The following is a 72,089-nucleotide window of genomic DNA, read 5'->3' as shown; positions in this document are numbered from 1 at the left end:
GTTCCCCTAGATGAGTCCTGACCGGCGATGATGGAATGTCCCAGCGGGCAGATGTGCGTGGCCTCACGCTAGGACGGTGCCGGTAGAACTGCCGTGCCAGCGCCGTAGCGCGTGGCAGCAGAGGCGCGTCGTCGTCGTCTTCCACGGGCCGCCCGCCACAATAGGAAGCCCACGAGGGGTATCCATCCACGACGCGAGGCGTTTCGTGGAGCAAAATGTAAGTTGACCGTCTCTGCTGTGAGAGTGTATTCTATGTATGGCATTGTTTTTCAGGAAGCGGTAGCCGCTGTTGTCGCATATCATGCAGCACAGGAACAGCCGTCCAGCAACCTCCCCGATAGCCCAAACTACCTTCCTGTATAGCAGTACGTCCCCTCCTTGTACAGCATTGGGCAAGAAAGACCGTGAGCGCCCTTGTGAATCGAGTGACCGTGGAACAAAGAGCAGGCGTCTATCGACCAAGTCCTTTGTATGTATTCAATAAAGATGTTTCAGTGAAAGAACACACAGAGTCTCGTCAAAGTTATTCGGACTGTTTAATGCGTTGCATGTCAATAACCAATCGGTATTTCAATAAATCAGTGACAAAGTTGGCGATGTAGACTGCTTGCAAATGTCGCTGCTTCCGTAGGGCGTGCTTAATATGAGCGATGGCACGAGCGAGAAGGTCCACGATGTCTCCAGCGATGTAGTTGAATTCTGCGTTGGACAAGCTCACAAATTCGCTGATCAGTCCCAGGGGTCCGTCAGGAACCGTTATGCAGACGTTCTTGTAACGGGCGTAGATCCGACGCACCATCTCCTGCAGTGGCCCCAGCGAGATCTCTCCTATATTGCCAAAGCCTACCATGTCTATCACGTAGCGAAAAGCAGTGATGACGACCTCGTTGCGGGGACTTTCACTATTGAAACATTCCTTCTCCACTTCTTCCCAAGAAGCGTGGGTGCGGGAACAATTTTGTAACGAGTGGTAGCTGAACATCTTCACGTATTCATGACGCGAGCGCAGTGCGCGCTGCCTTTATATAGATAAACGCGCGCGCAAAGAAAGGAGAGTGAAACCGAAAATCAGAAGCCACCCGTCGCCGCTAGGAGCGCGCGCGCAGTGAAGAGCCGAAACCGAAAACACCCGCGGGCGGGCGGGCGGCGCAGAGGGCGCTAGGAGCGCGCGCGCATCCATAGCTGCCGCGGCGCGTCGCCTCAGTCAGTTTCTGTCTGGCTGTCGCGGAAAGCAGACGTGCGCTCCCCGCGCTCGCTCAGTTTCTGGCTGGCTGTCGTGGAGAGCAGACGTATGCTCGGGTGCTCCGCGCTCGCTCAGGTTCTGCCTGGCTGATGAGCAGTCGCCGCGGGGGAAAAGGTGAGTGATTTGACGCGCTCCTTTTCTCGCATGTTTGACGTGTTTAGCGGCGACCAACGAGTGATTTGACCGCGCTCGTGTTAAGCCTTTTCTCGCATGTTTAGACTTGTTTTGCGGTGAGCAAGCCTTTTGTTCGTGTTGACGCATGTTTAGCGATGTGTGCCCAGTGGTTCCCACCTTGTGTTAGCTGCATAGTGTTGTGCCGCTGTGGTTAGGCCTAAGCGATCACCCCTGTAAGCCTTTTTCCCCGATGTGTACTGTTTTCTCCGTGCTGTTTTAGCAGTAGCGGTTAGACCTTTTCTCTCGCATGCCTAGACTTGTTTAGCAGTGCTGCCATTTTTACCTGCCGCTAGTATCTTGTTCTCTGTCTTTCTCTTCTAGAGCTATGATGGTGGCACCATCTGGTATGATGCCTTGCAACTAAGTGGCCACCTGTCGTCGATCTCTGCAACTGCTGGGTGCCAACTACCAACATGGCGGGCGCTGGTCACTCGGGTGTTGCGGAGCGGCTTCTTCGCCGCGTCGTCGTTGATTTTCAAATAAATTGTTTCTCTCCACTCTATTTCTATCTTTCTATTTTATTTTCTGTCTATTTTTTTATTTTTTATGGACTCTCGTAGTGCACAATGCTCAGCTGGTCTGGACACGAGTTACACGTTCCCCAATTAGTGTGGTGGCTCCCTGGAGGGTGCTGATTAATGTGGGGGTCCCAATTAGCTCTAATTGCTAATTAAATCGTGTCCAGGACAGTTGAGCGTTGTGCACTATGAGAGTCCAGTACTTACTACTACTTCAGACTCGGGTCAATGTACTACAGGCTAAGGAGGAGGTCGTCGAGGAGGTTCGGCGATTAAACAGGGAAATAAGTGTTTGTGGGTGGGGGGGGGAGTTGGGCGCGGCAGAAGAAAATAAAAGCATTAATGACACCCTGTCTTAACACTAGCCTCGAGGTCAAGATGGGGGTGCTCCAGGACAGAGCGAAATGGACCGATGTAGCGTTGGCAGAGGCCAAGGATAGGATTTTGCAGCTCGAGAAAGGAATCAGTGTTCCTGTTGGGTCCTATGTGGTTATAGCTGCGCGGCACACACCTGTGGGGCCAAAAGTATTGAGAGAGAAAAGCAAGGTCCTCTTTGTTCATCCTAAGGCCGACGCCACCAACGACCAGATTAGGGAACTGTTGAGGGACAGACTTAAGCCGGACGAGCTTAGTGTTCCGGACGCTGTGATGGTTCGTATGAGGAAGGGGGAATTTTAATTAACTCCACGTATAAAAGTGGACTAGAAAAGGTTGCACAGGCAATCGAGGAGGACAAGGGGGTCAACTCGGTGGTCATGCCGGCTCTGCCTAGGAGATTCAACCCAAAGCTGAGACTTAGGGGTATGGAGCCCAGGTTCACCGAGGACATTCACTTGTCGATAGTTAACTGTAAGAACAATTTGACGCAAGACCAGTTCAAGGTTATAAGTAGGTTCCAGTCTGGTCATACGGTGGGATACATAGTGGAGGTGACTTCGGAGATTGCTGATACGTTGTTGCAGCTGAGATCCCTGTATAGGGGTTGGGCCACTTGCATGGTTGAGGAAGCTCTGTCTGTATGGGCGTGTAACTTGTGCCTCTGTTATGAGCACAGTACTCGGGCCTGCAAGGAGAGGAAAGAAGATGTCTCCGCTTCGGCGAACTCGGGCATCTGGCGAGGCAGTGTTCCAATGCTGGAAAAGGACAGGACGTCTGTAGGGCGTGTAAGGAAGCAGTGACCTTAAGGGGTGAGTCATACGACGTTACCACACCTTCAACACCACACACTGTCCACAGTTTAGGAGGAAAATGGCAAGGCAGGCAAGGGTGCCTGTTGGGTGGTAGGATTTTCGGACACTTTGTGGTTAGGCAGGTAACTGCTTTGGAGGAGGGTGCAAAGGTTGCCACCATTGTGGATACACGAGAGTATGACGTCTTTTTGTGAGGGTGACGGAGACTATGGTCGTGGTGGCCCTCTCGTCTGTGACCAGGGAATTTCTTCTGGTTAACGTGTACATTAGTCCGACAGTTAAGATTGAGGAAGCTTTGAGGGAAGTATTAGATACCTTGTAGTAGGCGTAGAAACAAAATGGTGGTTGTAGTCGGGGACTTTAATTCTAAGAACGTGTTATGGGGCGGTGGTTGTTGTAATGAGAGGGGGCGGGCTGTCCCGGACTTTCTAACGGGTAACGAGCTGGCTGTCGCCAACGATGGGAATTCCCTTTCGACATTTTATGGTAGAAGAGGTGATTCGTAGGTCGATTTGACAATGGTGTCAAAGAATTGTTTAAACTTGGTGGCCCATTGGGAGGTTCATGACTTACCTTCTTGTTCTGATCACCGCTACATCACCTTTACGTGTTTTCCGTTTCGTGTTATGAGTCGGTGTAGGCTTACTCGGAGAGGACGTGGCAAGATGTATAGAAGTATCCGGGAGGACGCATGGTTCAAGTTAGTAAGGAAAGGTTCGATAGTATCCGACCAAGACCTGGAGGCCCTGGTGGCGGTTATGCACCACCATAGGTCGGCGAACTCATTCATGATGGCCTTCACCGACTTCATTCACCATCACCTCATAGAGAATGATGTGATGTTGAATGAAGGGCATGATGTGATGTGAAGTTGAAGTTGAATGGACGGCATGATGTGAAGTGAAGTTAAAGTTGAATGAAGGGCTATGATGTGATGTGAAGTTGATGTTGAAGTTGAATGAAGGGCTATGATGGGATTTGAAGTTGAAGTCCGCGTGATGGGATTTGAAGTTGAAGTCCGCGTGATGGGTTTTGAAGTTGAAGTCCACGTGATGGGATTTGAAGTTGAAGTCCGCGTGATGGGTTTTGAAGTTCAAGTCCGCGTGATGGGTTTTGAAGTTGAAGTCCGCGTGATGGGTTTTGAAGTTGAAGTCCGCATGATGGGTTTTGAAGTGGAAGTCCGCGTGATGGGATTTGAAGTTGAAGTCCGCGTGATGGGTTTTAAAGTTGAAGTCAGTGTGGTGGGATTTGAAGTTGAAGTCCGCGTGATGGGTTTTGAAGTTGAAGTCAGTGTGGTGGGATTTGAAGTTGAAGTCAGCGTGTGTGGGTTTGGAAGTCGAAGTCCGTGTGTTGGGTTTTGAAGTCAGCGTGATGGTTTTTAAGGGGAAGTCAGAGGGATGGGTTTTGAAGCTGAAGTCTGCGCGATGGATTTTGAAGATGACGGATAGGTTTCGAACTCCTCATAATAGGTTTTGAAGCCGACAATGTTTAGTCGATGTCTGACGTTCACGTGTCGTGACTGTTACTTGTGCGAACGCGTGCGGAGTGAATGGCAAATGTGTATTGGAGTGCACCGAGCGCACATAAACGCTTCGCGTTTCGTGTCTTTTGTGGGCGTATGGGCCTGACACTGCAGATGCCTGGCGGACTTCCTCCCCCCCCCCTTGTTGTGTATCGGCGGTCGCAGGGAGGGAAGTGTTTGGAACGCGTTACTTTCTGATGTAGTGGGGCGCGGAGGCAATGTCATGTAGCCGGAGGCAACTGTATGTTGCGAATGTGAGCAGTAGATTAGATCGAGATGCGATTTGGCGTTCTGCGGTCGCGCGGTCTCCACGTTGCGGTTGTTCTGTTTGACTCATTTGCTCGCCTACAGCTATAATGTGCCTGTATATGTATATTTGATGGGTTTGGATTTGAGCCTTCGCCTTCGGTCGCGTACGCGCGTTTTACTAGACGACAGTAGATTGCTGTCGTGCTGACGAAGTGTGTTTTATTAGGCTTATTTTGTGTCTTAGATTGCTTATTTTTCCTTTGTGTGATTGGGACCCAAATAGGACAAGATCGGGCTGGCATTGTTTTTGTGGACGTCTTTTATTTTAAATGTAATACACACAGGTCACTATAAGTATCTTATTTATCTGAGGTGCATAGGTCATGTTTTGGGGAATTATGTGTTCGGCATGCATGTAGCATCCATGGGACACAAGTGTTCCATCAGAGCACGCAGCTGCTATTTCTTAGATATTCATCGCCAATAAAGTACATTTCTGCAGAGGCGGGGAAGTTAATTACCACCCAAAAGTTGCTAGTTACGAGTTACGTCATTAAGCTAAATATGTAATGAAGTTACAACCTTCAAGTTATCAAAATGAAATTAAGTGAGAAATGATAGTTCTTGCAACCATGCCGAAATTAAGTTCGGAGCAGAGTTCCGAATATACCTTGTCAATTGGGCACAAAGTGAGAATTGGAATTCCAAGTTCTGCGAGTTCCCATTTTCCGCGCACATTTCATAGAACGTTGCCAGTGGCCTTATCACCTTCCCCGTAAAAAAATGCACTCCACGCTCTGCTGCGACCTAACTCAGAAGCACGTCGGAATTGCGTTTGCGTACATCCAGTACATCGCGCTGCAACAAGGCGGAGCAGACAGGCTGCTGGCGCCGCGCACGTGCAAGAGGCGGGGTAACTGTCGTCGGATTTTTCAGCAGCAAATTAAAAAGAAAGGAGCCCGCGTTGTGCGTTCTGCCTGCTTGTACGTGAAGCGAAATAGAAATTTCTAACTTTGCTCATGATACTTTTGCGAAGTTACCTCAAAAAGTGACTGACACTACAGTCAAGTGATTATGATGAGAGGTTGTTTCAAACATCAAATAAAAACAGGTAAGAGTGGGAATTGTTGTGTCGTGCGAACTGTGTAGACACATATTTATTTAGAGATTGTGAGAGAGGAAAAGAAACTGTTTCACAGACTAAGTTGGTGGTCTTCCGGGCTCCTTGCAGTCTTCACTTCAATTTGCGCCTCACATTCTGTATGTATTACATGTGTCCAAACGCTTCGGTCGCTAAGAATTCACTTAGTGTTCGTCCGTATATACCCTCCTTGGAGGAAAAAGAATACAATGGGTTACACTTTTCCGAGGACAGATTCTCAGTTTTTGGCGTCAGTGATTTATCCAGACCATGATACATCCCTGTGACACCCCCAACCCCAAAGAAAAAAGTTTGGCGACACCCCCTGCAAAAAAGGGGGCTTGCCGTTTCAGCTGTAATGACCTGTCGGTAATTATACGTGAAAAGCTGTTATCACGTAGCTGTAATAATGTAATGCTACAGCTACAGCAAATTGGTAAGCTGTAGCCCGTGGGGTGGGCGTGTCACTGGCCTCGCTGGGGTGGGGAGCTCGTGTTGGGGTAACAAGTTTAGTCTGTGGGTTGAGGTTGGCGTCAGGTCATGGAGATCTTTAATTAGTCGTTTGGTGGACTGTCGAACGTTGTGGACTGTAGCTTACAGTTGTGCGTCACGGCGGTGCAGCGCCTACTCTGGGTTGGGGGTTGTAGCTGCAACTCGGGCTGGGGACCAGTCCGAGTGGTAGGAAACACCACTGCCCAGTCGGTTTTGTTTTGTTTTTGTTTTTTTGTGGATGGGGTTTCCGCTTTTTTTCCTATTGGTATATTACTCTGAACTGGTTGCCTAGCCTGTGCTTGGACTTTTGGTGTGGGGAACTTCGGTAAGGTTTTTACAGTTTTTCGTGACGCAGTTCAGGTGTCTGGCAGGGGTTCATGTAGGCCGATCATGTTTGGGGTTGGATTCGTTCATTCTAGGTTTGAGGTTCATTTTAGGTTCATTCATTTCACTCGTTGATTTTAGGTTCATTTTAGTTTTTTTAGTTCGTTTTTTTCTCTTTTCCATTATATTGCATATTAGCCTAATTTTTCTGTTTTTTCCTCTTCCTCTTTTTCCTTTGCCCCGTTGGGCTTTTGGGAGTGGTGAACGGGAGGAAGTGTCCTGATTTTTTTCTTTATTATTCTTTTCTTTCATTTCTATTTTTTTAAGTGTAACCAAGAGTGGCTTTCGTTGTAGTGTGTGTGTTTGTGGTGTTCATTTTGCTTTTGTATTAGTTTTTGTATATAGGTTGTAATGGGGTGGCTGGTGGCTATCATCCTTTCATGAAGCTTGTGCAGGTGTATGGAGCATGCAGAGGGGAAGTTGACTTGCCTCGCGGATGCTTGCCTGGCCTTTGTAGATCAAAAGACATGGAATCCCTGGAGGAGTCTATGTTGGAAGAAGTTTGAGCTGGCACTCGCCGGGGACGTGTGCCCAGTCTTTGTATTTTGTGTTTTTGGTTTTGCATCTATTTGTGTAATAAATGCTGTTGGTTTGTTGGGCCCGCTGTCTCGGCTGTAGTTTCGCTAGGCATCTATATCTTAATCACTGTTTGTTTGTTTTTTTCGTTCTCCTGGCTCGGGGGTGGGGTGGGGGTTGCTGTCACTCTTTATCTTTTCTTATCTGTGGTCCATTGCTTTACCCTTTCAGCTTTTCTTATTTTATTTTATTTTTCTTCTCCTAGGCTGCCCCCCCTGCGATACCTTGTGTGATGCGGAGGGGGTAGTCTTTCTTGTTTTTTTTTCTATTTTTCTTTATTTTCTTATCCTTAATGCCATCCTCCCAGGCCGCAGTCTAGCACCTATTGCCCACGGCGTCGTATGCGAGTACCACTCAGCTGTTTCAAGAGAGCATGACGTCCTTATGCAATAGATCCCAGCTCACGTAGGCATTCCCGGAAATGAAGCTGCCGATGCTTTGCCTCACTCACGACACACCTGACAACGAGAAAGACCCCTGTATACTTCACGGCGTTGGACGCCAAGAGAATGCTTCGTAACCTACGTCACGATGCCTGCAGACGTACATGGGTGGTTGATGCGGAATCCAGCTTGTAGCCAGAGTCGACCCCAATTTATGCTTCTGTCTTCCGAGTCGCCGTGGGCCATTGAATTATTGGTGCACCGCCTCCGACTAGACGTCCCTTTCAGCCGTGCCCTGTTGTTCGAGATGGGGAAGGTAAACTCGCCTAACTGCATCCCATGTGATGAAGTGGAGAATACTGAACATATATAAATTAACTGCACCAGATACAATGTTCAATGTAATGACCTCAGAGCCGCCTTGGAAAGACAGGACCACCGTCCTCTAGACTTAGTGAAGCTCCTCGGAGAATGGCCGAGAGATCTCAGACCGGGGGCGACAGCTGCTTTAATGACGTTTCTTGTGGACACTGCAGCGCCTCTGTTTGTTTTGTTTTCTAACTGTTTGTTTTCTTTTTTATCGTCAAGTGTTTTGGAGTAGCCGGCTATATTTTGAAGGAACCACCACCTCCATATTTTTGTTGTTATTCCAACCAACCAACCAACCAACCAATTGTTTAGTGACTTTCACACGATGGTGACGCAATTGTTAAAAATAAGATATGCAAAGTTTCCACATGCCACAGCAATTAAGAATAATTGCTGCCCTGTGATTGAGCAACTTAGTAACCCAAATATGTGTTTTATGTCGGTTTAAATTATGTGCTATGTTATCTGTATCAGAAACAGGCCACTCCGAAGCTGTGGGATGCAGCATGTGTAGTTCCTTCATGACTCAATGCGGCCCGTGGACAGGCGAATGAGTTCATCACCCCCGTGTTAGAGTGTGACCATCCCGGTTCTTTCCTTTGTCTTCAAGATTTTGTGCTGCAGCGTCTACACCCTGCAGCCTACAAACTGACTGCTTGATGTTTCTGTTGCTGGTTTTTAGGAGGGCATTGGGAACGGTGTCCTTGTGAATAAATCAGTCCTGGAGCGTCTCCGCAACGACCTCCGGACAGACGCCTGCAAGTGTGCACGAAACCTCACTCGTGCATTATTTGACACCGAAGAACTTAGAAATAGGCGTCTCAAAGGAATGTAGTCAATTGTCAAGAAAGGAGCGCCGGTGAAACCTGGGCTGGATCGCAAACGGTTGGATGCAATTCTCAGTACGTACACATGTTTGATTTGTTGATTAGTCTGTAATCTCTACCAATGTATTCTTGATTCTGGTAAATGTGAAGTTCGGTTTTCATTCTTCTGTTTTCCCTTTCAGACAACACATCCAGCAAGTATGGCACATCGTCCGGTGTCATTAAAAAAGTATCCTTCAATGTTGCTGGAGTTACGAAGCTAAGTATTGTACATATGTTTTTGCAATCCAGGGCTGTGCAATAAAATTATCTGTATGTCTACTTGATGGTTTGATTTACCAGACATCACAGCCGCTTCTATATATAGAAGCTGCTTTATAAGAATCCTGTACAGATTCTGCACTGCCGTTGCATAGAAACTGTGTAGAAAATAAAAGGTGGTTTTATATACAGGGTGGGTGCTCTAAAAGGTCAGTCACGTCTTCGTACATGACGTGATACCTTCTTAATCGATACCTCGTCGACGCACAGACTTCTGCTGCCTCAGAGTAAAACATTTATGCCACAAAAACCTGCGAAAAAATTGCGGTTACCAAGCACTGTGTAACAAAATAAATACGACGCGCAAACTTTCGCCTCAATACATCGGTATACTCTTTCATAGCGTAAAAGCGCTAAAAATAAGACACACACACACACACAGCATCGAGCGCTCGATGTTGTGTGTGTCTTGTGTTCGTCCAGTTTTTAGCGCTTTTACGTTATGAAAGCGTATCACCAACCAGCCCAATGTTAGCGCTGCGCAGGTATGAATAGACAGGGGCCACAGCAAGAGTCGAACAAGGAAGGACTTTATTCGTGAATAGAAAAGGGAAAAAGTAAAGGAAAAACGTGTTACGCGAGACACGCAGTGTGCGCAAGATGAAAGTGAACAAACACGTGAGCATACGTCAGACGAACACGAAAACGAAACTAGACAAATATATCTAACACCCTCCCTCAATGTGTCGTCGCAAAAACCCTTGTCGATGGTATCGGAGTCTGACGTTTATGAAGACCCAAACTCTCACAATGCCGGCGTGTCCTGTTCCCATTCAGAGCCTTGGTCATGATGTCCGCGTACTTTTCCGATGTTCTGATGTACTGGAGTTTCAAGTGTCCGGTCTCGATCTTCTCACGGAGAAAGAAGTGACGCAACTGTATATGCTTGTTGCGTTCGTATACCACTTGATTATTTCCGACCGCAATTGCACCCTGATTGTCAACGAAGAGGGTATGTGGCTCACCGATGAATTCACTCGCTCCCACTTCCTTCGTAAAATGTTGCAACCACAAGACATCTTTAGTTGCGTGGCACATTGCGATATACTCCGCTTCGACTGTTGACAGTGCGGTTGACGTCTGCTTTTTGCTACTCCAGGATAGCGCTGCACCAGCTAGCGTAAAAACGTAGCCACTGAAAGAACATCTGTCAACACAATCAGTCGCCCAGTCTGCGTCGCAGAAGGCTTGAATTTGCTTCCCAGTCTTTGAAAACGTCAATGCAACGTCTTTCGTGGCATAGCGTAGCATAGCGTAGCATGTGCTTCAATCCGCTCCAATACTGTTCGGTAGGCTTCACATATATGATGCTGCGAATGCCAAGTCTGGTCTCGTCTCTCCAGCTAAATAAAGTAGCCCTCCAATCGCTTGACGGTACAGATGAGACAATGCATTCGCTGCCTCGTCGTCATCACACGCTTTCTTGTACTTCATTCCTGGATCTAGTGGTGACGAAGCTCCCCTCGCATCTTTCATGCCAAAGGTTTCCACGAGCTCCTCAGCATACTTTGTTTGGTCCAGGATCAGGCTTCTGTCTTCATTTCTTCTGATTCTCATAGATAGTATGTGGCTCGCTTCACCAAGGTCTTTACTTCGAATGCACTTCTGCTTAAAGTCCTCAATTTTCCTTTCCGTCTTCGCTAGGATGAATATGTCGTCCACATACACACCTATAATGAGGTCTTCACAAAAGTAAACGCAGGGATCTGCTTTTGACCTTGCCATGCCTTCGTTCTTTAGGAGTTCGTCCAATGTTACGTTCCACTCCCTCCCTGATTGACGTAGTCCATAAAGACTTTTCTTTAACAGGCAAACGTTGTCCTGGTCTTCTTTACACAAGATAGTGGGTTGCTCCATATATATGGTTTCCTTTAGAATTCAGTTCAGGTATGCTGCTGTAATGTCAACGTGATGTATTTTCCAATCTCTCTCAATTGCAACCGCAAGAAGTGTCCGTATTGACTTCATCTTTATGACTGGTGAATAAGTTTCGTTGAAATCAATTCCTTGGACTTGAGAATAGCCACAAGCGACAAGTCGTGCTTTGTACCGTTGTAGATTCCTGTTCTCGTCATATTTCTTTCGAAATATCCACTTCCATTTGACAACTCCTTGATCGCGCGGTCTTGGGACAATTTCCCACGTACCGTTCCTCTCTAGATTTCCCAGTTCTTCATCTATGGCCTCCTGCCAATAATTGCTATCAGGCATCGACAGTGCTTCTTCCAGAGTGATAGGATCGGGGATAGCGTCGGCTTGTTTCACCGTGTAACAGTATTTTGGCCGTGGTTTGTTCGCTAGTCGTTGAGATCGTCTTGGTAGCTGTTCTACTTCGTCCTCCACTTGACCTGATTCATCGACGTGCTCTTCGTCTGTTTGCACATTGGCATGTCATATGGTCTGTAGCTCCGCTGTCAATGTACCAAACAGCATGACTCCCAGATCTTGTATCTGACACCGATAATGATGCGTGAGTCACCCTTTTCGCTTGTCGTCGTCCTGTTGATTTCCGCGGTGTGGCGTCGTGATCAACCTCTTCACAGTGTTTGGCGATGTGTCCCAGATTCCCGCAGGCGAAGCATCTCACACGTCGTCTTCCAACATGGTATCTTACTTTTTGAAAACTCTTCATTCCACGGCCTCGAGAGGACGATTTCCCTTCAGACATGTTGGACATCATCTCAGCTTCCCGTTTGGTGAGCAACGCTCTTGCTGTACCATCACTCTCCGTCGTCTGCCCTTCATCTCGACGTTTCTTGCGTTTTTCTTCGACTAAGAGTCTTGCCTTTACTCCCTTAGTGGTGAGTGTGGCTTCGTCCTGCTCCAACTTGAGGATGGGGGCTTCGTAAGATTCCGGCAGTCCCATCAGCATGACAAGCGCAACCTCTTTATCAGTGAATCCGTATCCACCGTTAGTCAACTTGCGATGTAGGTCCATCAAGCGGCTCAGGTACTCCTTCATCGGTTCGTCGTCTTCTGGACATGCACAAAATCTCGCAGGAGTTGTAGGACGTGCAGCAATCCGTATTTCGTGTGAATTTCCCGAAGGATTTCCCACGCTTCCTTCGCGGTTGTGCAAACGGCAATGTCGTCCAGATAACTGCCCTCTACCACAAGCAACAGGAAAGTGAGGGCCTTGTTATTGTGTTTCCTCTTCTCGTCTGTCATTTCTGAGCCGGAGTATCCAGGATCCACTGCTTCCCAGCAACTCTTTTGTACGAGCGCAGCTTTCGTCCTAATCGACCACTCATGGTACTTCTCTGAATTCAGTTTCGTGATCTTGAATTCGTCGCTGAAAGCCATGACTGCTGAATCGTCTCTGGCTTGACTGTCGCCCCGTCTCGGTATGCGTCGCTCAGAATCGCTTTGCCGTCCCAGGCACTACTTCTGTGTTCCTGGCGTCTGGCTTCGCTAACGTCGCTTGGGGCGCTATCTTCACTTGCATCCTGAACTGTCGTCTTTATTTGCGGCCTGAACTGTCATCTTCTCTTGCGTCCTGAACTGTCGTCTTCACTTGCGTCCTGGGCCCATAACCTGTTAGCGCTGCGCAGGTATGAGTAGACAGAGGCCACAGCAAGAGTCGAACAAGGAACGACTTTACTCGTGAATAGAAAAGGGAAAAAGTAAAGGAAAAACGTGTTACGCGAGACACGCAGTGTGCGCAAGATGAAAGTGAACAAACACGTGAGCATACGTCAGACGAACACGAAAACGAAACTAGACAACACATTGTGAAAATATATCTAACACCCAAAGGGATGTTTTAATGAACCACCGGTATTGCGCATAGGAAATGCATGGAGACGAAAGTTTGCGTGGTCGTATTTAGATTTTTACGCCGTGTACGGCAACGACGATGTTTTCGTACGTTTCTCTGGCACAAATTGTTTACTGTATGGTAGCGCAAGTAGATATAGTAGGTATAGGTATAGCGAAAATGTGACTGGCCTTTTATAGCACTCACCCTGTATATTTCCAATAGAAACCCCCATCTACTTTTCTGAATACATCTTCTATAGAAAACAGTCACCAAATATATATCGAAAACGGGCTCGGACCAGATAAAGGCTGTATAGAATTCCTATACGGTTCTAACCTACCCTGTCTACAGTTTTGTACACAATTTCGTGTGACTCAGAATCTTACCACTGACTGGCTCAGGCAAGACGCAGACCACGACGCAAGCCACATTATGAACGCACAATAGGAACAATCCGGGGTAGTTGGTATAGGTTCATGAGGACCAATAGCAGCAAGAAAACAAGGACAGGATAGAAGGAGACAGGACAACTGTCTCCTTCTTCCCTGTCCTTGTCTTCTTGCTGCTATTCCCCTCCATGGACATTATGAACGGTTTGCTAAAGGTCACCCTATTCCACAATAAAGCGAATCGAACGACCGCAGAAATTCCAGAAGAATGGCGACTATCTGCGAGAAACAACACGGACGTTTGCACTCTTTGTGCGATGAAAGGAAATTTTGATATGATGTCAGTTGGACCCTACCATCTCATCACCATAGTTTGCGATTGTACCTTTCTTTCCTTTTCCCGGTTTTTCCTGCGTATTTGAGCAGAGGTTACTCAACACCTACAAGATAAGGAGAAGGCCTGCACCCAACGTCACACAGGAAGGCCTGCTGTTACAATAGACGACCCTCTGTTTACAAACATGTGACGTCATGAGAATGCCGGTTCGAAGTTATAATTTACCAGGTGGGCAAGTAGCGGGGAAAACGCGTCAGCTGATAGGCTGATAAAGTTGATAGTGCCACCACCATGCTTGGCGCGGCGGCGCTACGTAATCAATGACGTAGGGGCGCGGGTCGTCTATATGGGTGCTGCTATGAAGTAAATGAAAGAGTGAGCAAGAAGGATAGCTCGAAAGAGATCGCAAAGTTAGACAGGTCTCCATAGGTGACGTAAGCGCGCAGGCCTGATGTTATCTAGGAGGTGTTTGTTTACTAACCGGTTTGTGTCGAAGGACACTCGGCTAGGCCACCTCTAGATGTTGTGAAATAATGCACTCTTCCGCTTTCTGTTTGTTTATTTATTCATTGTTATTTTATTTATTTATATATGTATTTTATTTTATTTTTGAGAGGAGGGATGTTGTTAAGGGGGTGCAACACCCTCCTGTCCCAATGGCATTCCCCATGCATTTTTCAAACCGCATAGCTCCGCAAGGAATTGCTCAATTTACATAACATACTCGTAAGCCCTAAGCGAAAGATTTCAATAGAACTAGTACCAAATGGTGCCAGAAATTTTTTCGTTTATTCTTGGAAATTATTAGAAATCTTCCCGCAGACGTCAAAAAATTGCGTTTCGCGCTTCTTTCAATTTCGTTGGGCGGTCACAAAATAAATGGACCTGAGGTGAGAATTTTAATTCCATTAAGCACTAGAAAAAATGTACCTAAAATCGATTGGTAGTTAGCCGATGGTGACCCGCAGGGATTTTGGCTGTGCGCGGTGGTGTCATCTGTTTGCATGCCACAGAAATCTGCGCAAGTGAGAAAAATGGGATAAGTTGTCACAATCTGTCTTTTGGAATGTGATAATAAATGGAGCGTTGACCGCGCAGCTCTTTGCTTGTTATCTCGGAATCCTTCGCTCTGTGGTTGTGCTGTGCCTCGGTTTTTCGCAATGGGTAGCAGGAAAACCGCTGTCTACAGAAAATGAAAGAGACGCAAAAAACGAGAGATAGCTCAAGCGGCAGTGCTCAAGACCTGTCTCCAGGTGCGTCCGTAAACGGACTTTGTGTTGTTGAAGGGTGCCACCCTAGCGGCGGCAGGAAGTTGGCAATTACCCCACAAGGGCATGCCCGTGGAGCGTTTCACCATGCAAATTCTTATCGCAGTTCGCGGCTGGAAGATAACGGGATTGACACAGAGCGACAACAGTTGGCTTCTGCAGTTTCTTTTCTCTTCTTGGTTCTCGTCTTCCTTTTATTTTGTCTGGGGATGACTGACGGGCGCTGACGGGCATAAAAGCGTACGATATTTATGTAGAAACAAGAGAGGGAAGAATGAGCCAAAGGACACTTCATTAATATTTATTTAGTATCGCGTGAAGCCCCCGTTCGCGGAGGTCACAGCGGACATTCGATCTGGCAGCGATTGATGGAGCCGGCCCACGAGGTGTACTACGTCTTCCTTGAGGGATGTCCATTCCATGTTTATCGCCTCCCATAAGGCGTCGTTGGACCGAATTGGCACCCGCTTTTTGCTCATTCGGAATTTCATCATACCCCATATATTCTCAATCACGTTCAAATCCAGGCTGCACGCGGGCCACTCAAGCTGCATGATACCAAGATCGTCTAGTCTGCGCTGGACAGTGGACGACATGTGAACCGGGCTTCTGTCTTGCTGCAGAATAAAGCAACCGTCAGGGAAAGGATCGCCAAGGACGTATGTTAGCAGGTGACCTTCAATTACTCTAAAGTATGCTGCTCCGTTGATGCGGCCGTGTTGGCGGACAAGAGGACCCAAGCCCTGGTGCGAAAGGGCGCCCCACACGCTCACGGAGTGCCGTCCACTGGAGACCACGCTGTGAACGTACTGGGGTAGATATCTGGAAAGGAAAAAAAATGAATAGGGCCGTCTCGAAGCAGGCGCGGACTCTCAAGGTATTTCCTGCGGTTAGTAGGACGCCAAACCCGCATCATCTGGGACCATTTCGTACTAAGCGTCAGCTCATCAGTAAACAGCACGTGGCTCCACTGCGCGGGGTCACACTCCGTGCATAACACCCGGTGCATAAGGCAAAGTCCAGTCTTGCCTCCCAGTGTTCCGGCTTCAGCGCGGGCTTCTGAACCGCGACTCCGGAACGGAGACCCCCGAGGCACGCCAAGCTTCGTCGGATGGTTGTATTCTACGCTTGCAGGCTCAGCTTCTTTAGATCGACAGCCGTCAGAAACGGGTCGACGACGTTTGCAGCAATTATGGCCTTGTCCTCATCCGAGTTCGTTGCCCGCGGCCGTCCAGACCTTGACGCATCTTCAAGTTGTCCTTCATCACGGAAGCGCTGAATGATACGGTTCACCGAAGACAAGCAGCATCCCACCTCTCGAGCAATCGTTCGCAGAGAATGCCCTGCAAGCGACATGGATACGATCTGTCGCCTCCGCTCCAGACTAATCTTGTCGCCGGTTATCTTGAACTAGTGCTGAGGTGAAGAAGGCTTTGTATTTTCATAGAGTTGCAGTGATGATGGGGTGAGGGAGACCCCAAGCATCATACAGCCGAAGACGGCGTGGTCGGATGTTGCTGAATACTCTAGAAAAAATTATAACTGTAACTTAAGATTTTCACATTTTCATAAGTGCAGCAGCATCGCGCCCGACGCCCGTTTGTTTTGAATAACTGTTATACTAGACTCCTACCAGAAATATACCAGCTGTACCAGGTGCTGACATAAAGTTTACTGTACATATCAGGAGTTGGTATCACAATACATCCTTGTAATACTGGCTGACAACACAAAGTATAACTAATATTAGCACACACGTGGATATATCGGCATGTACACACCGATAAAAAACCCTATTGTGTGCTTAAAAGAGGCATGCCATGTCGGATGTCATATCAGCAAGAGTTGTGCTGGTACTGTGGTACATGGCATAATGGCACTGAAGAAGCTGCTTCTTATATCGATGGTGATACAATTAACTGGCACCTGCATTAAATGGGTTGGGACGCCTTCATAGACGAGGTTCGTTACACCATGGACGCATTGCACTGCACGATGATCCCGTAGGCACGCGGCGTTAGGTTCTCCTGATATCGACTTAGGAAGCCTGGCGCCAGTGCGTCTGGAAACGCTTCCCGCAGTATAGTACCGTAACTCGCTCACCCTACGTCCGATTTACTGATAATTTTGAGTGCCCATGATTCGTTCCCTGCGCCTTTCAAATTGCCACTACCCGTCTGTTTCCAGGGGTTACGGCGTTATTTTCGAAATTACTGAGGCGGTGACCTTTCTCTCTCTGTTTAGGTTCGAATACCGCGGCAGATGTGAACTTCCCTTTCAGAACGTTCCTGTACTCGACACGCTGAACTTGTAGAATCTTGCAGCACCTTTCTACCCCTCTCGGTTCTCGAGTTAGGGACCGCATGGCAACAACAGCTGCTGATACATGGGGCCGTTGGCATTTTTGTGTATCTCGGTTGTTTTTTGGCGTAGGCACGTGCAGAGGCGTCGCAGGGGTAGCGACACTCGGTGCTGGAGCTCCGTGCGTCCCCCCCCCCCCCCATTCTGTGTATTCTATCGGTAACCACTGCGGAAAAGTCTCTCCAGCTTCTGGTCAGAGACCCTTTAAACAACGTCAACTTCGACGTGCGGGTCAAACCGCCACCGCTGCAGTGCGATCGGCACCGGATATAGTTGGGCAACCCGCTGCTCCGTCGTTTCGAGACTAGGCAAAAACTACTGGATTACTACTACCTGCTGGATTGAAAAACTACTACCTACTGAATTGGCAAGCGGCTAGATGTACACAAAAGGCCAACGGATGGTGCTGTTAGGGTTGGCTGTTTAGTTTACTAAATTATTGAGACCGCATTATTCTGAGTTGAATTGTCGTTCGCTGTGCTTCGTTATACTTAAAGGTCAGCTACGCCGATTTCCCGATGTGTTGAAACGGTTGTGATATTCAGAACGAGCACATCCAACTGCCCCCGAAACGCACCTTCGTTTCTCAATTTTGTCTTCCTATTACGAAAATTAATTCATCAAAGAAACCAAAACAAGCCATGGGCGCAGCCATTTTTGTGACGTAGATGGGATAAACCTGCTCCATCTACGTAGATAGAGAATCGTGCGTCTGATTGGATGAAAGCTGAGGCTTTCTCTGACTTCCCTGGCGTCTGCTCCCGTTTGTGAGGAAATCCAGTTATGGCCGCCGGCTACGATGAGCGTTTCGTCCGACGTAATCCCGATAACTATTGAACGATGGAAACAACAACCGCGAACTCACCTCAACATCATTTTCGGCGTGAAATTGTGATTATGTGCTCGAGAACTTTGCAGTTCAACCGTTCGGCAGCCATTCACGTCAACCAGTTTGCTGCTTTTACTACAAGTGCAGGAATGGGAGCGATTGAGCAACAACGTGAGACTTGGTGATCGTTTGAGCATATACCTGCAGAGGACTGGTCTTCAAATAAAGAGGGCCGTATTTCTGCCCATGCACATCGTGCGATTGCCAGGCTTGTTACACGAGATACATATATTGTGCAGCATCATAGCGCGACTGCAATGAACGACGTACGAATGTATCGTGACCACTCGAACTGCATTCGTTGACCCATTCGCCGGTTATATGAAAGTGTTCATTAGAGTTGCCCCGCACAAAAAGTGTTGGGTGTAGTTTTGTAGTGTGTTGTTTATCTCGTAGAGCGCATCGCGGCATGTAGGTCGAGAGCCCTTATACGTATTTTTTGCATGTTTACTTGAGTGTGCGCATTGTTCTATACCACACAGGCCATATTTCATTCATAATAGTTTCGCAAATAAACACGTACGGGTAGATCTCATATTGCTTTTGAGTTAGGCATAGTGTCTTCAGATCAGGGTATGTGTACCCTGTTTGCTGGGCCCAACAGATGTTAATAAGGGTAGTGCAACATTTCCCACTTCTTGAGCCATGCTAACATTGCTAGAATAAGGAACATTACACTGTGCTGTGTATTCCACACTCAGTTGTCTCGTGACGTAAACCCCCAATTATTATATTGGGTACTCCACATGTTCAACCAGTCAGCACTTCCCATATCCTATTTTTTTTAAACATGTGCTTAAAATTGCACGACTGCCACTCAAGTAACTTTGCCACCAAATTAGTCAGTGACAAAAGGTATATGTATTTTATCACAAATTTAATAACCTTAGTGGAAATGGTTGATGTTGTCCTCTGCCTTGTGCGGTGCACTTCATAGCAAAATACACAATAGTCCAAATGTTTTCCTTGTCCCCAAATGCCCTGTCAAAGCTGAAAGACTCTTATCAAAATGGGGAAGCGGGCTTGCTTGTCCAGAGAAACAAATATGAAACTGCAGTGCTCAACGTAAATAACTGCATGCTCAGCAACTAAGGCTGGTGATGCCGAAGACCTAATATTTCTAGGTTACAAGGAGAAAAGACCACTGTAGCGTATTAATGTTGTTTCAAAAGTATAACACCACAAAATTTGTGAGAGTCAGTTGGTGTATTTAGTTATGTTGGTCACCTCCTGCACCAATGTTTAATAAAATTCAAATGCGTTGCTACCAATCAGGACCTAAGCCTGACCTATGATCTAATAATAATAATAGTATCTATCTATGACCTATATGGACCTTCACCACTAGTTTGGTCTAGGTTTCACACGTGGCTTCTAGTGAAATTCGAATCTGCTCTGTAGAGCTGATAGGAGACTTGCAGAGTAGAGAATTTTTTATTTATATTTTCCAAAGAACATATAAAAAACAATGTGCTGTACCAACTGTATTCAAAGAAATACAAATATACTTTGTTTTAGCTATGTGCATATTAGCAGATTATAGGTGACCGATGACACACAATGGGCGTCAAGGGTGAGAACACAAGAATACTACCACTGCAGGCACTGTCCTGAAATTCGAAGTCACCATTTGTCAGAAAGCAATGACCACGCACAGCCTAAGGATCATGTTGAGCTCCTTCCATTATTCTTTTTATTGACAGCATGTTGGCTGCCATCCAGTCCAAGAAAGTGACCCTTATCGTTGAAAGAACGGCTAAACAGCAAGCTAGCTGGTGATAGTGTCCATGATGGCGAGACCTGAAGAGGAGATACAAGAAGGGACATAAACAAGCTATGTTGAGACATTGTGTATGTCCCTTCCTATCCCTCGTCTGAGGGTTTTTCGCTATGGACCTTCATGATATTTCCTTCGGCAAACTTTACATATTTTTATGTAGAATTGTGGAGGTACAGCCAGGCGCTGTTAGCAAATCACACAGTACTTTTCTTGAATCAAGAATCCATAGAAGGTACACAGTCATCTTCAGCATTGCACACATCTATGGGACATGTTAATCACTTTGGAATGTCACAGACATGTCATGGAGGCCGGCACATGATTAGTGGTGCTGAACAGACAACTATTTGTCATAGTTTAGGCATAAAAAGCAGTTTTGTCACCTGCATGTTGAGACAGATGTATCTCTACATACTTTGCCATGACACAAATATATGAAGCGACAAATGTACCCTCTACTTTATTATGGTTATTAGTCAACACTGCCGAGAACGTGGGAACACAGTCTTATACCACCTACACTCTTCAAAATGACCTTCACACACGACACATTGTAGGTCAACGAGACTCCAGAATGATGTCCTCTCCCTCCCCATTGGCTGAAAACATTTTTCTACTATTTTGCATAAGGGGAAGTTAGTACAAGAAACGCACAGATTCCTTTTTTGAGCAAATCAGTATTCAGAGCGTTACCATACTGTGGTAGGCCTGCAGTGCATTACGTGGTGCAGCACACACTGTAAAAAATTTCACCGTAGAACATGTCCCCCGTTCTAATGACAGTCTTCTCCAGTTTTTCAAACTGCCATTTCCCATAGTGCTTTATGGTATGACACAGTATTTCTAAATCTTTACTGTAGTTTACTGGTTGTAGCAGAAAAAAGACACCACTGTTTCCGATCACAGGACGCAAGCCATAAGTGCTATACGGAAACAGTACGTGCTGCTCTCTAGCAGTTGTTAGTGTTTGGACATGGTATGGTGCATGCAGGGTGAATTCCATGGTTAAAATATCCAAACGTGAACAACTGTTAGATTACATGATGTAGAATGCTCTGTAGTACAGTAAAACCTCCAAAGTCGGACACCTCCCTACCTCGGACAACTCATCATGATTTCCTTGCACGGGCAGGCTCCCATTGAAACTACATGGGGACGAAATTCTCTATGTCGGACACCTCCCTATCTTGGAAGTAGGATAGGGTTTTCCCTGCAAAGTCGGACCCTGGCCAAATTACCTCAATATTGGCCCATCTTTGCACCAAAAAGACCCAAAATGAGCCAGTGGCCTTGACTTTTGCCCCTTTTTTCCCCTATACTGGTCTCAGCATTTTGTTGCTTTAGTTTTTAGAGTCCAAAAACAAGTGCTGTCAGTCTACATTGTAATTCTTTATGTGAGCACTTGTCTTCAGTTTGTCTAGAGCCTTTGAACGAGCACTGCACCAAAACTATGAGAAGTATGCTGACGCTTCAGAGACAAGTCCTTGCTGCTCGAAAGGCTCCAGAGGTAATGCCATTGAGTAGAATCTGAACGGAATTGAATATACTAAAATCAGTAATAATTATCAGTGAGTGGGTAGAGGTACCACTACCAGGCATCACCACCAGGTACCACTAAGGACCTTAAATTGAAGAAGGGGGACATTTCTCACAGCTGCGATCTCTTCCATTTTTTGTTGCTGTCGTATTCTGTAACTCGGACACCTCTATAAGTAGGAGACGCTTCGGCTGCACCGCGGCTGTCCAACATAGGAAGGTTTCACTGTATTTATGTTCCGTGTCATGTGACCACAAACAATATATGCTTTTGCTCATGCTGCACAGCACAGGCGAATTGAGCTGCATGTGAGGATAATAACATGAAACCCGAGGCGCGGAGGAAAAGCCATGACTTTACAATCCCTGTGTCAGTTGTTTCATGTTGTAATTGCGTACCAGCTGGCCTGTACCTGAGAATAGGTTTGATGCATTGTACACGCAGCATACACATGCAGTATGTGGTGTGTCGTAATGCTCCATGTGGATTGTTTCGGTACAATCTTGCATACTTCAATCTTGCAATCTTCGGTACTATGCATACCAAGGGGTAGGGCATCTGCATGACAGGTTTACCTGGAAGTAAGAATGTAAATGTTAGCTGAAGTCATTGAATAATTAACATTATCAATATACTGCTGCAGATCATACCAACAATAGCACACAAGATGCTCCGATATGTTATGCAGGAATGTCTCTGTACTCACAATATTAGTACAGCAACTACAGAAAGGCATAAAACAGTTTTTGTATACATGATACCACTTGAATGCAACACAAGCTTCTGCTGCACTGCCAGAACACCACGGCGGACAGATTTACCTTACTTCACTTGAGAAAAAGTATGTACTGTTGCACATATGATGCTGTTTGAATGTCTCGAAAAACATAATTTATGACCGAAAGACATCAACTGGAAGATTTCGATTTACCTTAGTCAAAACTGAGAAAAAGTATGTGCTGTTGCACACATGAAACTGCTTGAACTGCCCTTGAGCGCTCTGGAGGAACACCTTATTGGTGACCAAAATACAACAGCTGAGCCAACATTGAATTTATACCTTACTCAAAATACACAAGATGTGCTGCCGTGCATACGATACGATGATACTGCTTAAATGTACTCTGAAAGCGCTGGCACCTCAGGCATGGTTGCTCTAAGCTAGCGAGCAACAGCAAGGGTATACGAACACAAGAAGTCGAGCACAAGTGATGGAATGCACTTGATTAATCAGAAAATGAAATGTCTCAGTACCAGGTGTCACTGTTCCGTCAACAAAAACATATGAACTTTGAAGGGCGTCTGGTTGGCACTGGTGAAAGCCTTCAGCTTGAAACCCAGACGGTGATAGTTGAGAAGTGGAGTGCAAGCTTTTCGGTGGTGCCAGAATGCCTGCGAAATCATTTAAAAAATAAGGCAATTCCAAATCTGTACTGAGAATACACCCGCTGCGGAGTAATCTCTAAAGGATGAAGCAGTAACTGACAGATAGCGTATTTTTCTCTTCTACGCGATGCAATTTACACCGCATGACAGACTTGTCTAACATTACGCGTCTTACCTTTATCTGCTGCCTAGTCCTGCCCCTGCAATCTCCTGCTGCAGATAAGGTTGGCACAGCATCCCGGACGAGACATCTTCAGCTTCTTGTGAAACAAGTTGCGCATTGCTTCCGTAACATTCGTATGAGCCAGATGAACAGATCAAATCACTGCTTTCGAAGGTGGCACCCAGTCGGAGTTGTAACCGATTGTTGCAGTCAATATATTTCTTTTTCGCCTTTCGGAAAATTGTGGTTTGAAACATTGGAACTGCATACTGAAGTGTTCTTGCAGACGGGAGCAAAACGCTCACGCATTCTCGGCACGCAGCACAAAACACGAATGACACCAGGAAGTCTGTGCTGGCCTACCAAATGCTTTGCAGTCGAAGGAAGCAAAACTCGCATTCCTCCTGGGTTTAGTGAAGTCCAGAAATATACTGGCTCCCTAATAGCGAACTGTTTATCACTTCCCTAATGTGAATCTGCGCAGCAGACGGCTCGGCAGAAGAAACTGGCCGGCTTGCCGGAAGAAACCAAGCCAAAAGTCATGCCAAGCCGGAGCGCGTTCAGACCACGAATGTGTCGTCGACACAGGGTTTGCGGGCCACAAGACGGGATGTCAGTGAAACTAAAAATTCACTTTTTCGGAAAACCACGAGGAGTTTGGGATAACTATTTTGCATACATAATCAGTGTTCCCTTATGAACACATCGTGTGAGTACCATTCCATTCTGTAACACTCGAAAATCGGCGTAGCTGAGCTTTAAGGCCCCAGGTTTTTTGCTGGTTCCAAATGAAAATTCTGCGCCACTGATATTCCGCGGCAAGGAGTCAACGGCTCCTTGGAATGGGGAACACTTCATCTTCTTGGATAATGTGGGAGCGAAAATGTTTTATAAAATTACAAATTCAAAGCACTGTTGCGGCTCAACGTTACACACATGGTATCTTGTATTTTCCTCTGAGAAAGAATGCCGTCTGTCACATGCAATCATTTTATTTGACCGAAAGATCTTTCAGCATCTATAGAATTTACAGGGACGCCATTGGGAGTTTATAGGAAGGCGTATGCAATACATCATGCTTTTTGTATTAAAAGTTTGGAATTTTTAGCCCATAGCTTTAGTGTAAGTTTTCTGGCATTAACTCTCACAGGAGGCACATGTAATTCTCCTGTGGGCCCCTACTCATGATAGCTTGTCAGGTGATACATTATTATCTTGATAATTATCTTATCTGGGATAATTGTCTTGGTTTAAAAATCTGATATCAGGCAGTGGCATGTTACAGAGATAGGCTGCAATTGTTTCTGAACATCCATATGTCGCTTGTGAAACAAACAAATTGGCGTCCTGCCTCAGCTTTGTCATTAACACCTTTTAGCTTCTTTGCTGGAGTGTGTTTGTCTCACCTCTGGAAGTTACATGTTTAGGGCACCCTTTTTGTTCCTGGCTGGAGGCATTATTTAAGAGCCCTTGCCGTTAAAAAGTTCCCGGCAACCTCCCAGACATCAAAACCCCCGAGTGCCACCACTAAACTGCGCACAGGAGCGAGAGTGCCCCTTCCTCTGGTGAAGTATGTACAATAAACTTGGGCTAGCGTTATCTTAAAGGGATACTTCGGAAATATCGGCGAAAAAATTGCTGCACATCGTAGTTGGTGCATAACATCCACAGTATACCTGCCATCAACTTTGTTTCTTTCCCATGTGACGAATTATGCCTCAAATAAGCGAGCAATCAAACCGAAACACGAACGTGTTGCGGGGTCGCAGAATTGTTCCCCTCCGAAGGGAAACGCGTTACGTCACCCTGCATGGGGCGGGCAAGCAGTATACCACGCAGTCGTAGCCGCTGTGTTACATTCCCGAAACCAAACAATGGACCAAAAGTCGGGATCAGATTACTCAGGCACTCATGGAATGGAACAGTGGTCACATGCTTTCCTGAGACTCAGGAAACTAAGGAAACAGCGCAGGAATGATATGACTAATGCACGGTGACGTTGGCCGACCAGAGAAAGAAAAAAGTACTTCCATCGACGCTCGGTGGGAGCCAGACTTTTTCAAATTTCAAAAGTCGTTTTTATGATTCCACCTTCGTTTTCAAGTGAGATATTTCATAACTGTGTAAATGATTGTGGGAATGCCGCAAGCTTGAAATCCATTTCGTTGCGAAGTCTATTTTAAGCTGTGCTACAATCTGTCTGTGTTGGTGCTGTACCACCGGCAAATTTATTTACAAAGGGGCTTCACCACATGAAGGCAGCTGTGAGGTGAAGCCTACTTTCGGGAGGTATCGTTCATATTCGGCGAACTGAATTGTGAATTTTATTGCCACGCACTCGCATATTCGGAAACCCCAATATTGTGTATTCGATCCGCGAATCGAATGCTGATTGGTATTCGATTGTGATTCGAATGTGATTGTGATTGGTATTCGATTATCCGTTCGAATATCCGCGCACCCCTAAAAATAAGGGATTCCGTGAAATTCCTTGCCAAACGTAGCATTCCGCTACGAATTCCAGATTTCGCGGAATCGCGAAACTCCGGGGGCCATACTTGTATTGTGGTATCAGATTGAAATTGGGATGAAAACAAATAATTATATGTAGTGAATAAATAGTGCGTTGTTTGCTCTTTACTGTCTCCGTCGGAAAGAAGACGAGAAACCGAGATGGGGAAAACTAAGGACAAAAACCACAGCATCTTAATATCAGAAAGGCAAGTTGGTCTCGTAAAACACCCTTTAATAAGCGTTAGGCATCGCGCTGGTATAGAGTGTATGTGACATATTAAAGTGGTCGTAACACTGTGAAGTTATAAATAACGTGACACACAGTACAAGCCGTACCCGTTACAGCGACTCGCATATGTTGCAGCCGTTTACTTTTCATGATCACCAATTGCAATTGTCATGTAAATTAACATTTTACTCGTGTAAATACCCCATTGCTTTTTTTGCGGTTCATGAAAATCCTAGCTCGATAAGTTGACGCTTTACAAGATTGTGTCACATTGAAATCACAGACACATGTCACATGAGAATGGATGGTGAACAAGAGATATACAAATTTAACAAGCAGCTTTCTTTTCTGTTCTCCTGTCCTGGAATAGCTTGTCCCGACATTGTCGTGTCTCACATCTCCGAATTTTAATCAATCAATCAAACAGAATGAACGATGAAAGTTAAGACGCAAGAGATAAGCAAAGAAAAAGTACTCAACATATATTGCATATTGTAACGTTCAATAAGTATCCTATTGAGCTCCTCTTGTGTCAGCTCGCACTGTTAAAGCTCAGCTACGCCGATTTTCGAGTGTTACAGAATGGAATGGTACTCACACGATGTGTTCATAAGGGAACACTGATTATGTATGCAAAATAGTTATCCCAAACTCCTCGCGGTTTTCCGAAAAAGTGAATTTTTAGTTTCACTGACATCCCGTCTTGTGGCCCGCAAACCCTGTGTCGACGACACATTCGTGGTCTGCCCGCGCTCCGGCTTTGCATGACTTTTGGCTTGGTTTCTTCCGCCAAGCCGGCCAGTTTCTTCTGCCGAGCCGTCTGCTGCGCAGATTCACATTGGGGAAGTGATAAACAGTTCGCTATTAGGAAACCAGTATATTTCTGGACCTCACTAAACCCACGAGGAACGTGAGTTTCGCTTCCTTCGACTGCAAAGCATTTGCTAGGCCAGTACAGACTTCCTGGTGTGGTTCGTGTTCTGTGCTGCGTGCCGAGAATGCGTGAGCGTTTTGCTCCCGTCTGCAAGAACACTTCAGCATGCAGTGCCAGTGTTTCAAACCACAATTTTCCGAAAGGCGAAAGAGAAATCTATTGACTGCAACAATCGGTTACAACTTCGACTGTGTGCCACCTTCGAAAGCAGCGATTTGATCAGTTCATCTGGCTCATACGAATGTTACGGAAGCAATGCGCAACTTCTTTCACAAGAAGCCGAAGATGTCTCGTCCGGGATGCTGTGCCAACCTTATCTGCAGCAGGAGATTGCAGGGGCAGGACTGGGCAGCAGATAAAGGTAAGACGCGTAATGTTAGACAAGTCAGCCATGCGGTGCAAATTGCATCACGTAGAAGAGAAAAATACGCTATCTGTCAGTTACTGCTTCATCCTTTAGAGATTACGCCCCAGCGGGTGTATTCTCAGTACAGATTTGGAATTGCCTTATTTGTTAAATAATTTCGCAGGCATTCTGGCACCACCGAAAAGCTTGCACTCCTCGTCTCAACTATCAACGTCTGGGGTTCAAGCTGAAGGCTGTCACCAGTGCCAACCAGACGCCCCTTCAAAGTTCATCTGTTTTTGTTGACGGAACAGTGACACCTGGTACTGAAACATTTCATTTTCCGATTAATCAAGTGCATTCCATCACTTGTGCTCGACTTCTTGTGTTCGTATACCCTTGCTGTTGCTCGCTAGCTTATAGCAACCATGCCTGAGGCAGGCTCCAACAGCTCCCCATAGAGCCCATAGTTTGAGATAATTCACACAACACTGGGCACACGACCAATGAGAGTGCAACGTTGTAGAAATTATGCAATGCCAGTCGGCCAATCAGGAGCCTTAACTTTGGCTGACCTTTCGACCGGTTCTGGCTACCATCGACTTCCACCGGATTTCACGCCTACCGCCGTTACCCGATATTCAAAATAACTGAAGCTTCTTTTGGCTAAAAGAAATATTTATTTGACACAAAGCATTGATTCAAAGACCTGATACATGGGTGCACTGTGAATATAAAGTCCACTCCGTTGCTGACGCACTGTAACTAAGTTCGAACTTGAAGCAAAACGAACACAGCTCTCGAAATCCGACGGGGCCCGCGCTTGTCTTCACTCTCCAACCGCTCCTACTCACGAAGCATTCCAGTTCCGGAGTTGATAGACTGTTCGTGGGATAATAGTCGTGCCTAGGAACAGCACAACACACGTTGAATCACATCGACGCTCGAGTAAACCAGCGAACACTTCTACAAACTGTTCTGCCGATTGACATCACTGAAACACGGAACACAAGAGGACGCCTTGCCGGCCGATTTTATGATGAGCATCTTCTTTCGTTGTTTGCAAAGCGGAAAAGGCGCTTGTGTGGCACGTAATCGTAATCCTGTCTTTGTTGTCAGGCCTCAGAATCCGACGGCGCCCGAACGCGTTCTTCACGCTCCAACCGCACCAGCCCACGAAGCATTCCAGTTCCGTAGTTGATAGACTGTACGTGGGATAACAGTCGTGTCCAGGAACAGCACAACACGCGTAGAATCACGAACTGTTCTGCCGATTGACATCACCGAAACACGGAACACAAGAAGACTGACGCCGTGCCGACTGATGCGAGCTATTTCGAAACTATGCCGAAACGGCCGCCGGGACGCTGCACACACATGCGCGCGTACAAAATGCGATTTCAAAACGTTGTCGACCAATCGGAGCGCGCGCACAGTCTGAGCCAATGAGCTTGCAACATTGTAGATTGGCGCAGTGGTACATACTCTACAGCCGCATCCTCGGTTACCTGAGGAGGACTGCCTGAGGTGCCAGCGCTTTCAGAGTACATTTAAGCAGTATCATCGTATCATATGCACGGCAGCACATCTTGTGTATTTTGAGTAAGGTATAAATTCAGTGTTGGCTCAGCTGTTGTATTTTGGTCACAAATAAGGTGTTCTTCCAGAGCGCTCAAGGGCAGTTCAAGCAGTTTCATGCGTGCAACAGCACATACTTTTTCTCAGTTTTGACTAAGGTAAATCGAAATCTTCCAGTTGATGTCTTTCGGTCATAAATTATGTTTTTCAAGACATTCAAACAGCATCATGTGTGCAACAGTACATACTTTTTCTCAGGTGAAGTAAGGTAAATCTGTCTGCCGTGGTGTGCTGGCAGTGCAGCAGAAGCATTTGTTGAATTCAAGTGGTATCATGTATACAAAAACTTGTTTTATGCCTTTCTGTAGCTGCTGTACTAATATTGTGAGTACAGAGACATTCCTGCAGAACATATCACAGCATCTTGTGTGCTATTGTTTGTATCATCTGCAGCAGTATATTGATAGTGTTAATTATTGAATGACTTCAGCTAACATTTACGTTCTTACTTCCAGGTAAACCTGTCACGCAGATGCCCTACCCCTTGGTATGCATAGTTCAAGATTGTACCGAAACAATCCACCTGGAGCATTATTCTTCAATTGGCATTACTATCACAACACACCACCAACTGCATGTCTATGGAGCGTGTACAATGCATCAAACCTATTCTCAGGTACAGGCCAGCTGGTACGCAATTACAACATGAAACAACTGACACAGAGACCGTAAAGTCATGCCTTTTCCTCCGCGCCTCGGGTTTCATGTTATTATCCTCACATGCAGATCAATTTGCCTGTGCTGTGCAGCATGAGCAAAAGCATATATTGTTTGTGGTCACATGACACAGAACACAAATACAGTGAAACCTTCCTATGTTGGACACCCGCGGGGCAGCCGAAGCGTCTCCTACTTATAGAGGTGTCCGAGTTACAGAATACGACAGCAACAAAAAATGGAAGAGATCGCAGCTGTGAGAAATGTCCCCCTTCTTCAATTTAAGGTCCTTAGTGGTACCTGGTGGTGATGCCTGGTAGTGGTACCTCTACCCACTCACTGATAATTATTACTGATTTTAGTATATTGAATTCCGTTCAGATTCTACTCAATGGCATTACCTCTAGAGCTTTTCGAGCAGCAAGGACTTGTCTCTGAAGCGTCAGCCCACTTCTCATAGCTTTGGTGCAGTGTATGTTCAAAGGCTCTAGACAAACTGAAGACAAGTGCTCACATAAAGAATTACAATGTAGACTGATAGGACTTGTTTTTTTTTTACTCTAAAAACTAAAGCAACAAAATGCTGAGACCAGTATAGGGGAAAAAAGGGGGAAAAGTCAAGGCCACTGGCTCATTTCGGGACTTTTTGGTGCAAAGATGGGCCGATATTGAGGTAATTTGACCAGGGTTTTATCCGACTTTGCAGGGAAAACACTATCCTACTTCCAAGATAGGGAGGTGTTCGACATAGAGAATTTCGTCCCCATGTAGTTTCAATGGGAGCCTGCCCGTGCAATGAAATCATGGGGAGTTGTCCGAGGTAGGGAGGTGTCCGACTTTGGAGGTTTTACTGTACTATAGAGCATTCTACATCATGTAGTCTAACAGTTGTTCACGTTTGGAGATTTTAACCATGAAATTTACCCTGTATGCACCATACCATGTTCAAACACGAACAACTGCTAGAGAGCAGCATGTTCTGTTTCCGTATAGCACTTATGGGTTGCGTCCTGTGATCGGAAACAGTGGTGTCTTTTTTCTGCTACAACCAGTAAACTACAATAAAGATTTAGAAATACTGTGTCATACCATAAAGCACTATGGGAAATGGCAGTTTGAAAAACTGGAGAAGACTGTCATTAGAATGGGGGACATGTTCTACGGTAAAATTTTTTACAGTGTGTGCTGTACCACGTAATGCACTGCAGGCCTACCACAGTATGGTAACGCTCTGAATACTGATTTGCTCAAAAAAGGAATGTGTGCATTTCTTGTACTAACTTCCCCTTATGCAAGGTTGTAGAAAAATGTTTTCAGCTAATGGGGAGGGAGAGGACATCATTCTGGAGTCTCGTTGACCTACAATGTGTCGTGTGTGAAGGTCATTTTGAAGAGTGTAGGTGGTACAAGACTGTGTTCCCACATTCTTGGCAGTGTTGACTAATAACCATAGTAAAGTAGAGGGTACATTTGTTGCTTCATATATTTGTGTCATGGCAAAGTATGTAGAGATACATCTGTCTCAACATGCAGGTGACAAAACTACTTTTTATGCCTAAACTATGACAAATAGTTGTCTGTTCAGCACCACTAATCATGTGCCAGCCTCCATGACATGTCTGTGACATTCCAAAGTGATTAACATGTCCCATAGATGTGTGCAATGCTGAAGATGACTGTGTACCTTCTATGGATTCTTGATTCAAGAAAAGTACTGTGTGATTTGCTAACAGCGCCTGGCTGTACCTTCACAATTCTACATAAAAATATGTAAAGTTTGCCGAAGGAAACATCATGAAGGTCCATAACGAAAAACCCTGAGACGAGGGATAGGAAGGGACATACACAATGTCTCAACATAGCGTGTTTATGTCCCTTCTTGTATCTCCTCTTCAGGTCTCGCCATCATGGACACTATCACCAGCTCGGTTGCTGTTGAACCGTTCTTTCAACGATAAGGGTCACTTTCATGGACTGGATGGCAGCCAACATGCTGTTAATAAAAAGAATGGAAGGAGCTCAATATGATCCTTAGGCTGTGCATGGTCATTGCTTTCTGACAAATGGTGACTTAGAATTTCAGGACAGTGCCTGCAGTGGTAGCATTCTTGTGTTCTCACCCTTGACGCCCATTGTGTGTCATCGGTCACCTGTAATCTGCTAATATGCACATAGCTAAAACAAAGTATATTTGTATTTCTTTGAATACAGTTGGTACAGCACATTGTTTTTTACATGTTCTTTGGAAAATATAAATAAAAAATTCTCTACTCTGCAAGTCTCCTGTCAGCTCTACAGAGCAGCTTCGAATTTCACTAGAAGCCACGTGTGAAACCTAGACCAAACTATTGGTGAAGGCCTATATAGGTAATAGATAGATACTATTATTATTATTAGATCATAGGTCAGGCTTAGGTCCTGGTTGGTAGCAACGCATTTGAATCTTATTAAAAATTGGTGCAGGAGGTGACCAACATCACTAAATACACCAACTGACTCTCACAAATTTTGTGGTGTTATACTTTTGAAACAACATTAATACGCTGCAGTGGTCTTTTCTCCTTTGTTCCCTTTAACCTAGAAATATTAGGTCTTCGGCATCACCAGCCTTAGCTGCTGAGCATGCAGTTATTTACGTTGGGCACTGCAGTTTCATATTTGTTTCTCTGGACAAGCAAGCCCGCTTCCCCATTTTGATAAGAGTCTTTCAGCTTTGACAGGGCATTTGTGGACAAGGAAAACATTTGGACTATTGTATATTTTGCTATGAAGTGCACCGTACAAGGCAGAGGACACCATCAACCATTGCTACCAAGATTATTAAATTTGTGATAGAGTACATATACCTTTTGTCACTGACAAATTTGGTGGCAAAGTTACTTGAGTGGCAGTTGTGCAATCTTAAGCACATGTTTTAAAAAAAATAGGATATGGGAAGCGCTGACTGGTTGAACATGTGGAGTACCCAATATAATAATTGGGGGTTTACGTCGCGAGACAACTGAGTGTGGAATACACAGCACAGTGTAATGTTCCTTATTCTGGCAATGTTAGCATGGTTCAAGAAGTGGGAAATGTTGCACTACCCTTAATAACATCTGTTGGGCCCAGCGAACAGGATACACATACCCTGATCTGAAGACACTATGCCTAACTCAAAAGCAATATGAGATCGACCCGTACGTGTTTATTTGCGAAACTATTATGAATGAAATATGGCCTGTGTGGTATAGAACAATGCGCACACTCAAGTAAACATGCAAAAAATACGTATAAGGGCTCTCGACCTACATGCCGCGATGCGCTCTACGAGATAAACAACACACCAGAAAACTACATCCAACACTTTTTGTGCGGGGCAGCTCTAATGAGCACTTTCATATAACCGACGAATGATTCAACGAATGCAGTTCGAGTGGTCACGATCATTCCTACGTCGTTCATTACAGTCGCGCTATGATGCTGCACAATATATGTATCTCGTGTAACAAGCCTGGGAATCGCACGATGTGCATGGGCAGAAATGCGGCCTTCTTTCTTTGAAGACCAGTCCTCTGCAGGTGTATTCTCAAACAATCACCAAGTCTCACGTTGTTGCTCAATCGCTCCCATTCCAGCACTTGTTGAAACAGCAGCAAACGGGTTGACGTGAATGGCAGCTGAACGGTTGAACTGCGAAGTTCTCGAGCACATAATCACAATTTCACGCCGAAAATGATGTTGAGGTGAGTTCGCGGTTGTTGTTTCAATCGTTCAATAGTTCTCGGGAATACCTCGGACGAAACGCTCATCGTAGCCGGCGGCCATAACTGGATTTCCTCGCAAACGGGAGAAGACGCTAGGGAAGTCAGAGAAAGGCTCAGCTTTCATCCAATCAGACGCACGATTCTCTATCTACGTAGATGGAGCAGGTTTATCCCATCTACGTCACAAAAATGGCTGCGCCCATGGCTTGTTTTGGTTTCTTTGATGAATTAATTTTCGTAATAGGAATACAAAATTGACAAACGAAGGTGCGTTTCGGGGGCAGTTGGATGTGCTCGTTCTGAATATCACAACCGTTTCAACACATCGGGAAATCGGCGTAGCTGACCTTTAAAGCACAAGAGAAAAGCAACAGCAATTCTGCAATAGAGACTGTGTTGAGCATTCGGCAATTGGAAATCTATTGGGTTCCTTTTGATTTGCTTTTAATTTCGTGTTAGTTGCGAAGCAACTGTGGCTATGAGCGGCGTACAGATGTGGACAGATGGAGAGATGACAGCAGAAGTAGTGGGTGACAGGGGGGTTAGTGTGCATCCTGGGAACTGCGCCGACGTTCGTCTGGAGAATCTTCGGAAAACCCAGAGCAAACCTCAGACAGCCCAGCTGGTGACAGGATTCGAAGCCGCGTCACCTCCCAGTCTCAGCGTTTAAAGCGGTCACCCTAACCATTATGCCACGGGAGCTGGTAGTTCCCTTTGAGCCCACCCGATTCGCATTGACGTTGTATTGAGTTTCTGTTGACTCAAAAAGGGGGTCAACAAGATGTTCATAGAAATTCAACACACATTTTGTCATGGCGGGAACTGGAACGATGTGCTACTCAGACGAGTGGTCAGTAGCGCCGCCTGAATAAAAAAAAATCAACAAGTACAGTAGACCTATGGAACCAACTTGCTCCGATTTGCCTGCCGAGAGTCTACGGGCGCTTTTAACATCTACTTCGATGAATAAAAATGCATATTGGTCTCCTGAAATTATTAGTTCACAAAGAAGTGCAACGATATTCATAGACTGCAAGGTAAAACCATATGAAGGTAAACCGAAAACATCAACTAGAAACGAGGAAGAAGAAACGAACGTAAGCAGAATTCTGACATTGCCAACGGTCGAAGAACATGATAGTAGTAAGTACAGATTCCAATGCCATGTCCGAGACCATGTTTCCTAGTTTCCTAGTCCAGTGTCATGCCCATGTTAGTCCTAGTTTTTTGAGATAGTTATATGCGATCCAGTCCATGTGACTGGACGTTCGCCTCGATGTCAATAGCTATGTACACTTCTTCCACAAGAGTCCGCATGTTACACGCACCATCTGCCTACAAGTAGACTAATTAACGGATTAAGAGGTCGACGTCTTGTGAAAGGCAGATATGTGTTAGGATATATTATATCAGTGACATCAGGTTAGGTTTCCTCAGTGAGGTTAATGTTAGGTAAGTAGTGATTTTGGGGATTCCTGGGACGCTGAGCCCCTTCCCCCTCTTCAGGGGCACGCTCTATGCAGTGGAGGCATCACACGGTTCCGTTGAAGCACCGTTGCTCTTCTGTAAACACGGCGGACCATGTTGAACAACCAACATACGATGCTCATTTCTCGTTTGCTTTCCTTCAAAGTTTGTTCCTCATTTTCAGTAAAAACATATATGTTCCTTTGGATATAGTTTGGTAACGATCCCACGGCTTCTTTGAAGACAAAATCATGAAAAACACGGAAAACCCATATGCGACCGGTCTCTACATGCAATTTTACTATTTTACAGGCCAAAAATTGTTTGCAACTGATGTTTGCAAAAACTGATTTGCAAAATTTTTGAATTTTGATACGAAATTACTTCTTTCGACAACGGATAATTACCGCGATCTATCTCCAACCCCCATCCCACTACTTCAGCGCCACCATCCCAGTGGAACCAAAATATGACATAAACACAAAAGTATAAAACTCAGTTCTTTGACTTTTCAACGTTTTTTTATGTAACTGAAACGTAAATTTATTACAAATAACTCGTAACATTCGGAAGAAACCGTAATGAAACACCAATCGCGCGATCGCCGAACACCGCAAGCACGTGTGTCAGACGACACTTCGCAAGTGTTTGATTCCAAAACCACAAACACGAACTTGTTCAAGTTAGGCCACATCCTCAAGGACACACAAACGACGGTATTCAGGATCGGTATAGTAGGGTTTGGTGCCCGATAATGACCTAGAGCCCTCTGGATACATGGGATACATTCACTTGATCTAACCTAACCTCAGTCACGGCGGATGCACAGTCTATATGGGCCATCTCGACACATGGAATACGAATTCAGCTAATCTAACCTAACCTCAGTCACGACGGACGCACACTCTACATGGGCCCTCTCGACACATGAAATACGTATTAGCCAGACCTAACCTAACCTCAGTCACGACGAACGCACAGTCTACATGGTCCGTCTCGACACATGGAATACGTATTCGCCAGACCTAAAGTAACCTAACCTCAGTCACGCCGGATGCACAGTCTACATGGGCCCTCTCAACACATGTAATACGTATTCGCCAGACATAATCTAACCTCAGTCACGATGGCAGCACTGCCTACATGGGCACTCTCGACACATGGAATACGTATTCAGCTGACCTAACCTAGCCTCAGTCACAACGGATGTTGTAGTCCTAATGTGTTCCATATATATACATATATCTATAGTTGTGGAAGGAAAGAGACGCGAACAACAGATTTTAGGGGAGTTAGAGGCACTAGTTCATTCAATGGGTAGAAATTAAAAGTTGAATGGAAAAAAGGGGTCGACGTTTCGACAGTGGCACTGTCTTCGTCAGGACAAAAGATGCTCACGCGGTTACAGATTGCTTAAAAAGGTTTGGTATGTGACGTCATCATCTGTACATGGCACGCCATAGGCGGTTGTCGGTGAGTCAGGTTCGGGAATATTCCAGAAGGTGAAGTCCGGGTGGTGAGGTCATTCTCTCTGGTCGCTCTCCGTTTTGGGGGAAAAATTCCTGGGCAGGGTGAGTGCTGCTTCGGACTTTGCTGGAAAAAAAAAAAGAAAACGCGAAAGGAACGGAAAGAAAAAAGCTCAACTAGGCGGCCAGATTTCTTACCGTTGACAGTGCTCCGAGATCTTCGTTAATGGTTGATTGGAATTTGTGAATGAGATAGGATTCTCGTTGTTCTCTGCACCGATCTGAGCTAACATTTGACTAGAGAATGAAAAGTGACACATCATTTAGTGAATGACCTGGTTGTTTGAAATGGCGAGAGACCGCTTTTTTGTAACGTCAGACCGGTGGTTGTTGAACCTGATCCGAAATGATGGTCTGACCTACGTATTGTGCTTGACACTTGTCGCACTGAATGACATAAATGACGTTAGATGAATTACAGTTGAAAGTCACCACTAATTTTGACAGAAAAATTTGAATTAGTGCTTTTAAGTACATGGGCGCTTTGCATTAATTTGCATATTTGACACCTGCGACCATTGCACGGGCGGCAGCCGGTTCCTGGATGTGCTGGCTGGCTAACCTTAGAGCTAACAAGATTATCGTGCAGGTTGCGCGCGCCTGTACGTTACCCGCGGTGGCTGAGGGAAAATTTGGCCCATGCGCTTAGATTGGAGAAGGATGCTGTGGTGAAGGTTTAGCATAGTGTTAACGCTTGGAATATTGCTGCTAAATGTTAAAATGAGGTTTACGGAACTATTATCCAACATGCGTTTGTGGTTTTGGAACAGGTCTTTGCGATCTGCTTTGCGGGCTCTGTTTAGTGCGTCGTCAACCAAATTAGGTGGAAATTGGCGATTGATGAATGTTTAAGTTCAGCTGGCTTTCTGCTCAGGTCGTCGTCACTGGAGCAGATACGCCTGTACCGAAGTGCCTGGCTGTAAGGGATGGCAAGTTTAGTATGACGCGGGTGACAATTGTTAGCTACTGTTATAAACTGTTACCTAGCATTTAACAGTTTTCACCCGCGTCATACTAAACTTGCCATCCCTTACAGCCAGGCACTTCGGTAGAGGCGTATCTGCTCCAGTTGCGACGACCTGAGCAGAAATCTAGCTGAACTTAAACAAACATTCATCAATCGCCAATTTCCACCTAATTTAGGGCTAATTATTGATACCGTTCTACGAGGCCTCCCGTTTGCGTTCGCTTATATCGATGATATACTAGTAGCCAGCACGAACGAAGCGCAGCATGCAGACCACCTACGCCAAGTTTTCACTCGCCTACAAGAACATGGGGTCGTAATCAATGTTCAGAAATCAGAATTCGGCAGGAGATCAATAGAATTCCTCGGCCACTGCATTTCAACCGACGGCGTATCATCCCTGCCCGACAAGGTTAAGGCTATTTACGATTTCCCCCGCTCCGACTCTGTCGAGCAGCTCCGCCGTTTCTTGGGCTTAGTCAACTTTTACAGGCCAACTTTTACAGGCGTTTTGTTCCTTCTTCCGCTGTCCTGGTCCGCCCTCTTGAGACCCTCCTCAAGACACCCCGCCACTCATCAAAATTACCTTGTTGCTACGAGGCCGAAACTGCGTTTGACTCCGTCAAGAAATCTTGGCAGACGCAGTCATGCTCGCCCATCCCGTGCACGGCGCCCCGACGTCCTTGCTTGTCGATGCGTCGAACAACGCTATAGGCGCTGCGCTACAGCAAGAGGTCAACGGCACGAGAAGACATCTTGCCTTTTTCTCACGCAAGCTAAACGAAACGCAGTCAAAGTACAGTGCGTTGGGCAAGGAGCTCCTAGCAGCCTATTCCGCCGTTCAACACTTCCGGAATTTTTTGGAGGGCCGCACTTTATCATTCAGACATTATCATTCAAGAGCAGTCGGCCGACCCCGAGATAGCACAGCTCCGCGCCGGACGTTCCACCAGCTTCCGCCTTGCCGATGTCGCTCTACCTGGCTCCACTCTCTTCTCTCTTGCGCGTGCAGCCGTCGCATGTACTCACCTCGTTGTTCTACCCCTGATCCCTACGGTTCTATGCGCAATGTACAAAAGGTTTGACAGCCTCCGTAGAGCTGCTGCCCTCCAACAGCAGCTCCGCGCGCGGCCTGAACTAGCGCACCTGGAGTTTGGCTGGAACCCTTTCCTTTGTGGTTCGCGGCGAATGGAGGTTCTGCTCACGCGTTTTCGCTGTCGGGTCATTCAGCTGAACTACTACCTCCATAAAATTCGCCGCTCTGTCTCTCCTTTTTGCCCTGATTGCCAGCAAGACGAAACAATTGAACGCGTTTTCCTCCACTGTTCACGCTACTCATCCCAACGCGCCATGTTCCTAGCCGTCCCGTTCCGCGCCCAGGATATTCCACTGTCGGCATCTTCCATTTTGTCTTTTGGTAGATTGTCAGGTCGTCATTCCGCTCCCCCGCCCATCTTTTATTCAGTCATTTCATTCATTTCATCCTCTCATCGCTTCGCATAACCGTCATTAATTGGGCCCTCATGTCACGATCCGTGGCCAATTGCCTCGTGCTATGCGCCACTGCGGAGGAAGACGAGGAAGAAGAAGAAGCAAAGCGCACGCCGGATTTGCCCCATTGCATAGCAACACATGTTTCCCTCTACTTTGGTAATAGCTGAAAGAAATATATGAAACGTGGTCGTTTCGCGGCGTGCAAATTGAGCACAGCTCTCCCTCACGCTAATGCCAGATACAGCGGAAGAGAAACGACCGCTCAGGCTAGCTCTCATTAGATACCAGTTAGTGAAAGCTGCGATGAAAGGGTGCGTTCTTAAACAAAGCTTCGTGTAGGTTGCACACGCTTTCCATTTTCTAAAAGCTACCAATTGTGGGTGTAACCCCCCCCCCCCCTTTACATTGAAAAGTCTTGTCACAAAAAGGAAACTGATACACTGTTCATAAATAAACCAGTCGGAGGGAGAACAGCTGATGAGGTCCGGACAAAACGGTGTGCGATTGGCAGACCACAGCGTCCGTGACGTCATTACCTGCACCTATCCAGTACCGACCGGTTATCGGTAGAGTCGTCTGAGTAGCTCGAGCTGGCCTGAGTTAATCTTGGGCTGTATGTTATGACGCCATCCAATAATTGGGGTAGGTTTTGGTGGCTTACACTCTTAGACATGCGACGCTGAATAAGATCCATTTTTTTAATTGTTGTGACACCCATTGATGCGACACGATGTATCACTGACAGAGCTGTATATTGCGTACCGCTAACTCTCACTATAACATCACAGCGCCAGAAGCACGCAGCAAGAGGTGCCGCATCTTCTAAGCGGCAAAAAGACACACTTCCTGTGTCTGGCACGCCATACCGCTGAGAGCACTCGTCAATGCGTGCCGCGTGACATAGAAAACCTGCCTGCATGGATTCTTGAACTTGACACTTTCCTTTCGATTCTGGGAAGAAAATGGCTCCAGATGCCACTTCTCTCCCGGAACCGAGAGGAAAGCGTTAGGCCGTAGAATGAAGACATGTCTTGCATGTCACGGGGCACGCGTTCGCGGATGCACGAGGGTGCACGCATTGTCACATACTGTGTGGCCGTTCGAGCTGTTTTCCTCCAAGACACAGAGGATATTTCTGTGCTACAGAACAAGAATCGCAGACAGCACACACAGCACAGGACATAATACTGCAACTGGAACACGACAACCAGTCAAACAACTACACAGGAGTGCAGGTAAACATACAAACTTTGTTTCAAATAGCATGAGTGGGGGTGTCCTATTAACATGGGGTCCAAACTACGGCGCCCCTGCCCCCGAGCCCTGTGCGTTTTTTTCCCCGCGTGGCGCGTGTGCGGAGGGTTGTCCGCGCGATTATAACATGCAGAGACATGATTTTTCCGCCTTGGCCGACCTTTTTCGCGTATTTTTTCCCACGACCGGCGTGCGGCGCGCGGGTGGAGGCTCTTACCGGTGGGCGATACGTGGCCGAAGGGCTGCGTGCGCGTTTACTCTCTCACATTTTTGAACCTGGGCGCCGACTTTCGTCATTTTTTACATGCAAAGAATAGACATACACAAAAGTATAAGTGAAAATATATTTATTAAAGTCATTAGTGTCAGAAATTATGTTATGACTCTGCGTGAATGGGAAAAACTTAGCCAAAAATCTGAAGGAGAAGAAACACAATACACGTAACAAATAATATACTTATTACAGGTACGATACAATAGCATTGAATAGGTATCACAGATCAAACACAATATTTTTATTAACTGTAATCATACACACAAGTTTTCAATGAGTCAGAAGGGATAGCACATTTAATCAAATATGTTCTTAATCATTCGATTATAATCAAAATTACGAGTTTTATTGTAAACATATGTGATGTAAGTAATTTCGAGCACAATAGCTAAGTTTAATATTCCAACATGACACAAATTTAATTAATCAATTTCTATTGACGTGAATAGCGCAGACATAAGGCAATAATTCGAATCAACACATAGCATTAATATAGAACCAATCATCCAACATGTAGGGAAATAATAGTTACACCATATCAAAACGAGAAACGATCACCACATTTAATCAAAGAAGATATTCTTAATCAATATGATTACAAACAAAATTATAAGTTGTGTTATAAAAAGTCTAATATTCCTATACGTGAGAACCATCAGTGCAATAGCGGGAAGTTCTGATAGTCGTATGTAATTAACTGTGAACAGCAGAGACCCTGGAAGACTATGGGACACCAACACAAGAGGAAATAAAATCTATACCACTACAAAGAAGTTATTCTTAATCAAAACAACATAGTAATCTCTCATGCAGTAAATCAGAAGGAAAAATCAAACTCATCAGAAAATAGACATGTTAAAAATGAACTTCACCACATAGCACGCTCCTAGCAAACAAACAGAACAAAGAACGACACGAACACAAGAGGAAATAAAATCTATACCACTACAAAGAAGATATTCCTAATCAAAACAACAGAGTAATCTATCATTCAGAAAATCAGAAGAAAAAATCAAACTCATCAGAAAGTAGACATGTTAAAAATGAACTTCACCACATAGCACGCTCCTAGCCAACAAACAGAACAAAGAACAACATGAACACAAGAGGAAATAAAATCTATACCACTACAAAGATGATGTTCCTAATCAAAACAACCGAGTAATCTATCATTCAGAAAATCAGAAGAAAAAATGAAACTCATCAGAAGGTAGACATGTTAAAAATGAACTTCACCACATAGCACGCTCCTAGCCAACAACCAGATCCAATGATATCTGCCCTGCGCGTTGAAGACAGGTGCCGATAGATGTATGGAAGACGGCGGAACACGAACGACAAGAGGAAATAAAATCTATACCACTACAAAGAAGATATTCTTAATCAATACGATTACACTCAAATTACAAGTTGTATTATAAAAAGTCTAATATTCCTATACGTGAGAACCATCATTGCAATAGCGTGAATATCTGTCATAACATTTCGAGCGCAGTAGGGAATCTCAGTTTCATATTCCAACATTACTCAGCTTTTAATTTCTTGCAGTGAACAGCATATACGTAAGGAAATAACGAGAAACAACACAATCAACAGCTACAATTAATAGAGAGCCAAACCTACGCACCATCCGACACATAGAGAAATAATAGCTAATCAATCTATCAAAAGGCGAAATATTACAATATAGCACAGACTTAAGGCTGAAAAACAGAGGAACACGCGGCGACATGTAAACAACAACAGAGGAAAATAATCTATCATTGAACCATCATAAAATCGACCAATATACAATTTTCATTCTAATAAACACTGCGAACCTTGATGGAGGTATCCAAGACGTAGAAAATATGCACTGTTTTCACTCCTTTCCTCAAAGCCGGGAGACTTTATGTCTCTATCTATGTAACCATAGCACCGCGCATACTTTATCACTCAAAGGGTTGGGGGGCTATATTACTTCGTCCAGCAAACGGGGCGCTCTAGAGGCCAGATAAGAGAGTTCAAAGGCGATATATTTTATTGTGCAGCGCAAATAGATGTCGATATCACTCGCGGGGATCACTATATTTTCGCATCCTTTCCTTGAAACGGAAATCTTTCGTCAAAATGGTTGACAAGTCGACTAAGTTTGTACAGATGCGATATTGTTTGAGCATGTAGAGAAAGTCCAAATTATTAAATGGCAGCAACAATACTCAATCGAGAACGAGAAACATATTTAATTACATCAATTTTTGTAATATCTTGCAACAGAAATTTCCAATGAACCACACAGAAATATCAAATGTGAAATGCAACTCAGAGTTATGAGGCATTCCCATCTTAGAGGTACTTACTTATGTCAATCGAGTGAACAATTGAAACAAATACAAGACAATAATTATTTCGAGCAGTAAGTTTACAACTCATAGAATATCAGTAGAGCGAATACTTGAAACAAAATCAAAACAATAATTCTCACAACAGGTGGAGATTATAGCATTCTAAACCAGATAATAAAATTTTAATCAATAAAATAAACATAGATATGCTTTTAATTAAGTGTAGATGTGCACTTGAAAACAGGAGAGACAATTGCTCTACATTGAAAAGATGGACAGATTTTGTACTCGATACCATAAGTCATGGGAAAATGTGATAAAAAACTGCTTCGAAAAGGAGGAGCCGCGAAACGATTTCATTATCGCTGCATTTCAATACGTCCTAGACATGGTCGTATTCGGAGAAATGGTACAAACTACAGAACTGAAGGTGCAAGAATTTATATGCCGAATCTACAATACTTATAAAAATATCTGCACATCAACGTCGGAAGGGTTACTGGGATTGATGGCGGAGTTTTTGAGGTTTGCCAACGAAGAATTGAAATACGCTAGACCAGATGTAATTGTAATCATTGCAATGGGTATTGCGTTCATCAAGAAAGCAGTCGGATCATCAAGAAAGCAGTCGGTCAGTCATATCATATACAAGCGGTCTATATCGCACGATTCATTACGGATTTGTTGAAATTACACATATCTGAGATGGAAAGTACATAACATCTTATCACGTGATATGTTCCACTACCATGGCAACGCAATTATTTTCTTCTACCAGTCAGTGATGTCGAATCAACAGAAGTTCAATATTGTCGTGCAAGGTCTGATGTATTATCACCTGTTGAAACTCAACAAACATATCAATTGCGGTGGACCACCGGACGATTTTCATCTAATACTCTCTTGTACGCCATTCAAGAATCTTCATACAAAGAAAGGAAATATCAGTAAGAGACTGTGCAAGTTCATCGCGACAAAGTGCAAGATGTTGAAGCAATACAAACACGGCGACAACATATCACCTGCGTTAATCAACGCTGGATTCAGGCGCCTAATAATCAGAATGATGTCTTCGGAATTCATCAATCAAGACAACAAACGAAAACGTCAGAGTTTGGAATAGAACTGTAATTTATCAGAATAAACAAGCATATAGTTGAAATAATAATTGTATTCTTTGTCATCATTGTAATGTATTCTACACATCGCAACGAAAACAGCTTATGATTAGATTGAAGATTGCTAAGGAGACGAATATTCCACACTATGTGTAGAGAATTCTCATATGGAATGAGACCTGACCACCAAATAGGTTTTACTCGATAACACTCTTTACAAGTTCAACACCCGAAGGATAGAATTGCCGGAGAAGGATCGGTCATTGAAATTTAGAGACATGATACATCAGTCTACGATTACAAAAGGATCACTAATCTCATGTGAAAACTTATCATATTTCATGATTTAAATTCCACAGTGCATGTATATTTCTCAGTCAGTTGCACTAGCCCAGACATAGTAAAAGAAGAAGAAAAGGCGTCTTTGACAAGCAACCCGATTGGAGTGCGGAACAAATAAATAAATATTTTTGTCAGCACAGTTGTCCGTTTGTATGACTGGATAGGAAAAATGAGCCATCCAAGATAGGGCAAAACGGGAAATAAGGCAAGATAACTGATTGCGGCGGGATAAGTCAAAGCGTTCGAGACACAGTGTCATCGACTTTTACAATCTCATTCTGGTTCAGTGCCTGGGAGATAATACGAATCCTTCGCGGAAAGCGAATATATTATCAGATGTCACAATGCAAACGAAAGATTTTACGAGCATGACGTGCAGGTCAAGTCTACATTTCTGATCACATAGTCTTGGTAACACACAGCACACAAACGTATATGACATAATTTCCAAGTGGCAATCAGATTTTGGGAGCAGCGGATTACACAACCGCCATCAGAAGTGCTTAACCAACATACAATGAAGATGAGCGCTATGCATAAACACAATGGAATATATGTTATATTAATTATAATAACCAGATCAGCGCAGGTCACACATAAACGTAGTTCCAGTAACCATACAGAAAAACTATCACATTATTTTAGTGTCATAGCATCCGAGCACTACAAATGGAAAGGCCATACTTTAATTCTATAAGTCTTTAGCTCAAAACGTTGTAAAACGCAAATTCCACACAAAAGATCATTTTCTTCTTTAAATTTTCAAAGTCAAAACTGCACGCTATTTCTTGCATTTTTCTAAAGATATAGATTAAAAAGTTGTGCATATACTCACACATGCTATACAAGTTATTTGATTCTGGATTAATTGCTAAAATTTATCGATTCACATTCAGGAGAAGTGATGACTACCACACATCAGTAAGAGTTTAATTAGAATTTGAACAGGTATTGCGATTTATGATCAGTGTTGTAGAACGTGTAATTTCACAATACGCAAGCTCTAGGTCGCTCACTTTGTCGAGCACTCTTTCACGATGTCAGAGAAGTTATTCGAATGGATTGATATTTTCTGTATACACTATAACATAATGCGAATTCTTTATGTCGTGGATATTAAAAGTTACGAATATTTTCCGAACGAAAATTTACTTAAAACTCGAAGAAAGGGTCACCCGCGTCGACGAACCTGTTTCCGGAAAAAGCAACACGCTCGCGTGGGGTACCGCGTTAATGCGTCGGGCGCAGAATCGCGTTCCGTTTCTGGTACGGCATTGGGGAAACGTGGCCCAGCGTGTTGCCGAAACGTCTTCGAGGACGCGGGTGACCCTTTCTTTTCGCACTCCGATCAGGTTGCTTGTCAAAGACGCCTTTTCTTCTTCTTTTACTATGTCTGGGCTAGTGCAACTGATTGAGAAATATACATGCACTGTGGAATTTAATTCATGAAATATGATAAGTTTTCACATGAGATTAGTGATCCTTTTTGTAATCATAGACTGATGTATCATGTCTTTAAATTGACCGATCCTTCTCCGGCAATTCTATCCTTCGGGTGTGGAACTTGTACAGAGTGTAGTCGAGTAAAACCTATTTGGTGGTCAGGTCTCATTCCATATGAGAATTCTTATCATATATCTAATCATAAGCTGTTTTCGTTGCGATGTGTAGAATACATTACAATGATGACAAAGAATACACTTATTATTTCAACTATATGCTTGTTTATTCCGATAAATTACAGTTCTATTGCAAACTCTGACGTTTTCGTTTGTTGTCTTGATTGATGAATTCCGAAGACATCAAGTAGTTTATTCTGATTATGGGGCGCTTGAATCCAGCGTTCATTAACGCAGGTGATATGTTGTCGCCGTGTTTGTGTTGCTCCAACATCTTGCACTTTGTCGCGATGAACTTGCACAGTCTCTTATTGATGTTTCCTTTCTTTGTATGAAGATTCTTGAATGGCGTACAAGAGAGTATTAGATGAAAATCGTCCGGTGGTCCACTGCAATTGATATGTTTGTTGAGTTTCAACAGGTGATAATACATCAGACCATACACGACAATATTGAACTTCTGTTGATTCGACATCACTGACTGGTAGAAGAAAATAATTGCGTTGCCGTGGTAGTGGCACATATCACGTGATAAGATTTTATGTACTTTCCATCTCAGATATGTGTAATTTCAACAAATCCATAATGAATCGTGCGATATAGACCGCTTGTATATGATAATTTGATCCGACTGCTTTCTTGATGAACGCAATGCCCATTGCAATGATTACAATTACATCTGGTCTAGTGTATTTCAATTCTTCGTTGGCAAACCTCAAAAACTCCGACATCAATCCCAGTGGCCCTTCCGACGTTGATGTGCAGATATTTTTATAAGTATTGTAGATTTGGCATATAAAGTCTTGCACATTCACTTCTGTAGTTTGTACCATTTCTCCGAATATGACCATGTCTAGGACGTACTGATATGCAGCGATAATGAAATCGTTACGCGGCTCCTCCTTTTCGAAGCAGTTTTTTATCACATCTTCCCATGACTTATGGTATCGAGTACAAAATCTGTCCATCTTTTCAATGTAGAGCAATTGTCTCTTCTGTTTTCAAGTGCACATCTACACTTAAATAAAAGCATATCTATGTTTATTTTATTGATTAAAATTTTATTATCTGGTTTAGAATGCTATAATCTCCACCTGTCGTGAGAATTATTGTTTTGATTTTGTTTCAAGTATTCACTCCACTGATATTCTATGAGTTGTGAACTTACTGCTCGAAATAATTATTGTCTTGTATTTGTTTCAATTGTTCACTCGATTAACATAAGTAAGTACCTCTAAGATGGGAATGCCTCATAACCCTGAGTTGCATTTCACATCTGATATTTCTGTGTGGTTTATTAGAAATTTCTGTTGCAAGTATTACAAAAATTGATGTAATTAAATTTTTTCTCGTTTTTGATTGAGTATTGTTGCTACCATTTAATAATTTGGACTTTCTCTACATGTTAAAGAACAATATCGCATCTGTACAAACTTAGTCTACTTGTCAACCACTTTGACGAAAGATTTCCGTTTCAAGGAAAGGATGCGAAAAGATAGTGATCCCCGCGAGCGATATCCGCATCTATTTGCGCTGCACAATAAAATATATCGCCTTTGAACTCTCTTATCTGACCTCTAGAGCGCCCCGTTTGCTGGACGAAGTAATATAGCCCCCCAACCCTTTGAGCGATAAAGTATGCGCGGTGCTATGGTCACATAGTACAGGGAGACATAAAGTCTCCCAGCTTTGAGGAAAAGAGTGAAAACAGTGCATATTTTCTATGTCTTTGATACCTCCATCAAGGTTCGTAGTGTTTGTTAGAATCGGCACCTGTCTTCAACGCGCAGGGCAGATATCATTAGATCTGGTTGTTGGCTAGGAGCGTGCTATGTGGTGAAGTTCATTTTTAACACGTCTACCTTCTGATGAGTTTCATTTTTTCTTCTGATTTTCTGAATGATAGATTACTCGGTTGTTTTGATTAGGAACATCATCTTTGTAGTGGTATAGATTTTATTTCCTCTTGTGTTCATGTTGTTCTTTGTTCTGTTTGTTGGCTAGGAGCGTGCTATGTGGTGAAGTTCATTTTTAACATGTCTACTTTCTGATGAGTTTGATTTTTTCTTCTGATTTTCTGAATGATAGATTACTCTGTTGTTTTGATTAGGAATATCTTCTTTGTAGTGGTATAGATTTTATTTCCTCTTGTGTTCGTGTCGTTCTTTGTTCTGTTTGTTTGCTAGGAGCGTGCTATGTGGTGAAGTTCATTTTTAACATGTCTATTTTCTGATGAGTTTGATTTTTCCTTCTGATTTTCTGAATGATAGATTACTCTGTTGTTTTGATTGGGAATATCTTCTTTGTAGTGGTATAGATTTTATTTCCTCTTGTGTTCGTGTCCCATAGTCTTCCAGGGTGTCTGCTGTTCACAGTTAATTACATACAACTATCAGAACTTCCCGCTATTCCACTGATGGTTCTCACGTATAGGAATATTAGACTTTTTATAACACAACTTATAATTTTGTTTGTAATCATATTGATTAAGAATATCTTCTTTGATTAAATGTGGTGATCGTTTCTATATTAATGGTATGTGTTGATTCGAATTATTGCCTTATGTCTGCACTATTCACTTCAATAGAAATTGATTAATTAAATTTGTGTCATGTTGGAATATTAAACTTAGCTATTGTGCTCGAAATTACTTACATCTATCAGGTTCTGACATCTCAGACTTTTTATAATAAAACTTGTAATTTTTATTGTAATCGTAATGATTAAGAACATCTTCTTTGATGAAATGTGCTATCCCTTCTGATTCATTGAAAACTTGTGTGTATGGTTACAGTTAATAAAAAATATTGTGTTTGATCTGTGATACCTATTCAATGCTATTGTATTGTACCTGTAATAAGTATATTCTTTGTTACGTGTATTGTGTTTGTTCTGGTTCAGATTTTTCGCTAAGTTTTTCCCATTCGCGCAGAGTCATAACATAATTTCTGACACTAATGACTTTAATAAATATATTTTCACTTGTACTTTTGTGTATGGCTATCCTTTGCATGTAAAAAATGACGAAAGTCGGCGGCCCAGTTCAAAAATGTGAGAGGGTAAACGCGCACGCAGCGCACCGGTAAGAGCCTCCACCCGAATGCCGCCCACCGGTCGTGGGAAAAAAAACGCGAAAAAGGTCGGCCAAGGCGCAAAAATCATGTCTCTGCATGTTATAATCGCGCGGACAACCCTCCGCACACGCACCGCGCGGGGAAAAATACGCGCAGGGCTCGGGGACAGGGGTGCCGTAGTTTGGACCCCATGTTAATAGGACACCCCCTCCTACTACTAGCATGACATACGCTTGATATACCGATAAAAGTTGCGCACATGTAGTTGCGTAAAAATATCACTCCGCACTCGGTGCATCCGGAAAACGTCACAAAGGAATTTGGCATCGGATGTCAGTTGGGGACTAAGATGCGCAGACAACTTTGATGTGACCAGAGTTACCAAAAGCAGAAAAGCATGGACTTCATGAATAATCTGCTAAGTTAAAGTTGACTAAGTTGACTGCTAAGTAGAATTTTATGAGATAGTTACGCGATAGAAAAACAAAAACAAACATACATGGGACAAGCAGCTTTCGTGCGGTAAGCAAATTTGTCATCACCAAGAGTGACGCGCTCAAGGTTAAGCTCAATAAAATGAATTTCGGAAATTCAACTCTTAAACTGCCCAAGTTAAATGCTAGCCTTACTGATGCCATTTCATTCACGTCACAGCTCTCATAGCTAGCACACGCAAAGTCTGGGCACTCTATTATACCTCTACGGCGTGAAAATGGTGTCACTTTAAAGGGACGCTGAAGAAAAAAATGCCAAAATCAACAGTTATGACAAAAATTGCAAATATTTTAACATCCGTAGCTCCTCGACGGCTGGTCAGATATCCGTAAATGATTGTTTGCTTTTAATGTACAATCTTTCCTCTATCGTTCAAGATATAGAAAACCATTCTATCCCTTTTCGTCGCCTAAAGATATGTCAGCAAAGTTAGGTGGGAGCAGAGAATTGCCAATGTTTGGTATGGCATACATCCGCCGCTGTAATACTTTTTCCAATACTTTTATGGTTACTGAAAGGCCAGCGTATCGCCTAAATGCGCCTGCAAAAATATGTTCCACTATTTTAGTAGGATGAACGCAGCGAATTTTTTTCTCTGCCCAGGTCTCGCCGTTCCGGCCTTGCACTACGGCTCCCCTTTCGAGTGGCACGCCATTGCACGTTTCCCATTTCACAGGGCCTTTGGTCTCCCTGATGTTACATTGATTCCCGCCACTGGCACTTATTTGTGGACATGTCCACGTCGGCATTCTTATTTAAGTGCAACCATGTTAATTGCTGTTGCGAGACCAACAGATTGTGTCTGTCTATTATGCCGCGGTGACTGAGAGTGGAGTACTGACTGACGGTACGTAACTGAGTATAGCAACAATGTTTGAAACAGTTTTGTCAATGCTTCACAAGGTGCGATTTTTAAAAAATTAAATTCCGTTACAGCTGCAAAAAGAAGTAACAAAAACTGTCAGCCTACATTGTATAGGAACCATGCCTATCTGTGGAGGAAATTATCGTGACATCTATTCGTGACATATATTATTTGAGAAAAATGAGTGACGCATTCTAACGACAAGGGTTCGCCTGGTCTGGCGTGGTGCAACCTTCCTCTTGTTGACCAAGTCCTATCTAATTGACCAAATAAATCAGGGCTCAGGGATGCATATGATATCTATGCACTGTAGCCGGACAGTTTTTTGTTACTCCTTTTTGCGGCTGTAATAAAAACGGCACCTCCAGCAATAACCCTCTTGGTAGCACTTCAAGAACATAATTTTTTGAAGCGTACTATCTGTTCAGTATCTGACAAAATTGTTGCAAAAGTTGTTGCTATACTCAGCTGCATATCGCGAGTCAGTATTTCACTCTCAGTCGCTGCGATAGCTAGAGACCACGGCTGTTGGTCTCGTAACGGCATATAAAAGGGTTGCACGTAAATAAGAATGCCGACGAGGACGTGTCCACAAGTAAGTGCCAGCGGCGGGAATCAGCGCAACATAAGGGAGACCGAAGGCCCTGTGAAATGGGAAACGCGCGATGGCGTCCCACTCGAAAGTGGAGCCGGAGTGCAAGGCCTCAACGGCGAGACCTGTGCACAGAGAAAAATTCGCTTGCGTTCACACTACTAAAATAATGCAACATATTTTTGCAGCTACATTTACGGGATACGTTGGCCTTTCAGTAACCGCAAAATTATTGAAATACGTTTTGCAGCGGCTGAGGTATGACATACCGAAAATGGGCAATTTTCTGCTCACACCTAAATTTGGTGACATCTCTTTCGGTAACGAAACGGCTTACAATGGTTTTCTATATATTGAACAATAGAACAAAGATTGCACATTAAAATCATACTTCATTTACGGATATCTGACTTACCGTCAAGGAGCTATGAGCGCTAAAAAATGTGCAATTTTTGTCATATCTGCTGATTTTGGCGTTTTTTCTTCAGCGTTCCTTTAAAGTGACATTGTTTTCACTCAGTACAGGTATACTAGAGTGCCCACACTTCACGTGTGCTAGCTTTGAGGTCTGTGAGGCGAATGAAATGGCATCAGTAATGCTGCACAGTCGCCAGAAAAAATCACGTCGCGAAGACGGGGCCACCTTACCCCCTCTCCATCTGTGGACTGGTTGGTCGTAGGAAGCTCCGGGAACCTGCTTTCGTCTTCACTTAAGCTCGTTTCCAACATTTTTCTTTTTTTCACTGTAATCAAAAAATGTCATCGGCGGACCTTCGTCAATTTAAAATGGAATTATGTCTACTGCAATGACGTTTTTAGTGGTCAGGTGCTCCCTTTAGCGAGAGGAAGCAGAAATGGATGAGCGTCTTGCAAAGAGCGTCCACGCCGATGAAGTGATGTAGTCCTGCTACCTTCTCTTCCGAGAACCTCTTTTTTCACGCGCACATTGCCAGCAAGATACACTTAAAGGAAGCCTAATAAGATGGACAGCTTTCACCCCTATTGAAAAAGGCGACATCAGGTCTGATGTGATTCGGGACACTGTCTTGATGCTAACATCAGCTGACGTTAAAGCAGCAGTCTAGAGGCCCACAATTTTGTTTGTTTTTGGTCAGTATGGAATGTTAGGCGGCCGAAAACAGTTTTCCCACAATTAGTGAAATCGTAGCGAAATTGGGACGCCTGCAATAGCTCCCCGAACCTTCCCTGCGCGAAACACCCTCCTTCGCCTTCACGATAGGCACGTGATGAGCGCCACCACGCGCGTCACTTTGTGATGCAAGCAGAAAGGACGCTCCTCATTGGACCTGGGATCACATGATCGAGGTGAGCAACATCGCGCAGGCCGGAGCGTCTGCTACCGCTTCGGAGACGCCATGCGTTCTCCGGCTACGTGATGTCCGAAACGGAGGGTTTGAAGGCTGTTCACGACACAACCACGATTTTTTGGGACCGCCGTCACCACGGGAAGAACGAGTGGCGCAGTGCGAAATTAACTGCGCGTGTACAGCGAAAACGCCGTGCTTCGCGGCAGTGTGCAGCCTGTCCGACCGTTTTCCCCGTGCAGTTGGTTCAGTGGTTGACAGGTGGCGCCACAATACCGCCGCCATCGCTTGCTTTCTGCTACTGTGAATTATGAGATTGCACAGAAGCCACGGATATATTACTCTTGTGATCGTAATCTCATTTTTTCAGGCTGCATATATGTTTTTTTTTAGAAAACGTGATATAAATCATATAAAGAATAGAAGTAAACAAGAAAGAGCTCGCAATGTTCGTAGCAGACGGTTTTTCCTGCGAACGAATGAGGGGTTCTCTACCACCAACGTCACAGTAGAATGGGTGTGGTCTGCAGTTGGAGCGCTCCGGCCTGTCACCGCGGAAGCGATTTTCCAAATTAATTGCACCGTGGTGGAACAACTTTGAACAGAAATATTTTGTGGGAATGCTTTTCATACACTGCTTTACAAGATGACAGCAGTTTTTGCCCATGTTAGATACCACTTTAATACTCCTTTAACATCAAGAGAGTGTCCCAAATCATATCAGACCTGGTGTTCACATCAACGTTGCTCTTATGAGGTTAACATCAGAGCTGCCCTGGCTCATGCTGACATCAGAGCTGTCTTGATGCTGATGTTGGCATGAAAGCTGCATTGATGCTGGTTATGGCAATCTTGAAAATGCTGCAGTCTTTTTGCTTTCTGCAAAGAAAGCCCCTTATGTCTGCGGTAGATGACTACCGGCGAGAACCCACACAAAGCAGCAGATAGTTGCAACAAATCATTTTATTCACCACTACGTACTGCTCCCCGCAACCTTAACTTGAACACCGTTTCACGTGGCGGGAGAAGGAGGAGAGACGCCCTAGTGGGATTCAGCTGAACTATTGGGAGAGCGCGTTTCGGGCTCTTCCACCCGCGTGTAGGGGTGTTTGGTTGTTGCTCAAACGCCTCGAAGGCAGGCGGGCGTTGGTTTCAGGAGACGCCGTTATCGGGATGGCGATTTTTTGTGTTGCTTATGTCAGATGATATGCTGGATGATATCGGTAATATCGGCGATATCCAAGGCATGGCATCGTTGACAGCTAAGAATGATTGTGTGCACCCGAATGGACTAGCAATGATGCTGTATCAATTCGAGGCCAAATAAACGCGGATAAAACAACTTTATTTTGTGATTGTGATTGGAAAGTTTCATCTCCTTGTGTGGCGCTGCGCTACACCATTGCTGATGGTAACATGGTGAAATAAAGATCAGAAGAAGTGCGTCATACATTTATTTGACTCAGGGAATAATGAAATTAAGTCAGCCGTAGTAGGTGGCAATTGAAACAGGACAGCTTGTGCCTTTCCATTTCATTTGCAAGTGTTCTTGACGGTCAATATATCCTTGTACATATTCGGACTGTCCCTGGACTACCCCATGCCTTGAGATGCTCCCTAGCAGTTTGGGGCGTTCAGCCGTCGCCGGGTGAAGAGCTTCAAGTCCTTTGGAACTGTATTGTTACTTTTCTCCCCGAACTGTTATGTTAAACGTTATAGCAGTTTATGCAGGCTACAGGTTATATCTATATGCGGATCTTCTTTATGCAACGATGTACTGACTGTCAAGTCTGTCAAATGCACAAGTTACCCTGTTTCAATTGCCGTTTCGGTATCCTACATTACAGTGCGGAGATCACTGCCTCACACCTACTACGGCTCACTTAATTTCATTATTTCCTGAGTCAAATAAATGTATAATGCACTTCTATCCTTATTTTACCATGTTACTATCAGCAATGGTGCAGGGCATCGCCACACAAGGAGATGAAACTTCCTTATCACAATCACAAAATAAAGTTGTTTTATCCTCGTCTATTTCGTCTCGAGTTGATACGACATCATTGCTAACCCATTCGGGTGCACACACTCATTCTTAGCTGTCAACGCGGCCATACCTCCAATATCGCCGATATTACCGATATCATCGAGCGTACATCTCACATAAGCACTACAAACTATCGCCATCCCGATAACGGCGTCTTCAGAAAGCAACGCTCGCCTGCCTTCGAGGCCTTTCAGCAACAACCAAACACCCCTACACGCGAGTGGAACAGCCCGAAACGCGCCCTCCTAATAGTTCAGCTGTATCCCACTAGGGTGTCTCTCCTCTTTCTCCGCCACGCGAAGCGGCGTTCAAGTTAAGGTTGCGGGCAGCTGTACCTTTCAACGCATATCCATTTATCATCAACACACCTGAGCGCTGAACTCATTGGCACGCATTGGTACGCACAAAATTGGTATAGGTCGAACGGTGAACAACAATGAAAAAGAGCACACCTAGGTCCTCATTTCCGGTCCAACCTGCCGTTCTTCCGAAAAAGCACTTCTAAGCATTGTCATGTTGAACAAGAGTCCTCACCACATTGAACACGGTGCTTGCGTCTCTCTTGCTGGAGGCCGCTGCGTCATACACGTTCAACCTGCAAGAAATATCGTTCCAGAAAACACGATGGCAGGATAGGATACCCATGCAGCCAAGTGTAGAGACATATGACATATCGTCTGCTCGAAGCATACAATCATTAACGATTTCACCTGGCGTTCTATCTCCCTGTCGTTGTGCAGATCGCCTCCAAGTCAAGTAAAACGGACAATGAGAATGCATGGCGCAGTCGAACATATTACTTCAATGTTATATCAATTACACACCCGAAATCGCAAGAATCCTGGCGAAGAACGATTTGGCTTCACATCCTGAGCAGCGTCTTCACTCTTTGACATTTCAAACGAGACTGACTGGTCTGCTCGCGTTAGAAGAAACGCTTCCACTTACGGTCAGTTGCAATGTCAGACGAGTTGCAAGAACGACACCATCAAGTTAGAACAACACATGGAGGTAAGAAACTTAGGAGATGGCTATAAGCACGGAGGGCAGTGGGACTCCTCTAGCGGTTGCTCCTGGCAATACCACGCCCATCTAGTTGCCCGGTCACGTGATCCCCACATGTTTCTGTGTCATGGCAGCCTGCGCGGAGGCTTGGGAGTTTAGCAAACCTCATCTTCAGCAATCCTCTTACCTTCAAGGAGTCCTTTTGCACAATACTTTGAAGGCTGTGTGATGTTTCAACATTTGCTGCGTTATAAATCACAGCAAAAGTTCCGCAAAACAAGAAAACCCAAGCAATGTCACAATGACGTGCGTACATCTTCTAGCGATTCAGTGATCCATTGCTTCCACACCGAGCTTGTCTATTTTGTGTTTCAACGGGTATGATAACTTCTAACTCCAAACATGTTATGAAAGCGTAAGCAAGTTATTCAGCCGGGGCTCGTCTCTGTATTCAGGTAAGATTCGCCGCGGGCATGGAAGACGCCATGTTTTATGACGTATGGGTGCACAGTGACATTTATGGGTCACGTGTGTGGGGCAACTAACCACAATGGCCATGCGCGGGTCACAGCACGCCCGCTTGCATTCGTAGAGGCGCTTAGGGCATCTCCTTAGTTTGTACCTCCATGGAACAACAATACAAAGCCTCTAAAACGCTTTAGACTTGCTGGAACTCTCGAAATTACGCGAACTAACTACCGGCGGCGACCAGAAGCGTCCGTTACAGCTAGAAGTGTGCGGCGAAATTTTAGTGAACGAAATTTTAGTTTTTTCCTGCGGATGTTACAAGTCAACAGGACCAAAAACATGAGTTCCTGGGAATAATAGTGTCACTGTCCCATAGACCGTCCAGTTGTTATGGCGAACTGCAGCTTCAGCTCTCAGCAGCAATGAAACAGCAATGGTATTGGCACCGCCAGCAAAATATGACAGCAACTTCGAGGAGTGCATTGGCAGACACGGAGTAAAGATTGGGAGAAAGAAGACAAACATGCCCTCATGTCGTCTGTAACGTGAGGTAAGCGCCTTCTGGAAGCTACAGTAAACAACCAAAACCCCATAACACGTTCGCGATTTCTCGTGACACTTTAGGCTAAGTCGGGTTGGGTTAGGTCAGGTTAGGTTAGCCAAACCAAATCTGAAGATGAACTCACACAGATTCCAACGGTGTCAGAAAAAAGAAAAGAAAAAGGAAAAGCTCCTTATATCAAGAGGCAACTTCATCACAGAATGAACACCGCAATCATCATATTCGTACGAGAGTGTTCCCACCTTCTGAGTCCGTCACGCGCTACAGAGAAACCCGAATGAGAGATTCCAGGAATACATCGCATTCAATAAGGTGTTATAAGAACATGTATTTTCTAATTTAGATAGCCCAATAAAACAAAGTACGGGTTTAGGAAGTAGACGGTTCGTGGACGCGAGTCCGAAATAACGAAGTAAAACGACAATATCAAGAATTGATGCTACACCGGGTTGATTTTCACATTTCTGAATTGGTTCATACACGGATCAGGCGTGGACCTAAGAGGGGAGGTATGGCTTGGTCACCCTAAATTTCTGTCAATATATAGCGCTTCAATTGACTTTAGGTAGCGCATGTGTATAGCATGTTGTCCAAGGTCGGAGCCCTATACCCCGAAGAAAAATTCTGGATCCTCTAACGCACAGGATACACGTAAAGGAGCCATGAATAGCACGGCGACGATAAGCATAGCCCCAGCGGTCAGTCGCGATGCATGGGATTCCGTGTCATGCTTTCTTTCTGTCTTTTTTTCTAAATGTTCATTCGCATGAAGCATACGATTTGTCGGATATCCCTCATAACCTTTATCTTGACTGTCAGCAGGGTAGACTTCTCGGAGGGGGCCAGGCCCTCCATGTGAAAGTGATGATTGTCAACAGAGCGGAAGTGCAATCTGACAGCGAGAGATCGATGGAATAAGAAAAAAGTGCACTCACTGTGTTGCAGGCCCTTTCTTTATCGTTTTTCTTTTTCTTTTTATAACCAAAGAAAGCAAGGTTAAATGCTACACTTTTTTTTTTTTGACTGTGTGCGATCGTGTACATCGCACACACCTAATGTGCCATGGAACAATTGAAAAGCTGCTTATGCTGTCGGGGCATCACATCCTTCTGCTGTGACATGAAGCGACATGGTGTTCGCCTGATGCTGGCATCAAAGCATATCAAGACACCTGATGCATGTACTAAGAGCATGAAGAAACCTTGATGTGTCACAAGAAAGTTCTGATGTTTCTTCATGTCAGATCTGGGAATCTAGATGTCACACGAGAAAGTTCTCATGCTTCTTGATGTCACATCAAAAAATCTTGATGTGACATCAAGAATCAAGAAACATCAGAATTTTCTGATGTTCATTTACAATAGGGACGGATGGGCATAAATAGATGTTTTTTAGTATTTAAATATAAATACAAAATACTTTGTTGATATGGGTCTTTCAATACTCTTCATCAATACTTTTCAATGTGAGATATTTAAATACAAAATCTAGATACGGTATTTAAATGCCGTAACTACTACCATAGACACTGTAAGATGGCATCCGGATGGCATAGGACGATGGCATCTGGAATTACAGAAATAATGATGATTATAACAACAAATCAGCAAGTAACCATAACATTTATGTGTTAGATTATCATGGCGATCTTAATATTATAAATTTCTCGAAAAGGAGAACAACATCTCTACAGGTGCCGATGAACAAAGGCTTGTACTAGATTTGACAAGGATGCTTCGTACAACAAGGAAATTGGGTTGTCGCGACCGTTTTCCGTAACAGCAGTGAAAAACTCGTCATCTAGAATGGTTTTCGCGTGCGCGTGCTGGCGCAAACACGGCATAACTGCGCCGGAAACTCTCCCTGTTCCCGAAACGTCAAATGCAGGGCAACTTTGGGATATGAGATAGTACATTCTATATATAAAGTATTTACAAGAATAAGTACCCGAAAGCTAGTATTTAAATATAATTATAAAGACATTTTTGTAGTCTATATTTACATACAAAATATCAATACATGTAATTATATTTTAAATATTATTTTATTTACAGTGCATTTAAACACTGTCCATCCCTGAGAGCATTTTACATAGACGGCGGTACCTGCCGGCACACTGCATTCGCAGCGTGACTCGATCTGCAACCGTACTGAAGCATGTCGAAGATTAGTCTGCCAGCCTTGCTTTGTCCGAGCTCACAGCAGTGTACCAGTTAATACACAACGCGAACGCAATGTGGCACGAAAGAACTGCACTACCAGTAAGCAGAACTACACTTACTGCACAAACGACGACCAATCAAACAGGCACTCTTCTGCTCACGCTCCTTCTCCAGTTCTCATGTTTCTGACTTGTTTAATTTTTAGTGTTCACGTGTAAAGGGGAATGTTGGACGCTTAATATACAGAATGTACTAACTCATATCCTAAAATTGCCCTGCATTTGACCTTTCGGGAAGACCGGCGAGCCCGTTCATCCACGTGGCGCCACCTCTGTGAAGAGCAGACGCAGCAGCGCGTGCGTGGGGCGCTTGCAGCGCCGCTGACAAGGACAACTGCGTTTCAACGTGTTAAAGAATACTCTGAAAGCATACGTACTATATGTCCTCGTTTGACTGCTAGGTGAAAATTTGCGAAATCCGTGATTCGTCCCAATGTGCAACGAGGACACTATGTGTATTTTAATAGGAGGACACTAGGACATATATGTGTCCTCGTTCGGGGATGCAGAGGCACTTGAACTGTTATGCCGATTTTTTTATGTCCGAACCGTTTTGTTGCGAACCGGTTACCTCTATTCTTTCCGGTGCTGCCCCGGTTCGGGTTCAACAATGTCATGAAAGTTGCGGTTCGGGTTCGGTTCCGGCAAAAATAACGGTTCGGGTACGGTTTTCGGTTCGGGTTCGGTTCTACACCCTGCTTTAAGTACTTCTTAAAAATGCAGCGAAAAGCACAATTACATATACAGATTTATAACGAAGACCCTGACATGATACATATCCCAACACACACATAACACGGATTCCCAAACTTCCGTTAGACATGACCATAAACAACTTAAACTGAAGGCAGTTTCGAGACATCAGGCAACACTGACTTTCATTGTTTACGAATGGCGTGGACGAATGGCGTGGGGTGTTTGTGGTTATTCAACTACTCCAGTGCTAAAGCGCGTCGTCCACTATAGATTGACGTGCGTCTGTCAGTTTTGGGCTAATTGCACATGTTCTGCGCTGTACTAAAATAATCAGCAGTTGGCATCATTTGTATTAGATGTAGACACAAAGGACAACGTAGTGAGAAAAATGGTCTGAAGTGCTCCTCGGTGTGCTTTGTACATTGCCACGTTTTACCGCTCGGTTGGGTAATCACATCTTGATTATCAGTTTCAACATATCCTGCGCACTTCCGACAAGCGTGACAGCGCTTGTCGCTTGATAGCGACATGCGCTTCGATGGGCGTGCGAAAGGCTGTGCTAATGCAGAACATTATTTCCGGACGTATCCACACGCCCAGTTCACATCGCCCGGTATCAGTCTATGCGTATAGGGGAAGGTGGGGCAAGATGAGGCAGAAATTTGCAATTGAATATGAATTTTTATTTTTCGCGGTAAAAAAACAAACAAAAAAAACTACCGAGGCCTACAGCTTCTGGTAGGTAATTCGGAACCGATGTAGCCGGTTCTAAAATAAACCATATAGAACAAAACATTCAAAAATGAAGATTGTCTCATCTTGCCTCTCGGGGCAAGTCGGTACATTGCGTGGCGCAAGATGAGATATGCCGTGGTAATGAGCTATACAAATCAGTTTTGGAATCCAAGCACCTTGACAGAACCCTTAAGAACACCGCCCACATGATCTGCAATACAACCACAGAGAACCCGGTGCTATTTCCCTCCACCGTCCTTTGCAAACAAGGCACCGCCTGTCTGATGTGTCGCTGGTCGCTCGCTTTTAAAGGCTGGTTTAGGGTCCGACGTAGTCTTCGCCCATCGCCGCCCACGTTGCGCGCCGATAGCCAGCGTTCAATACGCCGCGCTTCCTCATCCTACCGGGATCATAGTCTGACGCGATTCGGCACAGCGCAACGAAAACACTTCCGGAGATTTTCACATTTCGTAGTGGGAAAGTAGTCATATCTGGCAACTGTACCCGCGTGTTGGAATCCGACTAAAGACAATCCGTGTTCCCATCGTATGTTTGTGCTACTGTAATACGGTTGGTATCCCCCAAAACGGACATTGAATTGAAGAAGAAAGTCGAACGTCTTCCCAGATGTTCTCGTTCTTTTGCTTGTCTCTATAATCCATCCGTCGTTTATTATATGAGCACTGATGTTCCTTAACAGCTTCGATCAAAGGCTCAATGGACGACGCCATGTTTGGAAATGCGAGTCCACCGGAGCCCGCGCCGTACACAGCTCGCTGGCCACCGCCAGATGTAGAACATTGCTCTACTCCCCCGACGGCGGCTGACGTAACGCGCGTTGCTGCCACGCCGCGCTTCGCCGAGTGTCCGTTGTACCATGAACTCACCGACGATGGCTCGCGATGCGCGGCCGTGCGCTGCGCCTCGTTAGGACCCGCTCCGCCGAACTCTAAACCAGTGCGCTGCTGCCTTCCTAGAAATATCTCAACAAACAGGAAAATTTGCTGGTAAATGCGAGGCAATACTCAAAAAAGAAATATCTGAGGAACATGCATAAAGCTACCTAATAGTTGACTTATCAGTTTCTAAATTACATTAAATTGAAATTATAGTGAACTTAAATTACATTAAATTGTCGCGTCCTTCCCCGTGCATGTAATCGGATTCAGTATTTTTTCTGTTAAACACCGGGTAACCAAGAATGCCCATATTTTGCCTAGATCAAGACAACTGAATAAAGAAATAAGATGTGGACTTACATTGACAGAGTAATCTGCGAGAAGCTACTGCACAGATGACAAGAAAGAGCACTACAGAAAATTGCGGCTTTTTTGCGGGCCTTTACATTCCACGCAAAAGTAACCAAAACACCAATACTCAGGTATAGTAAAGTGGACATCAGTAAAGTGACCTATCAGTAAAGTTTCAAGCACACGGAGCAAAGAGTCTCTGCGAAAGGCGGCGTGGAACCCATGATGTCGCGTCTTGCCCCGTGTCTCATCTTGTCCCACCTTACCCTACATGCATTTTGACTTGTAGGCTGTTAACTTTCTTCTGTAAGCCTCCTCGAGAGGCAGGAGTATGTACTGCGATTTTCCTATTTTTATCTCCACATTACCGGGTGGGTACTTGCCCAAGCAGCACGCCAATATTGGTCCAATGTGGGCTACCAATATTCGACCAATATGGGGAGTGCAACCAGGCTCCATATTGGACAAATATGGGCTGCCCATATTGGCAAGCCCATTTTCTATATTGCCCAATATTGCCAATATTTCTGTATAACACCAACGGGGAGTCCGTGTATGAAGCATTATCCTGTTTAATATTCACCACTGATAATACTTTTCTCTGATTTTTGCTTTTTTTATTCCTGCGGACCTAACTGATCCACGTTGCAGATGACTGCCAAAAAAACAACAACAAAGAAACACGACATCGCCCCCCCAAAAAAACGAAAAACTACGCCCGCCTTGCTGAAGGACACAAGCAGACCCACGGAACTACCAATGGCAAATATCAAGAAAGAATCTTCCTAGGACAGCACCGCAAGCGGTACTGCTCCGACGACAAAGATTCCTCAGAAGCCTTCATTGGGCGCAATATTCTGTGAACTAAAAATTTCCAACCCGCTCCGAGACTACAAAGGAGCGAACCACTTTCGTGACGGTGACGGACATACGCAAGAGCAATTCGCACTGCTTTCAGCAGCTTCAAAGCGTCTAACTTTACAGAAGAGCCATCGCTTCCTATCACACATTGTGTTTTTTACTTGACCTGCCGCAATTCCGGTATTATTACAGCAACCAGCGACATTTTAGCCCTATGAAACATCCGTTCGAGCTGTCGCGCATGTCCATTAGCTGTAGGACGCGTGATTTCGCTCAAACAACCCGATCGCTCTAAGTCGGCTCGACCGATTGGCATTGGCATCGCGAAGGAAGATGGCGGCTATTTCCAGAACGTGCAATGTTGAGTTGTCGAATTCTAGCGAACGTTGGGATTACCAAGTACGTTGACTGTTTCGAACAGTGTGTATCATCTGCGGGAAGTTGTTGGATGTAACGATGTCCTGAATTGGGTATTTCCACACGCTTTAACGTTCAATCTTGCCGTGCTTCTTGGGCATTTGTGCAACACGGGTACGTACCATTTTGTGCATTTTCAGTCAATATGGGGTGTACGCGGGCAATATGGGGCCCATATCGCCAGGATTTTCCCAATATTGGCTCAAAGTGGGCAATTGGGGCCCATATTGCCCACTTTCAGCCAATATGGGGAAAATCTTGGCGAAACGGGTCCCATATTGGACCCGTATCGCCAATGACCAGCCAATATAGGCCCAATATTGTGTGCTTCTTGGGTGGCTACTTGACATGAAATACTGTAGCACAGAATTCAGGCATACTGTATGGTATATATTTTAAAATTTCAGGTAACGCACAGGCAGCTAGAAATGTACTTAAATAGTTGGTAGTGGAAGCACCCACCGTCACTGACGTCTGCGGCGTGTGTTGCGACGTAGCGCATTCAGGTTTGACCTCCTGTCTGCAGGTACCACTCCGGTTTGCTGCTCTACCACTTGGATGGGTCAGAACACTCACTGTCCTCCTCCTTGTGAGTACGCACAATTTGAAAAACTATTACAGAGCCTATCTTGAAGGAGATAGGCCTAGCTGATAGAGCCTATTTGATATCCTCATTGTATCTAGTCTAGTCTAGACTCTATCTTACGCGCTCATTGTGGAACGTCTGTTGATCAAGGTGTTCGACATCCTGTCCCTCACTGAGGCGGTGTACGGCTATGTTAGGAAAGAAAACTTCTTCCTACAAATTAAACCTTTCCCTTCGAGGAGCCACCTAATAAGTGAGCATAGCTTACATTATTATGCGTCTTTTTGCGATTTTTTCGAGGTTTTCAATAGCTCTATTGTTTTGTCACGTGACATTGTTAGTCCTGCGTTGTTTCTTGCAGGTCAGACTACAGCCGACCAAATTCTACTTTTCTACATTGCCATCACAAGTATTGCCGTTATCCTCGATATCTACCTCATCACCCAGCTAAGCAGCGTAAGTCATTTCTTCGCCAATGCCAGAAAAGTAGGGCAACAAATGTAGGGCAAGAAAGGAGTGTGAAAACTATGTTATAGCGGAAATGCTGCCCGAATTATCTGGCCGTTTTGTTCACTTTTGCTGTGTAAGGAAATTGTATATGCAGGATACCGCTTGGGCTAGTTTCCGAGCGTTTCGTTCCGCCTGATAGTCTAGACAGTTGTGAAGACCTAAAATGCACAACAAAATTAGAAATCCGTACTTAAAAAAGAGCAGAGCATAGGACCATGTGCAGCACTGTACTCTGTACGCTGTCATGTACTCATAGTCTAGGAGTGTCTATAGGAGATGGTGTTCCTCTGCATAAGTCCTGCTCGGCGATGATGAAATGTTCCGGAGGGCCGTATCTGCTGCGGAGCTTCTCAACCCGTGGCATCACCCCATGGCGTTGCCGATAAAACTGACTGCCTTGTGCGATGGCGCGCGGTAGTGTCGGCGCTTCGTCGTCCAGGATCTGCTACATCACTCCCGTCCTCAGACGCGGTTAAGGTCCGCGTCGATACCGCGAGGTGGATATAATGAGGACGACACATGACTGACAACACGGCTTGTGGTAATGGCAAAGAGTAGAGCAGCTGTAGGACGGTATGGGCAAGCGCCATATAAGCAGGGCGTGTTCCAGTGAGAAGCTGAACCAGTGTGGGATCCAGTGAGAGAGGGCGGCAGTTACGCAAACGGTACGTGAGAGGTGCGCTCGAATGGCTGCATCCTGGCAAGTGCGGGAGAGGACTGTTGTGAAGCAGATGGAGAATAACAGAACTTGGTTTGATCTCCAAGCGAGTTTCCCGTGGAACAGTCGTCCCGGTGCAGCCTGTCAACCAGAGAGTGGTTAGCTGCTGACTGTGCCCAGAGCACCGATCGGGTCTGCCAGGGGCGGCATGGGCCAGGTTCCTGGACCTCTGGCGTACAAGAGATGCGGGAGTGGGGAATACTTTTAGAACACGCTAAAATATATTGTTCAAGAATATACGTTTTAAAATAAATTTTCACAAATAACCCGCGTAAAAATAAGACATACAATAACTCGCTTATGAAGCACAGTTTAAAAATATGTCGCTCATAAATCTACCATTAAAATAAGTCGCTATATCACTAAAAATAAACGGTTTCAAAACATCCCCAAAAGTGGGACCAGGCGGATGAACGCCTGTCAGTGTATGTTTACGCGACGAAAAACGTGTCTGGATAACGGATAGCTGGTGCATGCTGTGTGCACAGCTATCTATGTTGTTTAATGCATCCGAGGAGCATCCGTGCAGCACAAAAATGTGTAGACATCATGATCGATATAGCTGCGGCTTCACAAAGCTCGGTGCTATACTTTTCAGCCCTTTATTTTTCTTTGAACACAGGAGCATCAGGCAAGCCAGCCTGTGGATTTGGCCCGTCGGAAACAACTCCTGAGGATGAGGGAGCTGTGACGAGAGGAGTCCCTGTCCCCTGTCCCCTTCTCTCGTCTTCGCTCCTTACACTCAAAGAAATGTTCCCAACTATAGTTCATTTTTCTGTTCTTGCGTCGTAATGCACGAAATCGATAAGTGTCTTCGCTGCAATGTCTGAGTGCAGTTTTGTTGCCTTATTGGAAGGGGTTAAGTTGCGCCCGAACGAAACGACAATTACTTTCCCGGCTCTGCTTTCTTTTTTGTTCGTTTGACTGTTGTGCCTCCCGTGGGATTTTGCTCTCTAAAATCCTGGTCTGAAAGGGTCCAACGAGCGGTGATATAATGCGCATTGCACATTATTCATGAACAAAATGGGTGAACGGTCTGACGTACCCAACGCAGAACCTACGTCCGGGCAACCTACGTTCAAACAGACACAACGCATATTTTTGCATGTTTTCCATCGTTACTCTAATCTCGCTTCTTTTTGCACGAGGGAATGATATCCACGAAACCACAGTCAACGCGTAAACTGTAAACACAGAAAGCAGACAGCTGTGGGGCAATATTCTGCCGCGTTTCCTATACCTCGCACTCACCTGGCCAGTGAGATTTGAGGGCTTGGGAACTATACTTGTGGCAGCGGATTTTGAGTTTGGCTACCATTTAACCCACGTGACCGAGGCGCCGATCCCCGATTAGAGATTTTGAAACATATATCTTTAAAGGTGTACTTTTGACAGTATATTTCTGAACGTTTATTTTTGAACTCCGGAGATTTTTGAGCCATTATTATTGAACGGATGTTTGTAATCCTATACTATTTTAGGCGATATATTTTTGACAGTATATTTTTCACGATTTATCTTTAAACCGTTATTTTGACGAGTTCAACGAGTATATACACCTGTGAATACACAGCGAATTATGTAAATTCAAATCCAAACGCAAGTCCTCGAGAAAAAACGTGATTCCATCCAAATCGAAATTTCTGAGCAAAATTGTGATTGAATCCGAATCATCTTCATCATAAAGTCGCCAATCAAATCCAAATCAAATCTGAGAGTCTAATACCCAAAACGCACTGTCACAATCTGGACAATCTGGATCGGTCCGCAATCCTGGTCGGCGCAATCCTGCTGGGCACGCCGTACCGTCCGCACTTCACGTTCGCGATCTTCGTTTTCATTTGCAGCCGTCTGGTGGACGCTTTGCACAATACCTCCAGAAGTTTCAAATAAAAAGAAAACACTGGTCCAGGATATCTACTTGAAAGGAATTCACATTAATACACATGCGATTTCATCTGTTTCGGCGTTTGTCGATGTTGTTTTCTTCGTGCGGGCCGCTGTCATCGCCGCCGTCTTGCCAACCCGGAACCGGCAGTGCGAGTAGCGAGAAGACGAAGAAGTGAAAAGAAGCCACTGCGCCTGCGCCAACCCTCCTCGAAGTGTGTAATCATGTTCGCGAACGGGGGACAAGTGTCTGCGTTGTTGATCTCTGTCGCCGAGACTCGCTTTGTCCGCACCTGAGGGCGATCACAATCGCTGCCTAATCACGATTGCACGCGATGTGGATCCTGTATCAGTACGTTTTGGGTATCAGTCACGGGCTTAAATCCGGATTTAAAACCCCCAACACTGGGTCACACAGCCTCACGCTTCGCGACGGTACTAGTTGGGCTCTCACCAGCGGCACCTTTCTGAGCAACACACTCCAGTACTGTTACGCCGCTGTAGACCGCGCCACACGCGAAATAGACGATTTTAGAAAGATGCGCGCGCCACCAAGCATGGGAACTTTGAGGGACACTGCTCCGTCGTCTGCTTCGGTTATGGTTTATCACGGCTGCCGCTGCGCACACCACAGATGTTGCGCCTCTGGCCGTCTTGTACAGAGCGCTATACGTTCCCATGAGCCCTTGCGTCCCACAAGTGGCGCTTGGTTTTGTAAAAAAAAATGTCGATTCAGCTATGCATGAGCGATGTGGCACACGCTCACTTCGGGTTTGGTGATTCTGCTATATATCTGTTGTACCGGGTAGTTATGCCTATCATGGCACGAGGATGACAAGAATAAAGTTTGGGATGGAATGATGCTGGCTGGTTCGTCAAAGCTGTACTATACTGTGTGAGACACGACATCATTCTTGGCGACGACTGGAAAATGTTTACTCCATATTACCTTTCCACTTTGCACGCTTTCAACGATGTCTAGTTTATCACTACCACCATTCTTTCTTCCAAGTCCGGGCAAACCTGCTTTACCCTGGAAGTCATAGCTAAGGTCGTTCCAGAACTACTTGCTTGCGACAGGACTGGACCACGAATAAGCGACGCGTCAGAAGGGCACATTTTAACACTGCCTAGAGACCGAAGGGGAACAAATCTCCGATTTGCTGCCTTTTCGCGATTTCTCCAAAGTCACGTCATCTGGTTCTGCACTTGATTCCACCGAGCGACAAGACGAATTCACCGAGGAGTAACGAACGTTGGATTTGCACTACGAACTATCTGCAAACTCAATTGCAGAACGGCATCGATTTCGTCAACGCTGTCAGCAATCTAGTGAGACCCTTGATGACTACGTCATTGCACTTCATCAATACCCCAATACCTGCGACTTTGGCTCAACGTTTGATGCAACCACCAAACTGTGGAGAGTACACTTATCCCGAACCTGCGGGAGCGCTTTCTACTCGAAGTCTCCTGCCTCACATTGAGCACAACACGCTAGTTTGAGCAATCACAGAAGGAAGCCAGGCAATTCCACAGGGTGAATCATGCTATTAAAGTGTGGCGAGTGACTAAGCACGGATCACAAGATATTCCTCAGAGCCAGTATAGACCTCGAGGCGGGAGATAATCAACGGACACAATCTTGCAAGTGCACACTGTTTTCGTTGTGGTTTTTCAAACCCTGTGGCGAAATCGCAAAGTTCTCAAGTTCTCCTGAGCTCCTGAGTCTCAACTCAAGTGCTCCTGAGCCACTGCAGCGGAAGAGTGCCCTACTATTACTTGTCTTGAGTCGGTGGAAGTGAGACGCAAGAAGGGGATTTACGTTACGGTACATGTGGAGGGCACGGATATAGACTTTCTGGTGGATACCGGTTCATCAGTATCCATAATTTCGTCTGCAACACACTGCAAGTATTTCGCAGAACTGCATGTTCGGAAGCCGAGGCCGATCAGTTTATTTGATTAATCAAGAAGTTGGAGAGCCGTACAAGGTTGCCTCCCTGCTTCAGTCAGGTATAAAAGTCGACCAGTTTGCATTATCTTCTACGTTGTTAGGAATGACACTACACAGGCATATACGCTAGAGCCCTGCACGGGCCACACTTTTCGGGGCCCGACCCGGCCCGGGCGCATCGAAAAATGGCCCGGCCCAACCCGGGCCCGGACCTTCATATTTTTATGCGGCCCGACCCGGTCCGGCCCGGTGACCCAGTGACTAGAGCCCGACCCGGCCCGGAATCTAAGCAAATAGAGCCCGGCCCGGCCCGGCCCGGTGACCCGGCGAGTATAGATCCCGCCATAGTATTTCCAGCCGCGACGTACGCGTTTCTGGCGATTATCAAAGAAATTTATCAGTAAATTTATAAGGAGAGAAGACAAACATACAAGTGATGGCGGTTTAACACCATAACCGCACCTGACCAAATTAAATCCAGAACGTACGCGGGCATGGGCGTTACATCGTTACACTGTCAAGATTTTGCGGAGGTAGAGGATGCTGTCGACAAACTCCTTCTCCCAATCCATACCTCTCTCACCAAGCTTTGCCAAGTGATTGTGAAATACGTCAGGAGTGACGAGCAATGTAAAGTGGCTTTCAGAATGTTCTAGAGGGTCGAATCATATGCCTAATGCAGTATCCCTTGCTTGTCTTTGCAAAATATGCACAGGAATGACGCAAGCGCATGATGATATGAACTAATGCATCTCCATTGTGTGGAATTAGCTGCGTGGCCCGGCCGGGCGTGACTCTCTTAAACACCCGACCCGCGGTGGTGGCGTATTTTAACGGCCCGGGCCCGGCCCGGCCCGCGGTGCTAGCGTATTTTGTCGGCCCGGGCTCGGCCCGGCCCGGAGCACACAGCCAATAACCAGCCCGGCTCGGCCCGCGGGCCGGGTCGGGGGCCCGGGCCCGTGCAGGGCTCTAATATACACACACAGCAGAGACCTAACGTCATTTATCGCGCATGATGGCCTGTGTCGTTTTAAAAGAGTATGTTTTGGCGTTGCATCTGCCATATTGCAGTGCCTTTAACCTGATCACGTGGCTCCTCTCATGAGGCTGCAAAGGAGTGTTCTTCTATATCGACGACATCATCGTATATGGTGGACGTGAGCAGGACATAATGAAAACCTTCGAGTGCTTCTGCGACGTCTGTCTGCCGAAGGACTTTTAATATGCCAGAGCTTACATTCTTGTGTCATATTGTAAGTGCTGAAGGACGTGCGCCACATGCATCGGCTGTGGAAGCTCTCGAGAAGTAGCCGCCTAATACTGACCTGAAGTTGCTACGTTCCATCCTTGGGATAGCGGGATACTACGCGAAACTTATCTGACATTATGCCGAAGCAGTGAAGCGGATGCGGGAGCTATTGAGAAAAGCAGAATCATTCGAATGGACATAAAAAAAGGTGAAGACAGTTTCGACCTCGTCAAATCGGTCCTTACTTCATGGCCTATTCTTTGTATGTTCGACCCTTGCCTTCCTGTCATTGTGACCAGACACGCTTCCACTTGCGGGTTAGGAGCTCTCTTACAGCAGCAGCAATAAAGTGCGCTATGCTGCCTTTGCTTCGCGAACTCTCATCTCTCAACAAAGAAAGTACTCGGTCCGAGAACGTGAAGCGCACGCATGCATGTGGGCGTGCAAACATTGGCATGTATATCTCTGGGGACGCCCGTTTTCATTACGTACAGATCATCAAGCGCTGGTACTGATGGAGTCCCAAGGAATAGACCTCGCCCATTACGGATTTCAAGATGGCGCTCCCTATACTTGATTGCTACAATTTCACAGTTGAATATACGAGAGAAGAACAGAACTACGTTGCAGACGCTCAAGATCAAGATTGCCGTAACCTATCAAGTACGGTAACGTAACGGTAACGTAACGGTATCAAGATTGCCGTAACCTATACAGATGGACCTTCGGATGAAGATGGTGCTCGTTTCCTTTCATATGCCGTCACCAAGAAGGAAATACAAGTCTTCCAGCTGTGAGGTAGCCAAATTTCTCGAAGGCAGCTCATGGCCATCACCTTCGAATTTACCTCGACGTCTCTTGCGTTCTATCATTGTCGAAGCTGATTTTGTTCCATGGATGGGCTTCTCCTTAGGTGGCATCGCATTATTGTTCCGGAAGCCTTGACTGAACGCCTACTGTCAATTGCTCACGAGACTGACAGTGGCATCATCCGCACCAAGCAACGGTGAACTGTAGTAGAGTTAACCTCAATCTCAACCGTTGCTTGGTGCGGGGTTGGAATTGGCCACCGCACAATTCCAAGCCCCGATACCGCGTCACCACCACTTCCCTCATCATCATTTCCGGCTTACACCGAAACCTCACACTGAACTGCGTCGACGCACACGGCAACGCACTGCGCCAGTGAGGTATCCCAACTCACTTCCAGTGGTGTCACCTTTATTGTGTTTTGTGTGAACAGTTTCTCTCCACACTTCGGTGCACTTTGTTTTCCAAACTGACACTTTGTTTTTACCGCAGGGAGGGGTATCGAATATTGAGGGAGAGAATTATAAAGTTTGTGATGGAATGAAGCTGGATGGTTCGTCAATGTCATACCGTACGGTTAAGAAACCACAATAATGTAATGCCAGTGATGGGCAATGCACCTCACAATTGTACGTGAAGAAATGTACTATGTACCTAGTACCCGTGGTACCTTAAAGGAAGGCTCCGCACCAAAAACGTGTTGAAGTAACAGTGAAACACGTCAGAACTGAGCAGTCCAGCAACACTGGGCGTCACCTCACTAGTGGGGACCTTTTTTATATACCCTAGCGGCTCTCCTACGAACCATGCTCGGCGCGCGTCAAAACAAATCCACGTGGATAGCACAAAGGCCCAAAGCCGGTCCGGAGTGGGGCCAACATGGTCGCGCCATTTGTGCGGTCTCCCCACAGGTTTCCACTTTTGCCGAGCTTCTGTCGTCCCCATAGTGCGCCACCTAGTGAAGACGGAGCTGCGCCTCAAGGTCATACGCATGCGCGTAGGCCATTGTGAAAAATGTCCATACTTCACGTGCACCGTATTGTAGGCTCGGTCCACCCGTCCACACACACATGCACAGCGATTGTTTATTCGATGAGCTCTCCGATGATGTTATGCGTGCGTATACGGTGTCTTCTACTTATTCGGCACCGCAAAATTTTCTTGGATACGTTTACTAGTATTCTTGTTGCGCGCTTTGAGTAAACTCTTTTTAAAACTGGCAGTGGTCCGTGTCTCATTGAAATGGGTCAGAAAGAATAGATGTAGTTGTTGTGGGTAGGTTGTACTAACTGCCCCCAGAAAGACTAGATGCTGTTGTATGTGCGTCTCGTAATTTGGTAAGTGAAACGAAATGAGATTGGGAACAATTCTTACGCCGTAGTGAAAAATGTGTTCCTTCGCATTGCGGTCCTTCCTATGGACTCGTCTGCAATGGCATGACGGTGTAATCTACCGGTGAGCGTGGTCTCTCTGTGGTCGTGTGGAGGCGCCACGTAGTTCAGTCGGACTTGGGACATTGTTGATCTCAAATATGTTGTGATGCGACGGAGACAGGATAACGATATTCCTTACGTTCACGACGTCAGTGGAATGTTCAGTGGGACTTTTAACAGTTCTGTAATTTTCGGTAAAAGGCATCTCAGATGGCTGCCGTCATCGCTCGAGAACAGTTCTACAACATCTTGTGTAGATTCTATTCTACACATCAGTGTGTGCCATATGCTACCACACAGCTGATGGGTATCTATGAACTATACCGATGATTGCACGGTGTCGACTGCCTCGTAGTAGCACTGTTGACACATGTCTTACACTGACTGGAACGCGTGAGCGTCCGCTCTCCCATCGTATCGCCGTGGCGCCTTTCTTTGCCTTGAAAGCTGAACTCACGGCTCTTCAATGAAGAACTTCTTCGCCTCCGTTTGCGTTTCGTTCCAGAAGCGCGAGAAGCCGTGCCTAAGTTCAATAACATGTTTTGCCATTTTCTACTATTTGTTCTGTTCGGTGAAATCTCAATCCCGGTTTCTTTAAAGCTGAGCTCACGGTCCCTA

The 72,089-nt window shown here is 45.1% G+C and overlaps 2 long non-coding RNA genes across 2 annotated transcripts; one reads left to right on the top strand and one right to left on the bottom strand.

Annotated features, from left to right (window-relative positions):
- Positions 1-22,192: 22,192 nt before the first annotated feature.
- On the bottom strand, positions 22,193-23,605 carry LOC135392997 (uncharacterized). Its single transcript, XR_010422364.1, has 3 exons — positions 23,272-23,605; positions 22,965-23,102; positions 22,193-22,285 (listed from the first exon to the last, which is right to left on the bottom strand). It is a non-coding gene; the product is annotated as an uncharacterized LOC135392997 (long non-coding RNA).
- Positions 23,606-34,394: 10,789 nt separating this feature from the next.
- LOC135392996 (uncharacterized) lies at positions 34,395-63,357 on the top strand. Its single transcript, XR_010422363.1, has 4 exons — positions 34,395-34,466; positions 62,848-62,910; positions 63,058-63,160; positions 63,269-63,357. It is a non-coding gene; the product is annotated as an uncharacterized LOC135392996 (long non-coding RNA).
- The last annotated feature ends 8,732 nt before the right edge of the window (positions 63,358-72,089 follow it).

Source organism: Ornithodoros turicata, chromosome 4 (genome assembly GCF_037126465.1).
Source record: "Ornithodoros turicata isolate Travis chromosome 4, ASM3712646v1, whole genome shotgun sequence".
In the NCBI taxonomy this organism is placed as follows: Eukaryota; Metazoa; Arthropoda; class Arachnida; order Ixodida; family Argasidae; genus Ornithodoros; species Ornithodoros turicata.
The sequence above is the reverse complement of the archived record's forward strand: the minus strand, read 5'-3'. Positions and strand labels throughout refer to the sequence as shown.